This window comes from Engraulis encrasicolus, chromosome 21 (assembly GCF_034702125.1).
Source record: "Engraulis encrasicolus isolate BLACKSEA-1 chromosome 21, IST_EnEncr_1.0, whole genome shotgun sequence".
In the NCBI taxonomy this organism is placed as follows: Eukaryota; Metazoa; Chordata; class Actinopteri; order Clupeiformes; family Engraulidae; genus Engraulis; species Engraulis encrasicolus.
The window spans coordinates 23,468,564-23,540,652 of record NC_085877.1 but is presented as its reverse complement, the minus strand read 5'-3'; the positions used below and the strand labels follow the sequence as shown (position 1 = coordinate 23,540,652).

At 42.6% G+C, this 72,089-nt stretch overlaps 2 protein-coding genes, 1 long non-coding RNA gene and 1 pseudogene across 3 annotated transcripts in view; 1 reads left to right on the top strand and 3 right to left on the bottom strand.

The window, feature by feature from the left end:
• Window positions 1–10,403, bottom strand: part of LOC134437310 (uncharacterized) — a 10,804-nt gene extending 401 nt beyond the window's left edge. Inside the window, exons 1-8 of the mRNA XM_063186801.1 lie at window positions 9,449–10,403; window positions 8,230–8,491; window positions 6,483–6,673; window positions 5,793–6,326; window positions 4,972–5,290; window positions 3,458–3,693; window positions 1,898–2,097; window positions 1–914 (exon numbers count right to left, since the gene is read on the bottom strand). The exon at window positions 1–914 is cut by the window's left edge and continues 401 nt beyond it. Of these exons, the coding sequence (XP_063042871.1) occupies window positions 757–914; window positions 1,898–2,097; window positions 3,458–3,693; window positions 4,972–5,290; window positions 5,793–6,326; window positions 6,483–6,673; window positions 8,230–8,491; window positions 9,449–9,459 (1,911 nt within the window). The 5' untranslated portion in view covers window positions 9,460–10,403 and the 3' untranslated portion in view covers window positions 1–756. The remainder of the gene's footprint in view (window positions 915–1,897; window positions 2,098–3,457; window positions 3,694–4,971; window positions 5,291–5,792; window positions 6,327–6,482; window positions 6,674–8,229; window positions 8,492–9,448) is intronic.
• An 11,367-nt stretch (window positions 10,404–21,770) lies between these two features.
• Window positions 21,771–28,385, bottom strand: LOC134437511 (uncharacterized). Its single transcript, XR_010032395.1, has 3 exons — window positions 28,303–28,385; window positions 27,993–28,043; window positions 21,771–21,980 (listed from the first exon to the last, which is right to left on the bottom strand). It is a non-coding gene; the product is annotated as an uncharacterized LOC134437511 (long non-coding RNA).
• A 370-nt stretch (window positions 28,386–28,755) lies between these two features.
• Window positions 28,756–33,771, bottom strand: LOC134437309 (uncharacterized). Its single transcript, XM_063186800.1, has 7 exons — window positions 33,741–33,771; window positions 31,943–32,146; window positions 30,923–31,186; window positions 30,431–30,688; window positions 30,030–30,152; window positions 29,705–29,729; window positions 28,756–28,954 (listed from the first exon to the last, which is right to left on the bottom strand). The coding sequence occupies exons 1-7, from the start codon at window positions 33,769–33,771 to the stop codon at window positions 28,756–28,758; spliced, it is 1,104 nt and encodes a 367-aa protein (XP_063042870.1).
• A 16,597-nt stretch (window positions 33,772–50,368) lies between these two features.
• On the top strand, window positions 50,369–67,134 carry LOC134437308 (basement membrane-specific heparan sulfate proteoglycan core protein-like; annotated as a pseudogene).
• The last annotated feature ends 4,955 nt before the right edge of the window (window positions 67,135–72,089 follow it).

The window sequence follows — 72,089 nt, the reverse complement described above, 5'->3', positions numbered from 1 at the left end:
TAAAAACTGTGAAACTACAAAGAAAACTTGGTGATACTTTATTTTAGGGATATATCTATTAGCACTAATACATACAATGTTCCTGTATACGTAACTTGTAAGGCATGTACAAAGCAAAATCAAACATTTGGTACTTATGCAAGCATTAACATTGTATGTATTAGTGCTAATAGATAAACTTGTGTAGATATTTTCCTCTCTATTATAACACAGCATATAGTGCAATCCTGGAGCTCAAAGTACTTTAACGTGTTTGATATGTAGGAACACATGGCACGTGGCAGATTTTGAGACATGTCTGTTTCTCAGCAGGAACTACAGGGGTTAAGAGAACCTCCCTTGAAGCACCACTTGTTTGGATCTGAACGTGCTTGAGATAGTTGTTCCTCATGACTGCAAGGTGCGAGGGTCACTTGGAGAGATGCTCTCCTGGTCCAGTCTGGTCACACATTCAGTGCCAGTCTTCTTGTCTGTGACCATTCAGCATCAGCCCTATACTGTACTGCAGCTGCAACTAAACCATGGTCACACACACGTGCACACCTCACACATGCACGCACACACACCCACACACACACACGCACGTACGTACGTACGCATGCACACACACACACACGATTCTGTCACACATTCACAGTACATGAACAGTACAGTAGCTGCAAGGTTCACTTTGAGATACCCTCCGAGTCCAACCAAGTTACGTTCATACGCCCGCACGCACTTCACTGTAAACACCAGTGTCTTTACTTGCAAGGTTCACTTGGAGATACTCTCCTGGTCCAGTCGGGCCATGATCTTGTTGAGTTTGCTCTGCGTGAGGGTCTGCACCGGCTTCATCTTGGCGGCGCTCATGGTCTCGTACGGCTTGGCCTTCATCTGGGCCAAAGCCTCCAGCGTCCCAGCCTTCATACGGGCTGTTGGTGGGACAGAACAGTGTCACAAAGTCATTCACATTCACCCAATCTTATCACAGACAGAATAGAGTGTAATGAAATAGAATAGAATAGAACAGGACATAACACCATAGAATACAATATGACACATGACCATGGGCTAAGCTAAGGCCTGTAGCACTCTAGGCTTCACATGGACTGAATAGAATAAAATAGAATAGAATAGGATAGAATAGAATGCCAGTTATCGAGCTATGTGTGACTTTTCATACACATAAAAAACACATGTACAATATGGGCAAATGCGGAAACAGAATATTAGAAACAGAATAGAAAAGATCACAGTAAAACATAACATTTTACTTCCATTCTGCACTTAACAAGGAATTATAAACATGAATACATACTGTACATTATACACATGCACACCATTCCCACCCCCCCAACAACCCAGGTCTCCCAAGGGGCTTCCAGTGGAACAAATCTGTGTCATTAACGTGTCACACAAAGTCATTCACATTCACACAATCTATCCGATACAGAATAGACGTTTTTTTTTTGTTCATAAACACGGTGTTGTGAGGAGGGGCAAGACACTGGCAGCCAACCATGTGAGCTAATTTTTTGATTGACAGCACTTTCCAACAATCAGAGGTTGAGTTGTGCGCAGCCAGGGTCGCGCAGCAAGGGTAAAACAAAAATTGAGAACCCATGTAGGCCTATACTGTATAATAGAATAGACCCCATACTTCACATGGGCAGTTGGGAAAGAACAAAGCTGGTTACGATCCTACAATGACTTGCCTGATTTTGAAATCTACTTTTTCCGCAAAATGGGTAGCGTGAATTAAAAAAACAAAAACAAAAAAAAAACGGTTCAGGCATAATCTGCCAGATACTGTATATTCTGAATAAAATACAATAAATACAGAATTATAAATAATAATATAATATAATATAATGCATCATAACATAATATAATATAACATGAAAGGAAAAATTACCAGCGCTGACGGTCTCGTAAGGCCTTGTAGCCTTGATCTGTGACGGATTCTCTGTAACCTTGAAGGAGTGGTCCTGTTTCTTCGGCTCAGGTGCCCCCGTGTCCTGGGCCCCTTCCTGCTTAGGTGCCCCCTGGGCAGCGCCTGCCCTGCCCAAACCCGCCCTGAGGTACAAGACAAAAAGCAATTTGTACCGTAAGCAGCTAAAGAAAGAATGATAGCCTAAAAGCACGTATGAAACTACGAAATTCATTAAAAGTTAAATTAACAAATTTAACATTTCCCCATCCTCCCCCATCTCTCTTGGGTCATTCACATGGGGCGTATCCGTGCTCAGCCCCATACAACCGTATCTCACGCCTTTCGTAAAGTCTTCACGAAAAAAATAGAGTAATTTTCGTGGTGCATTCACGTTATTGCCCGCCTTTCGTAAAGTCTTCACGAAAATAATAGATTCATTTTCACATTTCAAACAAGCAATTTAGGGTTAGGTTTAGGGTCAAGGTTAGGGTTAAGGTTAGGGTTAAGGTTAGGGTTAAGGTTAGGGTTAGGGTTAGGTTTAGGGTTAAGTAGGGTTAAGGTTAGGGTTAGGGTTAGGTTTAGGTTTAGGGGACATAAGGCGTAAGTACCGAAAGGGCGTCAAATTAGTGAGTCCCGAGTGTATCAGCAGTGTTCTGTCAGCACCCCCTCCCTGCCCCTGCAGACGTTTGGATAACCATAGCAGCAGTGGGGCAATTCAAGTGAATAGACAGCGTGAAAATTAATCTATTATTTTCGTGAAGACTTCACGAAAGGCGGCCAATAACGTGAATGCACCATGAAAATTACTCTATTTTTTTTCGTGAAGACTTTACGAAAGGCGTGAGATAGGGATCCCCCATAATGGACACCATACCTCCGGTGGCACGCTGTAATAGTCATTGAAATGTTAACTACCATAGTACTACATTACTATGACATAACACAGGGCCTTTAGTAATGCACTATGGTCATTGTCATTCTGGTAACAGCAAAATTATATTTGCATGTCTTAACGGATTAACTTCCTTCGAGATTAATAAAGCATACTCTTCTCCACTCTCTCTTCTAATGATTGTTATTCAAACGCTATTACTATTGCTGTACCTGAAGGAATCTGAATATTGCCCCCAATCTGATACAGTACATTTGGATGTCCATGCATTGTTTTATCCACGAAGGAACAACTCTCTCCTTTAGTTTGTAAGAGGCAATAAAGGTTAATTTCCCAAAATGCCTCCAGTGGATAGTTATGAATCAGTGGGGCTGATTGCTATTGGCTAAAACTATCATTGTATGTGACATCATCCAATGTGACTTTTTAAGTTCAGCCACGGGCATTGTTCAGGCTCATCTTGTCTGTATCTACCTGGTAACACCTCATTGGAGAGAGGGGGTGGGGAGGCCTGTGGACAGGCCTTTGGGTCTAATGGCCTCCCCTCTCTTTCTCTCAAGCAAATAAACCTTGCATTTCTGAATTTCAACTATTGCACTGGAACTGGCCTTAAATATGAATTAGTAGTAAAACCTAGATACTATATGTACCTGAGGTAGACCATGGCCCCGTCGTTGGCCTCCTCAATGGTCTTGAGCTCCTGCAGAGACTGGGCCTTCTCCTGGTCGCCGCTGTCCTGCAGGTTGGCGATCAGGAAGTCCAGGTGCAGCAACATGGAGAGGGCGTCCCCCTTCAGGGCGATGCGTTCCAGGGTGATGATGATCTGGTAGGCCTCCTCGATCAGCTGGGCCTTCTCCGCCTCCAGGCCCTCCAACTCTGCTGCCGCCTGTGATACGATACGAACAATACCACACGGTCTGATACATACTGTGGTTCTGACCTAGCCTTGCAACGCCATCCTATGTACTCCACCCAAGATTTCGGCTCCGCACATAGTCTGGCGAAACCCTCCTAGCTCGGGTCGGTCACTGTTTAGCCAATCGGCAAACAGTTGAGAGTGGTGACGCAGAACTCACCCGCGAAGTCCGTTACTGATTGGTTGAGGTAACACTATTCACACTTTTGTTTTGATATTTGCATGCTTTTGCGACACTATATCGTTACAGTCATGCTAATAAAGCACAATATGAGTTTTAATTTGAATTCAGAACTCCAATGAATTTAAATGGCAGAGTAAGATCAGACCATCTCCCACCTTCCATGGAGACGGATTCCTCTTAGCTTTCGCCAGACTGTTTGACTGAGTCAACAGTCGGCTTTCGCCCAGGCTATTCCTGACCCGCCTACGATACGAACGATACCACACGGTACTATACATACTATGGTCCCGACCCACCTACGATACGAATGATACCACACGGTATAATACTGTGGTCCTGTCCCGTTTCTACCACTTGCACTCATTTGTCAAAGGAATTCATGATAAGGATCTGTTAGGCTTTGTTGATCAACTGGGCCTTCACCAGAGAGAGTAGAGAGAGAGAGGTTCCATTGGCCCATTGTTTCCGGGTTCTATTATTGCAAGGGGGAGGGGGGGATATCCCCCTCTAGGCAGACCTAAGGACTGTTCTATTTAATGATAGGAGTATTATGACACGTCCCTTTAGGCAGACAGGAACCTGTTGAACATGAACATGTTAGGTGCCCATAGCAACCTATTACATTGGCATATCTCTATATACTTAAAGAATCTCTGCCTTCACCATGACAGGTTTGCCATGACAGATGTGCCATGACAGGGGGCAAAGGGATCAAATGTCCAGGGCCCAGAGAAGGGGGGGCAGATTTAGGTCCACATTCATTACATTGTATGTACAGTATTGGATGGGGGTGGGGTGGGTGGCCCTTTAAGATAGCTTTGTCCCGGGCTCGGCAAAAGCTGTCAGCAGCCCTACACATACAATATTGCACAATATGATACAACTCTGACTCTAGTTCTAGCTAGTTCTTTTTATTCAGAGTTGTACATGGTCAATTTACCCACTTCCACTGATATTATTTTTTGGAAGTGCTACTTTCAGATAAAAAATATCAAGCTCTTTCCATTTCTTTATTTAAAAGCTTAATTATCACCCGTAGTCGATAAGCTACATGCAAGGCATACCTGGCTCTTTAGCTCCTCCTTCTCTCGGTACTCCTCCTCGTACTTGGCCTTGAGCTCCTCGTTGACCCTGATGACCTTGCGCGACCTCTGCACCCACATCTTGGCCTCCTGCTTGTGCTTGGTGTAGTGGCACTTGCCCGTGCACACAGTGCAGTACTTCTTGACCATGGCCTTGCAGCCCGCCAGCCTGCCCGAGCACTTGGGGATGTGGCAATTCTCCTGGCACGTGTCGCACGAGGTCACCTTCTTCCCCTTCTTGGGGTTCTTGGGGTCGGTGTCGACCTTCTCTCGGTAGGGCTCGTCCACCTCAACCTGAAACCTGAGGTTCCAGTTTACCTTAATTACTTTCACAGAGTAATCGGGGTGCATACAGTAGGTACTTCACATGGAGAAGTTCCACCAACCTTGTGTTATATACAATAGATCTAAAACTTCAATCGGAAAAGGGTCTTTTTATGGAACAAGCTACCTAGCCATTTTAAAAACATGGCATGCAATAGCAGTTTTAATTTAGTCTTAATGACTTAGCCTTTCAGTAAATTGACATAACATACTATTTCAATGTGTTTATACTGTATATTGTATGTTTGTACGTATTCTATGTTTTGTTTGCCTTACACATAAGGTGTACACTAATTTGATTTCTTCTACTGTATCTAATGTAGGTACTTTTACAGAATGCTTTTTTAAATTCAAGGACCATAAAAACAAGCTCAACATCGCTTTTTGTGTTATCCTTTTGATATATGTACAAGGTATATAAGCAAAATTGTATAGTATTTTAACCTTAGGCTGTGTAAATAAACAAAATCAAATCAAACCTCTCGCAATGGCCCAGGTCCTGGCGGTTACGCGCCATGTCCGCCTCGATGTCGGCAATCTCGCTCTCCTTGAGGCGGATGGCATTGATCCTGTCGTCCAGGTTGCCCATGCACAGCTCCAGCTGCTTGCGTTCCCGCAGCACCCCGCGGGTAGACCGGAGATTCTTCTTGTCCACCGTCTTCAGGAAGTCGTAGAACTGGTCGACACTGTGCATGCCCAGGGACCAGGCTGACTTGTGGAGGCCTTCGAACTCCTTGTTGAGGTCGGACTGGCAGTTGTCGAACAGGAAGTGCACGGGTTGGTTCTGCTGGTTCTTGGCGCAGGTGACGTTGCACTCAGAGATGGAGGCCAGCACGTTTTTGGGCGGCTTCCCGTCCGAGTGCGTGACGAAGACCACCACGTTCTTCTCCAGGTCCTTGCCGAAGAGGGACAGGATGGCGTCAAAGAAGTAGCGCTGCGAGGCAGTGAGGCGGTTCTGGGTCGACTTCACTACAAGGGCTATGGCGTCGATGCCCCGCACCTCGTCCTCAGATCTATATTAGATTAAATTAATTTAGATTAAATATAAAATAAAAATGGACCAAGTTGTAATGCATTACTAAAGGCACTAGTAGTTCTATGGTAGTGAAGCCTTTTCAATGACTTCAGCATTCCACTGGCAAAACAGGATGCATTATGGGGCTACACACCTGAAAAGCTTGTTCAGGTTCTCTGCGATCAGAAGGTCGAATTCCATGCCCCTCGTGTATCCATAGCCGGGAGTGTCAATGATGGTCAGACAGATGGGATTCTCTTCCACGAAGACCTCATACACGGTGATGTTGGTTGTCTTGGTCTCGGAAAGCTTCACCTCTACCTCTTCCGTGATGTCGAACCATACCTTACGTAATAATAATAATCATCATCATTATCATCCTCCTCTTTATAGCTGAAATTGCACAGCGAATTCATACAATATGCAGCTCAATGTGCAGTCAAGCACATTAATAAATCATGTCAGATTGCTAAGTCAAGCACACAACAAAGCAGCTGTTGGGAGGCAGATACTACAGTACGACATGCCAAGTGCCAAATCATTCACACAGGTTTGGGAGATTAGTTGAGTCAAAATACTAAGACATGACAAGTGTCAAATCAATCACACAGGTTTGGAAGATTAGTTGAGTCAAAACACAGGATTGGCAGATATGCCAAACAGCTACTGTTAGAAAAAAACACAATGTTAGCAGATATGCCAAGAACTGTAGCTACAGTTACAGTAGATAAAAGCAGGGTTGCCAGATTAGTAGGAAATACCAGATCAAATACACAGGTCAGGTGGATTGTGAGCTCGGGGGACAAGAGCAGACATACTGCTATTCAGACACCAGATATGCCGTAGGGTTAGGGTCAGGGTCAGGGTTAGGGTTAGGGTAATTGCATGCACTCTCCCTAAACTGAAAAAAAGCTGAGCAACGTAGCACAAACCTCAAAAATAGCAGATTTCTGTCGGAAGCGTGCCAGTATTCAGACAATAGACATCAATGTCTGAATAGTGGCATGTCTGAATAGCGCCATGTACCCTGAAGCTCTACTGGATGCACTGACGCAAGACCCGGGCTGATGATTGGACCTAAATAAAAAACTGCCTACCTTGTGTCAAATTCTCAACTATGTTAGACTTGAATTGTTAAACTAATTTCTCTCTCTCTCTCTGAATGTTGATGGCTGAAATTACATTTGCCATATGCCTCACCCATGTAAGGGGTCATATCCGAATCCTTCCCAAACCATATACCTCAATCTCTCCCAATCATTGTCTGTCCCTTTCTTCACTTTCCTATTGAAATTTAGGTAGAAATGCACAAAAATAGGCCTAGCTTTAAAAAAAATCTTGATGGGAGTGATATGGCACAGCGCGCTAATGCTCCTCCTGAACACATGAACTGCAGCACATGCCCATGAAGAACAGACAAGAAACAGTTGGAAGAGAGAGATGGGTAATATAAAGATTGGGAAACGACCCCGTCCATACCCAAACACAGATCACCGGCATTAACTTTGGTGCCTTAGCCATTAGAGCCAAGGGCAAAACAAGGCCAATAATACACATGAGCGGCCATCCGGGTACTTTGCTCATAAATGTGCGTTACGCCCCTTTATGGGGGAAATCAAACCGAATGTCTCATTAACTTACGTACATCGGCTAGCCTAAATGAACATAGTCCATGCTTCAGCCTTGACTGCTTGGCTATAGTATTTGAACAGCCGGCAACACAACACGTTTTCGGCATGTTGAGCGTGAACAACGCAAGTCTACAGGTCCTTGTCTTTTGTTAATTCCTTTCCAACACCACCAATTGACTTGCATTGGCTTCCCCCCCCAATGTTTTCCCCCATAAAAGGGCACATGAAACAGTCACGCCGTGTATGAGTATGTGTGATGTGGCACCAGACCTTGTCCTCCCACTTGATGCCCAGCAGGTGGTTGATGAGGGTGTTGATGACGCTGGTCTTGCCCGTGCCCGTCTCCCCCACCAGCAGGACGGTCTTGTTCAGTTTGCGGGGATCCCTCTCGCCAAACGTCCACCGCCGCACCATGGGGTTCTCGTCCAGGTACCTCTTCTCCGTCGGCAGGCGGTAGCATACTGGTGGCCCGAGCCTGATTTGGATCTTCTTCTGAACCAGGAAGCGCAAGGGAGACGACGTGCCACTTGTCCTGAAGGGATAAGACAGGTGGGGTAAGCTGTAGTGCTGAACATTACTTAACCCCTTAGCGCAGAGCCAATGTTATAATCTTACGGTACTCTCACCAAAATTGTTATGGCTATGTCTTAAGGTGCCGGTATGCTTGCTGCGAGCTGTAAATTACGCGTGTCACCGCAAGCAACCGACAGCACATGCGCGCTTCAAAAGCAGTTGACCAAGACGCAAAATACTGGCGGTATCATCCAGGATTTGACTGCCGTGTCCAACGCGCGCGAAATTGACATTAAATACGCATGTTAACGCGTTCATGAACGAATCGTGCACGTGCTCGCGTTTCTTGCAGTAAGCATACCGGCACCTTTAATCTGTTATTGTCTCTGTATTGTCATAGCAATGTTGTTATGATGTTGCTGAGAATTTCCAGCAATTAGTGAATAGGCCTGCCGGCGACCCCATCTACAGTAAGAGGCTACAGGATAAATACTTTAGATACATATCTCAAAACTATAGTTGCTAACTATGTTAGCTATTTTGTTGGTTGCAATGCAATCACCCATTGGAAAGTACCCAAGTTGCTAACTGGCAAACAAATACTTTTCGAGAAACACACCCTAAAACAGTAATGATCAAGAACAATCAAACGGGGGTATACTGCAGCGCGCTAAGCCCCCCACATTTGGGCTTGCATGCCCATGGGGACCCCGTTTCGAGGCTGGATGGGGTCGTTTTCCAGCCCTACCCCGTATCTCTCTCCTGCTCATTTCCTGTCTCCTCTCACTATTGTTGTGCCCAGGCCTTTTTTGGTCCCAGGACGGCCCTACTGTAGCCGTGCTCAAACACAAAAATGGTAGTTAAGTGTTTTAAGAAAAAAATTGACTCTCTTCACCTACTAAAAATGTATTACACCCAATCATCCCAATTACTAAACAAGCATGTTTTGTTTTTTTCATGTTTGTGTTGTACTCACACGTAGGCCATTTAGGTTCCTTGGATGCTCGATGACAAGAGAAAATGTAGAAGTGGCTCTAGTCAGCTTCCTGTAAACAAAAAAAGGGTATAGTGAATACCTTTGATCCAGAGGATAACAATCCTGTCACACCAGTTCTAACGCTGAGGTGCACATAGGACTTACCCTAATTACTATACTTACTATGCTCAGATCTTTGTTCACAGGTTGAATATGCTATCAGGCCTTCAATACAAGAGCTGTATCCAGAGATAGTCAAAATATTATTTGTTGTTGATCAATTAAATAATGTGTATTTGTGATTTGAGATTTTTCAAATCCAGTATAATTAGGTACACTATTTTTTATAGGCTTTTAGCTTTGTTCATTGCCTTTGTCCATCATATGTTCAATATGGGCCCAGAGTAGGCTATACGCATGATCGGCCATCCAGGTACTTTGCTCGTAAATGTGCGTTACGCCCCTTTATGGGGGAAATCAAACCGAATGTCTCATTAACTTACATGCTACATGGGCTTGCCTAAATGAACACAGTCCATGCTTCAGCCACGGCTGTTTGGCTATATTATTTGAACAGCCGGCAACACAACACGTTTTCGGCATGTTGCGCGTGAACAACGCTAGTCTACAGGTCCTTATCTTTCGTTTATTCTTCCCCCAACACCACCAACTGACTTGCATTGGCTTTCCCCCAATGTTTTCCCCCAAAAAAGAGTGTAACACACATGGAAAACATCACGCCATTCATGAGTATGTCTGTGCATCATTGCACTTATTTTAGTTTGAGGACGTTTCGTGTTTCACATCTTCAAACTCAAAGAAGTCGTTCAGATGCTTATGCACAAACTCTCTGGATAACATGACCCGGGTGACTGAGGATATCACAGACATCACATTCAGCCGTAATTGTCCTATACATTATCATGAAATAATCCTACATTAGCGTTTTAGTGAAGCATTTCATTATCAAAATCTGCATTTAATTAATGTGATTGCAATGCTTTTACATTACATTGAATTATATTGCACTTTTTTATTCAAAGCAACTTGTATACATTATTTGTCAGGGTGTTGGTTACAGTCCCTGGAGCAATATGGGTTCAGATGCCTTGCTCAATGGCACCACAGCCATGGATGGAGGTGTAGGGATTGGGAGAGAGGTCAGGTGGGATTTGAACCTGTAACCCCCAGATTGAAAAACCCACTCCCTAACCACTAGGCCACGGCTGTGATGCTTGTCTTGAATCCTACATTTGAGTGCATAATAAAACTGTTGGTGCTCCTAAGACTGTATTTGTCTTCCCCCTCTCTTCTCTGAGTCATAGTAGTTGTCCTATAGTTTATTCTAAAGTTACCCATTATTTAAGTGTTTAAGTGAAGCCTTCTCTTATGCAACGCTGCATTTAATTCACCTGAATGCGATGCATGAAGTTTAGTTTTACTGTGCATGATAAAACCTCTTGTTTTTTCTCCCCCCTCTCTATTCTACGGAGCCTGGGACAGACCAGATAATATCTTTTTAAGGGGTTGTAAAAAGCGTTCTCTTACTTTGTAAAGTGTGCTTTCACTTTATTAAGTCTAATGAAGGGTGTGCACGTTTACCTAAATTGTGTGCTCGTCTTGTGAAAACAATGTGCTTACTCATATGTGTGCTCATAACTAGTAACTCGAGCCCACATTTTAGGTAAAAGTGCACACCCTTTGTTTACAAAAGCACGGTTTACTAAATCGAGGGCAATCGATTTGGAGTGAAGTGAGCTCTCGTTTTTTTTTGACAACCTCCCCACATTTTCTCATCCTTGAGCCTTTAAAGGCTCTATACTATTACATCATTGTCCTATGATTATTCTAAAATTACCCTACATTTGTGTGTTTAAGAGAAGTGGGTGTTTTTCTCATCCAGTTCTGTGTTTAATTTACCAGAATGCAATGCTTGATTTGGAGCCAACAGTTACTCCATTCTAAGTGCACAATAAAAACTCTTGGTGCACCCACGTCCACGTATGAACGCACGCACGCATACTCTCTCTCTCTCTCTCTCAAACACACACACACACACACACACACACACACACACACACACACACACACACACACACACACACACACACACACACACACACACACACACACACACACACACACACACACAGTCTGTCTCTCTCAGTCCTTGTTTGTTGTCGTCCAGTCAAATGTTCAGTACATAAATACCTGAAGAGTTCAGGGGTTAAACCCAAAATTATTAACTCGTACAAAGCAAGCACAAACAAAATGAGGAGGACTGATTTTTAAGTTTACTAAATTTACAGAAAACTCAACACTCAACAAATGCGCTTGTGTTTTGCATTTGAATGATTGTGGGAGAGTAGTAATACAATAAGAGGTGAGAAAATTGTGTTAGAAATCATGTTAATCCTTGATTGTGTGGAATTTGTTGTTAGTGTTTTCAAGACAATGAAAAAACATGTTCTAAATGCTCTAGTCATGCAGGCCTATATGAGATGTGGAAAGAATCTCTTGAACTCTAAATCAATGGCAACTGTCATAGCAAAATTATGCACTTACAGTAGTGTTTTTTTTTTCTCCAGTGAACGATTAAGGGTTTCACAGCCAGATTAATGTGCACTCTGATACTACAGAAGTAATGGAAAGGCACAGTAAAGCAAAATAAATGAAAAGTTTGTTGAGAAAGTAAACCAACTAAATAAATAAATAGAAGTGAGGTACATGCCAAAAGTGAAAAAGTAAAAAATGCAAAAAGATGGACTTCACCTGTTAATGTGGACGGCCTTCTGCACTGATCCTCAGCTTGGCAATAACAGACAAAACATGCTACCTGTCAAGAACAGGGGACAAACTTCTTGCAGGAACTTCCTCCTTAGGGCAGGGTTATGATCGTGTCATATAATTGACTTGTCAGTCACTTTTTAAAGAACATTTCAGAGGCGAGAAGTTTACGAGGAAACACCCCCATGACCCATATGTCTTCCCACACGCTGGGGTGGCACAGATGGTAGAGGAGCCGTGCAGCAACCAGGAGGTTGCAGGTTCAGCCCCACTCTGCCTGACCCCATCGATGTGTCCTTGGGCAAGATACTTAACCCCAAGATGCTCCTGGTGACAGAGTGGTACCCTGCGTGGCAGCCACTGCCACTGGTGTGTGAGTGGGTGAATGTGAGGCATACAATGTAAAACTCTTTGAGTGCTCGAAGGAGTAGAAAGATGCTATATAAGCGCAGTCCATTTACCATTTTCATGACTCTGTGGATGTTTATCTGTTCTGAGAATCCTTAAAACACTATTGAAAGAACATTGAAAAAAAAAAGATATTGCATGAGACAGGTTGCAGCCCTGATCCATATCTTCATTACACAATTGGGTGCTATCTCTTTTGTCGGAATACATTGACATTATACACACACACACACACACGCACACACGCACGCACGCACGCACACACACACACACACACACACACACACACACACACACACACACACACACACACACACACACACACACACACACACACACACACACACACACACACACACACACACAACCTGTATGTGTGCCCAACCACTCCTCACCCACTCTCTATCACGCACACAGTTGGTGCCCGTGTACCCATCAATTCTCTTTCTGTCTCTCTCTCTTATTCACACACACGTGCAGATCTGATCCATAGCTTTATTATTATACATTAAGGGTCCAATGAGGATGTGATGTGTTGCCACACAGATAAACGATGGGAATGATGCGGAACACAGACACAGACACAGAGTCTGTCTTTCTCCCAATCTCTCTCTGACTGACACGGACACGCACAGACACACAGACATTCACAGACACATACTAAACATACCAGAGTATGACCACATGCGTGCACACACACACACACACACACACACACACACACACACACACACACACACACACACACACACACACACACACACACACACACACACACACACACACACACACACACACACACACACACACACACACTATACCAGGTGATCCAGTTTTTTGTCATTTACAGTAACTTCATCTTTGTTCTCTCTGCGGAAATGCTTAAGGCTATTTCCCAGAGAGAGAGAGAGAGAGAGAGTGAGAGTGAGAGAAAGATATGATGATGACCACAGTAGTTTACATAATGTTTATTAAAGTTTATTAAATTAGATTTGCAATCAGAGAGAGCAGACCTCCGCCAAGGAAGCTGTTTGATAGAACATTTGACTATGCTACACCTATTGTTTTTCAAGTCTTTCTGCCTTGTTTTTGTGGAGTTAGAAACTCAAATGTCAAAATTCACCCCGCAATGGTGAAGAATCTTTAAAAAAGCCCTCCTGGTTCCAGATCGTGATCCGGATCACCATCAAAAATTCCAACAACTTTAACAACTTCCTTCGAACAACTCCACAACATTTCATCCAAATCCATTCATAACCTTTTGAGTTACATATCCTGCTTACAAATAGGGCCTAAACAGACAGACAGACAGACAGAATAGACAAACAAACAGGCAGACAAACAAACAGACAGACAAACCAACGCAACCGGAAACATAACCTCCTTGGTGGAGGTAAAAATGAGGGCCAGTGCAATTACATTCAGTTATTGTGTTTTACATCACTTCCATCATGCGCAACTGTTTTGGCTACTGTCATTGTTCGACTTCCTCTCGCAATGGGATTTAGCTTGAAATGTTCCGGAGGTACACTGTAACATTGGAAGTACGCCCACTCATTTGGGAGTATACTGCAGGATTTCATCAGTCCAGACAGTGGTCTTCATCGTTATCTACAATAGATAAATGCATAATGCATGTAATTAATTACTTACACGTGTTGGCTAATTACACTAACTAACATATGCTGACTTTACTTGAACGTAATTTCATTTTCCTTGTATGTCTTGTGCATATGAAGAAAAACACCAAAGGCCGGAGAACTTGGGCCTTATTTGCACCTTTTTTGTTGACCTCTATGTAGGCGTCACATATACTGTACTCATATAAAATACACTAAATTAGAAAATTAGAAACAATAAAGCTCACAGTGTATTGATGCTCAATACTCAGTGTATTGATGCTCCGTACTTTGTTGTGAAAGCATGTACTTACCATACATGCATGGTTCCATAGACAGCAGTGGTCCCTACATTGCAAGCACAAAAGAAAGGTCATTTTTTCCTGCTTCTGCACAGTACATGTTTCATTGTTAATTCAACACTTACAGTTGAATTGAACACTTGTTGGGCCTACAATCTAGATGCTGAATCAACACCAGAAAACGCTGTTCTAACAGTGATGATGGCAGTCTAACCTTTGTATTCTGACTGGGTCCCATCTCTTCCTGCTGGGTCAGTCTGGTCCTGGTCTGATGTGTGATTGCTGCTTTCCTGCTGATGGCCACTAGAGAGAGAGGTAGAAAACCGCTCACAATCACATTGAGTGCGTTCCAATATGCGACCTTGCATCCTCCACTTGTGCTTGTGGCCTCGTACCAGGAAGTAATACGTCATGATGACATCACTGACAACAGGATTATATTTCAATATCTCACTAAAGTAAATTCATTTTCTCATTTGCAAACTGGATGGTGAATGAAGAATAGTCCCCGAAAAATTGTTTTGGCTAGGATGGCAGCTGGGCATTGTTATTTGTTTTCTCCACGGAGAAGGGGCCAGGAGGCGGGGGGAGACCACAAGCACCTGTGGAGGACGGGAATGTGCATATTGGAATGCACCCATAATACCAATACCATTAATACATTAAACATGTCACCCCAAATATCTAAAAATGTCTATAAAAATATATCCAAAAATAAAGAAATCAGCTTATACATTAGTTATTATATACATGTTTAGCATGTCATTTCAAATATGGTCATTGTTGTATCAATGGATAATTCCAGAGAGGTGAGCCCATTCGCCATTAATTTCCATTGAGACTGCTGTGCAAATGTAGTCATAATTCAGATGGGTGCCAGGATTGCCATGGTCAGTTGGGGGGTGTCCACAATAGTGTTTTTTTTCTAGCTCTATGCTACGGCTCATTCACATTAACAGCTGTCATGATGGCTAATGGAAGATACATGAAAACGGTCATAATTGCATAAGTAAATATCATACACAATGCAAATTATATTCAAAATATGTATGTTGAAATATATCTTCTTACATATTGCAATGTAAATTGTTGTAGTTAGTTGTAGGTCTTGCAGTGTTTTAAAGCAAGGTAGGTTCAACAAAGACGCTTTTGCACACCTCTGCAGTTGGGCAGGTGCGTAGGATATCATCCCAGCGGGGTTGTCAATCAAGTGCAAAGAAATCCCGCACACTGTCCATTCCACCAACAAACTTTAATACAACGTTTCGGTCATCCGACCTTCTTCAGGTGCAGAAGAAGGTCGGATAACCGAAATGTTGTATTCAAGTTTGTTGGTGGAATGGACAAAGCAAGGTAGGTATCAATCAATCAATTCAGGCAGAAGACAGTGGTCAGTATGTTTACGTCTATGCCACCGGATGCAGCTTTTATTGTACCTACTTCAAATGCATTGAATAAAAAAAATGTCTGACGTTGCGAGAAATAGGTCCATAAGCAATATAGGTAGTCCTACTGTAGTTTCACAAGGGTACACACTCACCTAAGTGCTCTTCGAATATTGAATCCTGTGGATGAATGGAAATAGGCTTAGTTTACAAAATAATGCTGTTTTTATACTACATCACTCAAAATGATTTGCGTCTGCAGAAGCATCAGTAGTAGCCTGACCTTGCCATCCATATGCTTCCACTCAAGGACCAGCAAAGTCACAAGGAAAATGGAAGGGAGCTTGGCGTACAGACTTTATTTTCATTAGCAAAGTTCCTCAAGGACCCTTCATTTGCACTGAGGTGGAACCTAGACGTTCTCAGAGGGACCAAAAGGTTCGGGGAAGAACTACCAAGCAGAGGTAGTAAATTCCACAGAATCTTCCTGTATTCTCTCTGCCCCAAGGTTCCTCAGAGAACCTTTAAGGGTTCTACCACAGTGGCAATGGAAGGTTCCTTTGGGTTCTTGGGTTCCAGGGGAGCATCCGAGAGACAGTAGGTCAAACAATGTAGCATTCTCAGAGAACTTAAAGGGGTTCCCACAATGATGGTCAGAAGGTTCCTCAGGCAACGTTTAGCAGCCCGCAGGACATGCATTTGCACTAGTTGTTCTGTATGTTTCCTGATCACGTTGTATCTGCTAGGGATGTTGGCTATGATTATGTCCTCGTTTGAAAGTCGCTTTGGTTATAAAGTGCCAAATGTAATGTAATGTATTAATGTAATGTAACGAGAGAGCCTCCTACCTTTGGTCTTCTTAAGGCCACAACATAGCAGCAGCAGCAGAGTTATTATAGTAATGAGGATCATGACTCCACTGGAATCAGGTGTTGGGAGAGTTTCGTGCTATACAGGTCTCTGCTGACAAAGTAATACATTAATGACATTGATTATTAATAAAATATTACAAAAAACATTGAAGAGTTATTAATATCAATAACATTAATACATGGTATGATTATATAATATTATTAATCAATGATAAATTATATAATAGTAATATACATATTAATGAAATGAAATGATATGATTTTAATTAAATTATATAAATATAATAATAAATTAATACTTTATTAATACTTAATTAAAACTAATTAATACTATAAATATCAATAATATTAACAGTAATTAATATATAGGCTACCAAAGGAGAGGAATCTGAAAGTCTGGGGAGATGTTGCCTGTTATATTATGTGCATGGTGTTATTGTAAGCTTACACTTTTCCTTTCACCAGGACAACTTCACAGTTATTTCAGTATTTGTTTCAGGATATTTGTTACAGTCTCTGGAGCATGTGAATTTAGGCACTTTTGGTCAAGGGCACCTCAATCATGGATGAAGTTGTTAGACCAACTCCCTAAACATGCCCGTGGCAGGACTGTTGCGGGATCTACCTTTTGCTGTGATTTAAATATGGAGACTCTCCGACCCTGTAGGTTCCTGAACTTGTAGTACGAGGCCCTCTTGTCCTTAAACTATTGCTATAACAAAAATAAAGACGAGGAACAGTAAGTCTGGATCAGCTGTATGAAGACTCATACAGTAGCTGATGTTAGTTTTCATTACTTAACAAGGGCAAAGGCAAGTCATGGGTAAGTGGTTAGGGTGTCAGACTTGTAGCCCAAGTTTGCCGGCTCGTCTCCCAACCCGCCAGGTTGGTGGGGAGAGTAATTAACCAGTGCTTTCCCCCATCCTCATCCATGAGGTACCCAGAGCATGGTACTGTCCCGCCGCACTGCTCCCTTGGGGCGCCATTGAGGGCTGTCCCCATGCATGAGTGAGGAATATGTAACCGAGTGGAAATAGACGTTTACTTTTTAGGCTTGTAAATGTAATCACCGACTACGCCACCAGAGGGCGCCACAGTCCCTCTGGAAAATTGAGTTAACCCACTAGCACATGGGTGAAGACACACAGGACATTTTTAGGACATGGAGACAGGAGGTCAGGGGAAACAGGTATTTCTCTTTTAATGATACAAAACAGTTTTGCAGTTACAACATATTTAAAATATACCCAAATACATGAAGCCCAACACACATACACCTGAGTCAGCAATTGCCTAAAATAGCCCCCAGCTTTCTAGCTTCTGTTATAGTACACAGCAAGCACTTCTAGTGAAAATAAGCATGCATAAGGAGGAGTCACACTTCTAGTTAAACTCAAGAAGGCCTAAGCTACTATAAAGCACAGCACACATTAAGCTAGGAAAACCTGGAGTTGGGCTATACAATGGCTGATAGATATGATCAGGCTACCGTGTGTACATTAAAGACAAACTTAAAGGAAAATAAATAGGCCTACATGAAAGAAACCTAAAGAAAGTGATGATCACGCACACACAGCTAACCAGAACACGCTGTCGTTACCTGGGCACTGGAATACCCATACACCGCCCTCTCAAGCACTCATGCACACATCATCCATACAAGTTGTTCAAAACTCAACCGAAAACAGCAGCCCACCCAGAGGACAGAGCCACACATGGGATCATCCAGTCACCTGCACACAGAGGTTAAACACATGAATAACAGAGACACACACCGGCACACACACACACACACACACACATGGTGGCTGGTGACATACCGTGACTGGTGAGGCACAGGGACTACACTCTAGCAGCAGCAGCGAGCAGGGCATGGCACCAAAGCACAATACCTGGCGCAGTAACAGCATCAATTGAGATACACTAATACCATAATATCCACTCTGACATAGGGAAAGGCAGGACAATAGGCTACATACCAAGATAGGCTGCACCATCGGCACAGAATCACTCCAGCAGCCTGGATAAAAAAGCAGCTAGCAGCAACACCGCATCACTAAAGGCCCAATGTTTTTAACATTTTAACCCTTAGTTTCATATAATGTTCTACTCATCTCCGCAACAGTGTCATGGTTATATTCATGAAACGCAGGCATAAAATAGGTTGTTTTAATTTTTTTTCATTACGTATGCTACCACTCGCGTAGATTGTTTGTTTACTTTGTTTGTTTAACTGTGCAATTTTATGGCTAATACAGTTTTTGGAAGTCTGTTAAAGGTGGATGTGATGGTGATGTCACACATACTCATGAAAAATATCACATTTTGTGAATGGGCAACAAACATATTGGAAATAAACCATTAAAATGATGAACTGAAACTTTAAAGTTCATTCTGTTGGTTCTGGATAGTCAATTAGTAGGAGAGAGGCATGAATAATTCTCTGTGTAGTTGATGAACCTTCAGATGATGCTTCAAAGGCTTGTGAGTACTTGGTCCAATGTTTGACTTTACAATAATCAATAAACCCCACTATTTATTTACAGTAGAAGATTAGCTTGAAGATGATGGTGTGCTCTTAATCCAGAAATAGGTCACCTTCTTAGGTTTGAGTGCCTTTTTGTAGAAGATTTGCAGATCTAAGAAAATGAGAAAAAAAACCCTTCTTCTTGCCCAAGGCAATACTGGTGATTTCTACATGGACTAACTAAAAACAAAACCCAAGAGTAGTGGCATACAGCCTTCTTCATGTATGTCTGTATATAGGCCTCTGTCCTCTGTTTTTTGTTTTGTTTTGTTTTGTCTTTTGTCAGTTGTGCAATAGTCTTGTGATGTGATGTTATGTGTATGTCCTGTCTTAAGCGAGTGTTGCTCAGGGACGCAAAAAGAATTTCAGTGAAAACTGACAATAAAGTCTAATTGTATCGTATCGTATCGTATCAAGCCAAAGCCCTCTGTTTACCTCATTTCCATTGTTTACCTCGTTTTCCATTCCCTGTTTGTTTACTTCAAGATCTGTATTGTGTTACAGCTGTTTGTCATTGATTTGACCCATTTCTTGGCAACTGTGCCCTAGCCCCAGGCCAGACTCTTGACATGATGTGTGTGTGTGTGTGTGTGTGTGTGTGTGTGTGTGTGTGTGTGTGTGTGTGTGTGTGTGTGTGTGTGTGTGTGTGTGTGTGTGTACTCTATTTTCCAAAAAAAGAACGTAACTAACCTTTCTTTGCATCTGCATGTGTTTATGCATATTTCCAGTGCACTTTGTATTTGCTAGTGATGCTGGCTATGATTATGTCCTCTATTGTAAGTCGCTTTGGTTATAAAGTGTCTGCCAAGTGTAATGTAATGTCAGATATGTGTGAATCAGATATTCCACAAACTCTTCCAGAGATGAAGAAAGAAGAACAAATTAAACACATTTTGAATAAGATATTATCTCACCTGTGATCCAGAGAAGTTGGAGTTAGTTGTCTGATAGGTTTGCTCTCCCCTCCCTGCGCATAGAACCCCTGTGTACCTGACGAGAGTGGAGTGCAAGTCTGTAGCTGTGGTAGGACCTCTTCATATTAGCTCAAGTAGGCTAACTAGTAGTCTCTTGTTGCATTAAAAATGTCATAGCTTACCTGCTATATAAGGAGCAGGAGTTGCGGTAAAAGATTGATCTCACCTGTGAGGTCGAAGTTTACTGAACTCTTTCTGATAGAATGGGCTTCCTCTCTCAGCTCAGCACACAAAACCTCCCCCTTTTTCTTCAATAATCAATTTTTTCGAACGAAATTTGACTAACATGAAATTAATAGTTTGGTACTGCGCCATTAGCTGAGCTGAAGTTTGTGTGTGGAACCAGGGAGTGGATTTGGTAAAATGTCCTTCATTATGATCCTCCTGTGGTGGAGTGGCTATCACTACGGTTTTGGGAGTGCTCTGATTGCCATGCCAACAGTCCTGGTTTTGGTGTCGCTCTCACGAGTGCAAGCAGAGATGATAGATAAGGAGGAGACGCTTCTTGAGTTTTTCCGGAATCAATATGACGCAAGGCTCTAAGGCAGTGGTTCCCAGCCAGGGGTACGTGTACCACTAGGGGTATGCGAGCACACTGCAGGGGGTACTTGGAAAGATGTAGTTTTACCAAATGCATGGAGCTAAGTTACATTGGGATATAGATAGCGATATAGAACCTGAGTAGGGGGTACTCATGGCACAACGAAAAGGCTTATGGGGGGTACACAAGACAAAAAAGGTTGGGAAACACTGCTCTAAGCTGCTCATCCTATATCCACCATGGCCCTTAGGAGACTGGGAGAATGAATAGAGTTCAGTGGGAAAGGTCACTGAACTGGGTTAGTAGGTTAGTAGGTTAGAAGGTTAGTAACCAAACTGGGTGTAGACTTTTGGTCCAGATGGGATTGCTGGTGATGCGATTCCCTTTTTCCAGACAAAAAAACTAACTCAGATATATCATATACACACAAGTCTTATCCTTTTTGTGCAAATGGGCCCACTGGCGGGCTTGTTCACTCTTTGCTGAAAAGAATCCATATTGCAACAATGTTGCTGTGACATGACAGAGCTTTACTGTATGTAACAGGTTAAAACTTGATCATTACAATTTTGTGACAGTAAGAGACAGTAATAGAGAGTGTTAGGTATTAGGCTCTGTGCAAAGGGGTTAAAGTTATTTTCACACATGGTCCCTTTTAAGACAACCAAACTCGTGTAATGCATTACATAGCTTTTTGTCTTAAAGCTATACACAAGTGCAACTTGCAAAACTGTGCAAAGGGATGATGTTTTTAAAGGTGCTCAAGATGTGACCATATATCACTGATACATTATGTTTATTCTCTCAAATATGCAATGAAAACAGGAAAGTAGAATAAGTTACAGCTTACACATTATTTTTTACTTCTAATATAATCTAAAATGAATTTTAAAAAGGCAAGGTTTCAGTACAGAGCAAATGTTGTGCACAGTTGATACAGTTTATACACAGTTCATTGAAAATGCATTTATTTACACATTGCTTGGACCATCTCTAACACATTATAATATACATGGTTATGAAAGGTGTATTAATTATTATTAAGTAATGTCAGTGATGCTGAGTGGTTGTGCGGTGGGATTTCAAAAGTCTGCATCCTCGTACTCTTCAACATTGTCTAGAGGGACAACAAAAAGAGAAAAGAACATGGAAAGACATCAAACAGCCAAGAGGCTAATATTAAACCAAATAATGCATTGACTTGACTGATTTGATTGTCAATAGCTAAATGTCACCGGCAAATACAATATGCCTGGTGTATCTCGCTTGCTGACCAAAATTTCCCCATGTAATGGGGACAATACAGTTTCTAACTAACTAACTAACTAACTAACCAGGGCCTTGTTTCCGAAAGGGCCTTAAGTACTACTTAACGCTACGTGCTACTTAAGTTCACACGTAACACCATCGTAGAGCTAACGGAGCGTTTCCCAAAGCCAACTTAGCAAAGAACCATCGCAGGTTGACACGTAACTCTAAGAGCAATCCACGAGTGGTCTAGAGTAGTCTTAACGCGCTAAGATTGATCGTAGCGGCATGGCACAGTGGAGACACCCACAGGATATGAAGGGAAAAGAAGAAACCTGCGCATAAGATTGCTGTTTTAAGACGCGAGAGGCATGGCACAGTGGAGACACCCATAGGAAAAGAGGAAACTTGCGCTTCAAGTTGATGTTTTAAGACGGGAGTGTAGCCTAAATATCATGGCAGCACAGTTGACACTGCAACGAAAATAAGAAGGTAACATTAATTGTGGATGTGTAGGCCTATAAAATAAAAGTAATGTTAATGTGTTTGGAAATATTTTACAGGTAGTAAAATAGTTCGACTGTGTTTGATAAACCTGGGCATAATTAAACTGTGATCAATCATAATTTGTGTGGGTGCTTCATGATCATGAACAAGGCAAAATGAATAAGGGGCTTCGGCAACGAGAGACAAGAGTGTTGATGTCGGAAGGCCACTTCCGAAACTTTATTTATTTTATATTTTTTGAAGAAAAATGGTCAGCGAGTTGTTGCACCCTCTTTCATTTTCAAGTAGCCTAAGAAAGGGAAGGCGACGCCGAAAATACATGATAGTTGTAGGCGAAGGGTAAGCTATGACAAAAATTAAAAAGGCAGCGATGGGGATTCGTGTAGATTTTTTGTTTTAATAACAGCAGACTGCCGTGCAAAAATGTCCTCACAGTTGTGAAAGTCTTGAGCGCGCGGTACTTTGCGCACCGCTCACCACATGTGCCAAGCTCCTCTCCCTATTCCGACTCTAGTAGGCTAAGCAATAACAAAAAGGCAGCGAGGGGATGTGTCAATTTTGATGGACATTGTTTTTCATAACAGCATGCTGACGTGCTCCCGACAGTTGTCAAGCCTTGAACGCCTTGAGGTTGTAACTTTGCGCATCCCAATTTGGAACTCCAACTAGGCCTAGGCCTACTTGTCTTCTTAAATATTAAGCAGCAGTAGCCAACTGCACGCGCTTTATCTGGGTCTTATCGGCGTAGCTCATTATTACTGTCAGTTGGGAGTTTTGCATGATTTCATTGTGGGTGTGCATTTTATTTCATTTGCCAACAATAACTCCTGTCGATAGTTGCAAACTGCTACAAATGTAGTCCCACCCTTATAGAAAACAACTTTTGATACTGACACGGCGCAGTTCACTCCGATGACACTTCAGCACCACATATGTGGACAGCGATCCTTAAGAGCGACGCTACGAATGATCTTAGAGGCTGTGCACGCGCGTTCATGTACGAGTGTCTTTGGGAAACAGTCGTAGGAAATCTAAGAACATTCGTAGGATCACTGGTTAACGACACACGTAAGGCTAAGAACCATCGTTATTGGGAAACGGGGCCCAGGGCCTCGTTTCCGAAAGGGCCTTAAGTACTACTTAACGCTACGTGCTACTTAAGTTCACACGTAACACCATCGTAGAGCTCACGGAGCGTTTCCCAAAGCCAACTTAGCAAAGAACCATCGCAGGTTGACACGTAACTCTAAGAGAAATCCACGAGTGATCTGGAGTAGTCTTAACGCGCTAAGATTGATCGTAACGGCATGGCACAGTGGAGACACCCACAGGATATGAAGGGAAAAGAAGAAACTTGCGCATAAGATTGCTGTTTTAAGACACGAGTGGCATGGCACAGTGGAGACACCCACAGGAAAAGAGGAAACTTGCGCTTCAAGTTGATGTTTTAAGACGGGAGTGTAAATATCATGGCACCACAGTTGACGCTGTAACGAAAATAAGAAGTTAACATTAATTGTGTAAGTGTATAAAATAAAAGCAATGTGTTTGGAAAATATTTTACCGGCAGTAAAATAGTTCAGCTGTGTTTGATAAATCAGGGCATTATTAAACTGTGATCAATCATAATTTGTGTGGGTGCTTCGTGAACAAGAACAAGGCATCCACACGCAAAATAAATAGGGGGCTTCGGCGACCAGAGACAAGAGTGGTGATGTCGGAAGGTCACTACCGAAACATAAAAAAAAAAAAGAAAAACGGTCAGCGAGTCGTTGCGCCCTCTTTCATTTTCAAGTAGGCCTACCCTAAGAAAGGGAAGGCGACGCAGAAAAGACACGATAGTTGTAGGCTAAGGGTAAACTATGACATAAAAAGGCAGCGATGGGGATTCGTGTAGATGTTTTGTTTTAATAACAGCAGACTGCCGTGCAAAATGTTCCTCACAGTTAAAGCCTTGAGTGCGCGGTACTTTGCGCGCCGCTCCCCAAATGCGCATTCCAATTTGGAACTACTAGGCCTACTTGTCTTCTTAAATATTAAGCACGGTAGCCAACTGCACGCGCTTTGCCTGGTTTAACGGCGTAGCTCGTGGTTTTGCATGATTTCATTGTGTGTGTGCATTTTATTTCATTTGCCAACAATAACTCCTGTCGATAGTTGCAAACTGCTACAAATGTAGTCCCACCCTTATAGAAAACAACTTTTGATACTGACACACGCCTTACATTTTGTAAATGGTTTAGCAACATGACGGCGCAGTTCACTCCGAGGACACTTCAGCACCACATATGTGGACAGCGATCCTTAAGAGCGACGCTACGAATGATCTTAGAGGCTGTGCACGCGCGTTCATGTACGAGTGTCTTTGGGAAACAGTCGTAGGAAATCTAAGAACATTCGTAGGATCACTGGTTAACGACACACGTAAGGCTAAGAACCATCGTTATCTGGAAACAAGGCCCAGGGCCTCGTTTCCGAAAGGGCCTTAAGTACTACTTAACGCTACGTGCTACTTAAGTTCACACGTAACACCATCGTAGAGCTCACGGAGTGTTTCCCAAAGCCAACTTAGCAAAGAACCATCGCAGGTTGACACGTAACTCTAAGAGCAATCCACGAGTGGTCTAGAGTAGTCTTAACGCGCTAAGATTGATCGTAGCGGCATGGCACAGTGGAGACACCCACAGGATATGAAGGGAAAAGAAGAAACCTGCGCATAAGATTGCTGTTTTAAGACGCGAGAGGCATGGCACAGTGGAGACACCCATAGGAAAAGAGGAAACCTGCGCTTCAAGTTGATGTTTTAAGACGGGAGTGTAGCCTAAATATCATGGAAGCACAGTTGACACTGCAACGAAAATAAGAAGGTACATTAATTGTGGATGTGTAGGCCTATAACATAAAAGTAATGTGTTTGGAAATATTTTACAGGTAGTAAAATAGTTCGACTGTGTTTGATAAACCTGGGCATAATTAAACTGTGATCAATCATAATTTGTGTGGGTGCTTCATGAACAAGAACAAGGCAAAATGAATAAGGGGCTTCGGCAACCAGAGACAAGAGTGTTGATGTCGGAAGGCCACTTCCGAAACTTTATTTATTTTATATTTTTTAAAGAAAAATGGTCAGCGAGTTGTTGCACCCTCTTTCATTTTCAAGTAGGCCTAGCCTAAGAAAGGGAAGGCGACGCAGGGAATAGGCTACATGATAGGCCTAGTTGTAGGCGAAGGGTAAGCTTTTGTAGCATGTTGAGTGCTTGCGCCTTTAAGCGCGCTACTCTGTCCCCTAATTGATGGCCGTCAGCTGAGCGGATGCGCACCAATTGGGTGTATGTGAGCTTCTTTCAAAAGGCTTCACGCCAGCTACTGCGAGCAGCAGCAGATTTGTTTGTTCAGGCCACTTCGGTTGCCGTTGTGGTCGTTGGGAGCCCGAGCCTGTAAAAGGCGCTCCGCTGAATGCGCTGGTTGGCGCGTGGAGTTTTTGGAGTGGTCTCTCCGTGCGATCGGAGGTGACTGAATGTTCCTACTGAAATCGTGACCGTCTCTGGATCATGATGCTGGTATGTTGCTTCCTACTCGAACTGTAGAATGCACTAATGATGTGTGTAGCCGATAGTCTGAACTCACTGGTTGCCCATTACCTCGCCAGGTGACATGCGTCTTGGCGTGCCCTTTCCCCGTGGCTGCTATCCAGAGATCGGTGTATGACTGACTGTGGTACGTCGCCACTATTTTATTCTATCAGACATGTAACGTATGCAGCAACTGTTTTCCTGATGTCCTGTAATTTTCTGTGCACAGGTAACCTGGCGATCACCAATTACCGGTGCTGGCTTAGATTGGGAGGCTGCTGTTTTGTTTACAGATAGATTTTGCAAAAGTTGGACTTGGAGTGTGCGTGCAAGTTTTTGTGTGTGAACGATACCCTGCCCGTTTTTGTCTGTCACTTACTTGTTTTCTTTTGTTTTAGTTACCAAATCAACCTGTCCTACTCCAATGACCCAACTCCTTTAGCTGCGTTGCCGTGCAAATTACTGTAGTCTAGGGTGCCTATGGCACCAGTGTGGGGTGAATCACTTGCCGTGTAAATCGAACAGTTTGCTGTGCTCTTACATTTAAACCTGTTTGCTGTGCTACATGAGAGGCTTGCAGTGTCGGTATTAAAGGTGGGGTTGAATTGGGTTATTGGAGTAGCGATTTGTTTAGGGCCTATTGATGTTTCATTTCCATGTCACGTCACCTACCAGAACTGGTACAGCTTTTTGTCTAGTCATTTTATATGGTTTTATACCGATTGTGAATAATAATAATTAAAAAAGAGAACCCATCGTTGCCCTGAACACTGTCTCAGTTTTCCTTAACGAACCTGTGTGACCTACTAGTGAGTCAACCCATCTTTCCAGTGGGGATTTGCCTCCCCCTGGTGGCGTAGTCGGTGATTACATCCACAATTATTATTCTAAAACCTAAATAGTTTAAGCTCAAACTTCCACTCTGCTACACTATGACAAAAAAGGCAGCGATGGGGATTCGTGTAGATTTTTTGTTTTAATAACAGCAGACTGCCGTGCAAAAATGTCCTCACAGTTGTGAAAGCCTTGAGCTCGCGGTACTTTGCGCACCGCTCACCACATGTGCCAAGCTCTGCTCTCCCTATTCCGACTCTAGTAGGCTAAGCAATAACAAAAAGGCAGCGAGGGGATGTGTCCATTTTGATGGACATTGTTTTTCATAACAGCATGCTGACGTGCTCCCGACAGTTGTCAAGCCTTGAACGCCTTGAGGTTGTAACTTTGCGCATCCCAATTTGGAACTCCAACTAGGCCTACTTGTCTTCTTAAATATTAAGCTGCAGTAGCCAACTGCACGCGCTTTATCTGGGTCTTAACGGCGTAGCTCATGGTTATTACCGTCAGTTGGGAGTTTTGCATGATTTCATTGTTTGTGTGCATTTTATTTCATTTGCCAACAATAACTCCTGTCAATAGTTGCAAACTGCTACAAATGTAGTCCACCTTTTATGGAGAGCAACTTTTGGCACTTACACACGCCTTACTTTTTGTAAATGGTTTAGCAGCAGATGACGGCGCAGTTCACTCCGAGGACACTTCAGCACCACATAAATGGACAGCGATCCTTAAGAGCGACGCTACGAATGATCTTAGAGGCTGTGCACGCGCGTTCATGTACGAGTGTCTTTGGGAAACAGTCGTAGGAAATCTAAGAACATTCGTAGGATCACTGGTTAACGGCACACGTAAGGCTAAGAACCATCGTTGTCGGGAAACGAGGCCCAGAATGGGTTGTGGAGGAAGGCCATTGAGAACCACCACAGGAAATGTTCCAAAGCAATTGCAATTGTGACATGTCTTACCACGGTTCTGTCCATCTTTGATTTGCAATGTTTCATATACGTCGGAGGTTTCTGAAATGCACAGCAATAACACATCAGGGAATATTACAGATCAAATGAAGCATTATTGAAGGGGGGATGGGGGTGCTGTAGCACTGTTGTTCCAGTAATAGGCTGCACGCCCATGACCAAGTTTGAATCCAGCCTGGGTCATTTCCCAACCCAACCCTACCTCACCCAATAGCTCACTCTCACTTACCTTCATTGTTGTGCACACCCCCACGACCCCACACAAACTATTAACTATAAAACTCAGTTATTGTAAACTTACTGTGTTGCAGAGGAATGTAGTCTGGGTTTATGGTGTCGTAAACATCAGTGGTCCCTGGAAACACAAAAGAATCTTCATGCAGTAATGGAAAATACAAAAAATATTTTAATACTGAATATACTGTATATTTATATTATGTATGTATTATGCAAGAGCCAGTTAATGGGAAATTCAAATTGAGAGTAAAACATTTTAAATATGCTTAATTTAATTTTAAAAAGGATGCTTCCACTGTGAAACTTAATATTGGCTCCCACTACGTAGGCCAACTGTAATGTGTCATTTTAATATCGTCTTTAATGCACATCAAGGTCAGATTGCAGCTGGACTCGTCGGAAGCAACAGTTTTTTTAACCGATCTGTACCAAGACTTTTAATTTGTATGTATTTTGAATTCTCTAAAGTAAACATCAAAAAAGCAGACTTGGTTTCAGTTGAGTGATTCAAATAGGCCTACTGGTTGTTAGACAAGCTGCAAAGGTGGTACAACGAACTTTGAGGACGCAGAGTGCCACTACAATGTATTTGTTCTAACAGTGACGATGTCTCACCTCCTTGCAGTGGCATGTATTCTGACTGGGTCTCATCTCTTCCTGCTGGTTCAGTCTGGTCCTGGTCTGATGTGGGATTGGTGCTTCCCTGCTGTTGGCCACTAGAGGGGGGAAGAGAACTGCACACATGTCATAAATGCTAATGCTGCAGCTTCAATCATTCCATAGATAAGAACACTAGATACTACATTGACCACTGCTTTGTATTGGAACACATGGCTGAAGTCAGATTCCCGTCATCATGGTATATGGCTGCCATCAGTCATTGACAGGGCAAACCGCACAATTTCCAAGTGGTGGTATGAGAAATATCAGGATACTGGATAGCCACTGGCATCCAATCTTGGGTCATGTCAAAAGGCTCAGCACGGTATCTAGAGGTATCTAGGCCTACAGTATGCATAATAGAATAAGGTTGTTCTAATCAGCGTTTATAGTCACTAGTAAGCAGATAGTAATACCCTTACAAGTGCCCAATAACATGCTTATTAACTTTGTTAACATGCTTATTAACTTTGTTAAGATCTGATGAGTAACTTTATTTGAGTAAAAGCATGAAAATCGGTACACATGGCATCTTGAAAATTTAGGTTTTTTTGCGACGCCTCCATATCTAGTATTAGTCAGCATATCAAGATGGATATGTGTGCCGATGTAAATAATAAGACAAAAAACACTATAAATACATAATAAGCAGCTTATAAGATGTTAACAAAGTTAATAAGCATGTTATTGGGCACTTGTAAGGGTATTACTACCTGCTTACTAGTGACTATAAACGCTTATTAGAAGAACCTTATTCTAAAGCGTTACCGCGAGTTCTTCAGAGTTCCATTGGGATGCACACTCACCTTCGTGCTATTTGTTCTGTGAGGCCTGTGGAGACATGAAAGCAAGCTCTGCTTTAGACATAATAAGCCAACATTTCACATTTATCAATCTGCAGTCATAAATGTCTCAAATAGCCTAAACTTGACTTGTGAAGTCCCATCCCCAACATGTGGACAAAACCCCACCTGCCACATCATGAAAAATCTTATTTGCATTATGGTCACTATCTCTGAGTAGGTAGCAGAACAATTTGAGACCCATGCATTTTTGTTTGAGCACATTTCTCATATTTTATCTTGTTTTCTGATAGTTTTTCTGACTCTTGCGTTTTTAAGGGGTACTTACTTCTGATCTTTTTGCAGTGATACACTAGGAACAGTGTTGCTATAGCAACAAAGACAATGACGAGTCCAATGATCACGCTGACAAGCACCAGAGAAGAGTGTCCGGATTGTAAGTCTGTAGTAGCTAACAACAAGTTAATGAATATCAGCATCTATGTTGAAATGTGATTATGCGGTTATGTTTAATGCAGTTATATTTACATACTTGCACAATCTGTGACAATTTTCTCTCCCACTACTTACCAGTGGGAACAGAATCATATAATAATCATGATTTGTAAATCAAATAATATACCATCAAAAATGTATCAGCATTAAGCCTACAGCATGTTGTTGTTGTTGTTTTGTAATTCCCTTTTATTTATTTATTTGTTTATTTGTTTTATTTATTTGTTTACTCACTGGTGTATGTTATTGTTGTAGGTTTACTCATGGAGGATGATCTAGGACGATTGTTCCTCTGTCCATAGCATCTGTACTGGCCCGACCCTTCAGGCAGCTGGACGGATATGGTCTCTCTGACTTCATCAGGAACTTGGATGGCATATTTGTACCACACATACTGATGCCAGTCTGAGTAGTCAGCTATGGCACATCTCAGAGTTATTCCATCTCCAGGAGACAGAGGAGCCAGTACCACCACAGTAGCTACAGGAAAACCTTTGGGGGTAACAACACACACAACATCAATGCAATAGTAAAACAAACACATACTGTATATAGGCCCTATATATAATATAATATAATATAATATAATATAATATAATATAATATAATATAATATAATATAATATAATATAATAACATCAGAGACTGAATCAGAAGTCAACATGTCTTCTAAAATGTATAATAGGCCTAGCCTATATACTTGTACAGTATAATTAAGCTCCTCACCAAAGTACACAATGTCAAATGGCAAACTCCTTGGGGATGTCTGCGTGTCACTCCATCCAAGGCACTGGTATCGGCCAGCGTCTTTTGCCACTAAGATGGCACCGATGTCAGTCTTACTGTGCGTTTTGTTGTCCTTGTACCAGGTGTATTTGTAATGATGCTTCAAATCACCACACTGAGTTATATCACACCCGAGAGTGACTACATCTCCAGGATAAAAGGGGGGCTGTGGGGACAATACCCTCACTTTAGCTGTAGGGGGAGCTGTGGGAGTATGTAGAAAAACATCAACAGTCACAAAACGAAAGTACCGTAACTTAATATCATATCTTAACTTCAATGTATCATAAATATTAAATGTATCATGTAAAATATGTAGAGGCTATCCTACACCCATCCTAATAATTAGACTGGGGGGAAGACAAAAAAGGAAATGTTTTTTTGTGTGTGTCAAAATCATTGAGTAACGTGCCAGAAAATAGAAACTAGTAAGTCAAAAATATACAGGGATAGTGACACTTTCAGGTCAATAGTTGGTGACATTTTCTATGGGCCATAAAAGGTGCATACACTGTAAAATGGGAATGTTAATTCAACAGTTGAAGGAGAGGATTGTGCACATCCCAAGAAAAGGTGCAGGACGAAGGCCAGCTGTAGTTTTCAAAGTGAGGAGTCTGCACACTTAAAATCCTTTTTGTCTTTTATTATTTCATGGCTCAGGAAATAATGAAATAATAAAAGACAAAAAGGATTTTAGATGTTAAATCAACTATCTCCAAGTGTTAAATTAATAGTTTTTTAATAACTTATTTTTTATATTGTTAATGGCTATTGATAAGCCATGATTAGAATGATTAGAAAAAAGGTTATATTTCAGATAAGTTTAAAACTACCATTGGAAAAAGAAACTCGGTCATAAACATAAAATAATAGACTAACCATGGGGGGTGATATCAATCGGCTGACTCCTTGAGGTTCCTACGGGATGAACATTTCTCCATCCATTGCAACTGTACTGACCCGACTCTTGAGGGAGAGTGATTGTGATGGTCTGTGCTCTCTTATTGGAAATAATTTTATTGTTTCTATACCAGTCATAGGAGTCCCAGTCAGTGTACTCTTCAATGTCACACCGCAGAGTGACTTCATCTCCTGGGCAGAAAGGAGTTTGAGGAGACACTACCACCACTCTGGCTGTAGGGGGAGATGTGAACGCATCTGGAGCTATGAGGAAGGAGAATTGAGTAAAACTGCAATTTACTGTGCCTGTAAACAAGACAGAGACCTCAATGGCAAAACTATTTACTAAAGACGTATACTATTCCCACCTTGGCTCTCTTCAGAGAGAACACAGGAACTCAGGGCTAGAGCGAGAGAGAGAGAGAGAGAGAGAGAGAGAGAGAGAGAGAGAGAGAGAGAGAGAGAGAGAGAGAGAGAGAGAGAATAAGCTTTGCTGCAACATAGGCTACTTAAACACTTTTCTGCCTTATCATGCAATTCATTTACATTTTCAGAACTTTGCCATGTCAAACTAGTTCTATTACTGGTATGTATATATAAATAAATAAATAACGATTTAAGTGATCCTATGTGTATTGTCTGTTGTGCTATACATGGTATTACTTGTATGTTGTCTTGGCCTGCCGTATTCCAATTCAGGTATAATGAATTGATCAAAGGTCCTACAACACACATTGGCCTATGAAATACATTCATGCAGGGGATGGAGATTGCACATTGACATTGGACTGTGTCCGGCAAATCTGTCAGTGGCCCTGACTATTACCTTTGTTTAACTTCAATGTGCATTCGGCAAGTTGTTTTTAGTCATGTTTCCTTGAACTGTGATGGAATTCCGAAAGTTGTATGAGAGACGAAGAAACAAATTCTGTAGCTCCCTCCAAGCTTGTAGTCGTGTTTATACAAACACTGTACTTTAAAATTACCATAGAAAGTGCACACTATATACTGGTCGAGCTCACTGTCACAACTTTGTCCACAAAGGGGACAGGGTTTGGGGGATGTAGTGCAGGTTTGGGGGAGGGACTTGGTTTTTATTTTAGGCCTATGTCTAAAACGGAACATTTTGTACACTTTTCCATTTAGCCGTTTTCAACTTTTGCTTTTCTGATAATTCATGTAGGCCTACTACAACTTCCAACTTCCATTAACTTCCATATGATAACAGAAAAACGTAAGTGCTTTAAGTAGTTGTGTAGGCTTGCTTGATTCACGGCATTCATGGGTACTTCCTGTAAGTACCTTATTCAAGAGTTGACATTCTGTATATGTTATAGCCAAGATCGACATGTCATTAATCTCAATTATCAGCACATCACATGAAGTGTGAGCATACATAGTATGTTTGGGAAATAACTTGTGTGTTTACTGAAATATTGTATAAAATGTTAGCTATCAAAAGAGGTGTACTCATTATTGCTGTCTTCTGTAGTTATGTATACACAATACCAGAAATGCATGACAAGCTGTGCAATAACTTGGATAACTATGGGGCTACTAGCATCATGTACAGTAGGCCTACATGGAAATATGTAGCCTATATAAACCTGCACTATATACTGTACCTCATGCATGCCAAGCCTCTCTTCTTTTTAAGTAACCTACTAGTAGTGTTCACAGTGTATCCCTCTAGATTTTTTTGCACTTAAGTGAGTTGCTCTCAATCTCATTGTGATATGTAGTGTAAACTGTACACAGTACAGTATATGAATATTGACAATAAAAGGCATTCAATTCTACAGTATGTATTTTATGAATTGTAGACTTACGGTAGCCTAATAGTTTATGTTGTACTCACCAATCAGCAGGAACACTTGACCCAGCGGCATTCTGTCTTCTGTGTCAAGATGTTTTCTACCTACTTTCGGCCTACCCACCTATTGATGAAATATTTTTAGACCTGTCTGCATGCTGTCATTTCCTATACAGGGTTAGGCCAATAGGCTACTTGATAATGACCTCATTTTCATTTGTGCATTTTTACATTATCATGTCTAAAAATGCTTGTAATTGTCTTGAATGCTTGCACTTGAACACATTGCATTGGTAATATGCAGTATAGGGTATTTTTTTGGGGGGCTGCTTTTTGCCTTTATTCTGGACAGGATAGTTTATGCGTTTACATGAGACACTTAAGTCCGATTTAACTCACTTTAAATCTGATTAAAACTTAATTCCGCTCTAAAAATATCATGTAAACACTTACCGAACAGGATTTAAGTTTATTCTGATTCAAACTTAAGTCCGATTAAAGTGGGTGGTTTATTCCTCTTTTAAATCCGATTAAACACGTTCCTCTGTCATGTAACCTTTTATTCAGAATTGCAATAAGTCCAGTCTTTCCACGCATGCTCGTTGGCCACATGATGGCGTGCTCTTTGCTAGTGAGAAAAAAATGGCGGCACTTCCTGTTGATTTTCACATGAAAGTTTTGCTTAATTTTAAGTCCCTAAGCGACTATAAATGTTGTGGCTTCCATATATTGATGTAAAAGTGCCCCACAAAGTAATGAAGCACAACAAAGTTACTCCACATCACCCTTTGACCAGTTTGTTTTTCTAAGCTAGGTGGGTAAGCTAACTAGAATTTGAAAGAACCAGACCAAAGGGGATGTACCCAGCCTTGAGTCCGACTGAGGGAATTCATTTTCGGGCAGAAGATTAGTGTCTGTCCCAGTAGTAAACAGAGTTCCCCGGAGATTTGGCGACCACGCCCCCACGCCTTATTTGGCTCGCTCAGCACGTGCGTCCTCAGTCCAATCGCAATGCTTTCTTTTCCCCAGACGTTTAATCAGATTTAAGTGTAAGTGCCATGTATACACGTCGCAAAATAACTCTTAATCTAATGTATTTAAATCTCATTTATTAAATTGGACTTAAACATCATGTAACCGTATAGCCACTGAAGTACAGACAGGAAATGAGTCGGTGAGAGAGAGGGGTGAGGGATCTGCAAATGATTCGGCTGCCGGCATAGCAGTCTAGTGCCCTACTGTTGGAGAGTCATGGTAGGGCCACTGTTTACAGCATTGATTATAAATGGAGGTTACCTTGGTTACCATGGTCGTGCTACCATGATGCCGAACTTCCTGTCAGAGGTCAGTGCTGCCAAGAGCCGAGTTTTCATTTCACACCTCTCTCAGCTAGCAGGTCACATGGTCAACCTAGTTTCATGTGCTACTTCCACCCAACATCCCTCCACTGGCTGCACACATTCAGACATCAGCCCATGTTAAAAAAAATAGACATAAGAAAAAAAAAGACATAAGAAATGGAGACTGTTGTCTGTCCTCACATTACAACTCGTCATTATTATCGACCTGTATGATCTAGTATACCGTGTGCTAAGGCAGACCCATGGGCACAGAGGGTTGAGTTCAACCTGGGTCATTTCCCAACCCTGAACCATCTCTCTCTGCCCATAACTTCCTCTCCACACTTTAAAAGACAGTGGTGTAGTCTACGTAGAACGCGGGTATACGGAGTATACCCACTTCTAAATTACAGGGATTTCAGTATACCCACTTAAAATGGATTGCTCCATTGTTTTGAATAGCACAAATATATACAGTATACCCACTTCCAAAAATGCTCAAATATACAGTATACCCACCATAAAAAAGTAGACTACACCACTGTCAAAAGAGTAAGTGTACGCACATCCTATACCGTGCTGAGGCCAGTATCTGATAATAGAAAAAGTGGAAGTCTGCAGACTGTAGCTCCACTTTGAAGGTTTATTCAAGTCATACATTTCGACCCAACTGGGTCTTCATCAGGCATGTGGTTCCTCTCCACACTTACCTCTGTCTTAGGCCGGGTACATGCTTGCTGTGTACCTGAAAGGTGCACCGTGTAATATTTTTAGTTGTCCGTGTCCAGAATCCATGATGCCCATTCACAAATGTTACCTTGTAACATTTAACAAATACTTACCACCACTATCAAATTCTAAGTATTCAATACAGGTATGAATGGGAAAATTGCACTTTTCATACATGAAAAGGGGGATCTTCTCCATGGTCCGCCATTTTGAATTTGCAGCAATAAACATTTTTAGTCGCAAAACTTACTTGAGCTTTGCTCAAACTAGTGCATACTAGTTTATTACTTAGTAAATATTCATGAATATATCACATTTGGCAATAGGCAGCACAATTTCAATGAGAAGCATAGCTGCAATACCTATTCTGGCCACATCTTACACAGTGCACCTTTAAACTGCACATGCGACTGCATGCGACCAAGGGCACATACAGCACTTGCCTTGCCTCAGGACGACCGCACCACTTGGCACGATACTGGAGGTATCATCTAGGGCAGGGGTTTTCAAAGTGGGGGCTGGAGACTCCTGGGGGCCGCGAGACGGTGCTTAGAGGCTGCGGCAGGTTGGCAGGAGAAACATAGCAAAACAAAATAAATCTTTCAATAAACTAAATACCTTATGTTGATCAAAATAAACTAAAAATAAGTGTAACAATATTTCCATTCAACTGCATTATAATAATCTCTTGCATCTCTGGACATTACTACTATTATTGTTGAGTGCTTTTCACTTTCCCCCATGCCATAGGGGATTGTAGAGTTCAAACTGACGGAGGTAAAAACGCGACCGAAAACATAACCTCCTTGTCAGGGGTAATGATGGTTAAACCATAATCAAGAACCATGGTTTTCATAGTTACCCAAAAAACATGGATAAACCGTAGTAATTATGGTTGGTTCAGAGTACTTAGAGTAACCATGACAAACCATGGTAGAACCATGGTTACTATATAAAAAACCTGGTAGATTTTCACAAGGTTGGATTGTAACTAATGAATCCAGGTTGCCCATCACTGTATGTAGGTTAACATAAAATAGAAAAAAGGCCCATAAAACAAATGTAGGCTATTCTTAAACAGCTTAATGAGCCTAAATAAAGAAAGAAACTACCCCCCATCTGGAACATACTGTATGGATATAGGATATTGAACAGGTTGTGGGACATAAATAAATAAATAAATACTACACGCATCCACCCCCAAGCATGCACACTGCGGTAAGGTGTCCTGGTTTTCGCATGCCGAAATATGGTCAAATATGGTAGTGCATCCTGTGCACATGAAAGAGTGTGTGGCCAACTGACTTTTTTTAAAGTCACGTAGACTACACATCAACCATTTTCTTGGTAAACTACCGCAGCAGCACTGATGCAGGTGCAAAAGACATTTGCTGTACTTCTAAACAAGGCTTCGATGTGGCTGCTGAAGGCAAAGATTAAATACTACAAACTCACCCACTTTGCCCCTTCTCCCACCCAAAGGCAACCAAGTGTCTTGCTTTTAACAAAAATATATTAAACATAATTTCCTTCTTTTTTGTGTAATTTCATCCTGTCTATTGTCTATATGCTTTTTTATAAACATTCAGTTACTTTATCTACTTACAAAGTCCTCTAATATCTCCTTAAAGGGGTAATAATGGAGGCATTTTCAATATAACAATCTGTGTGGTCATTGTTGTGTAAAAAATGTGTGTCCACAGCTGTGGCTGATTTACTGTGGCTCTGACCAATGAAATCCCACCTCACCAACATATCCGCTACAGCAGGGGCAGAGGCGAGTCAAGGATCAGATGGAGTCCCAAGCAAAAATGCAAAAGTATGAACATTTGAACCAAAATCTCCACTACTGTGGTAAAGTGTGGGCTGTTATTCACTATCTAGGGGCTTGGGAGCCCCAAGCGGCTGCCTGCCTTGCCTGGTGGCAAGACGCGCCTCTGAGCAGGGACACAAGGCATAAACAGCGTGACGTGTGCCATGTGTGTTACGCCTCTTTTTTGAGGGAAAACATTGGGGGCAAAGCCAATGCAAGTCAATTGGTGGTGTTGGGAAAGAATAAACGAGAGACAAGGACTACCGTTGTTCACACTAAACATGCCGAAGACGTGTTGTATTGTCAGCTGTTCAAATAATATAGCCAAACAGCCGTGGCTGAAGCATGGACTGTGTTCATTTAAGCTAGCCGATGTAGCATGTAAGTTAATGAGACATTCGCTTTGTTTCCCCCCAAAAAGGGGCGTAATGTACATTCACAAGCAAAGTACCCGGATGGCCGTTCATACACGTCATATTTTATGTGAAACTGCGCAACATTAAAATTATATAACGGCGGAATAAGACGGCCTCCTCAAGCTAATTTGAAGGGCCACCTCAAGTCCTCCAAGGGCCGTACTATGACTACAAACCAGGATTTACCCCTGCTCTTTGGGCCTATATTGAAGGTGGCTGCCTTTAAAACAGACCCCACCTTAACTAGGTCCCATGATAAATAACCTAATCTAACATTTCCAAGTTTTCTAAAAAAAGATCTACAAAACATGTCATATTTCTTGTGAAACCACATTAAAATTACAAACCCCAACTCCGATGAAGTTGGGACGTTTGGTAAACAGTGAATAAAATCAAAATGCTATCATTTTCAAAACATTCAATCTATTCATTAGATGGAGAATAGTGAAAAGACAACATATTAAGTGTTAAAACTGAGAAAAAATATTGTTTTGGGGGACATATGTACTCATTTCTAATTTGATAAATCCAACATGTCTCAAAAGAGTTGGGACGGGGACAATAAATGGCAGCAAATGTCGAGGAAGACTAAAAACAAAACAAAAGACAACACTTAACAGTTAAATACATTAACCGATGAGATGATTTTATATAAAAAACAGTGTTGATTCCTATCTTGGACATGATTTCACCAGCTTAAATGGTGGGTGTATTCCTTGTCATGTTTTGCAATGTTTTCCTTTCTGTAGTGCTTACAGTGTGACAGGTCTTGACCAAAAACCCACCATTTTATCACCTGCTGGTCCTTATGATGGAGCCAAACTGTTAAAATATAGTAGAGAATGCAATTTGACCTTACTATGTGGCAGTAATCGAAGATCTCCCTTCAAAATATAATGCATGAGTGGCTTTTCATGCTGTTTAAAACCCATTTATACCATTCAGCACTGTATTTAACTCTACAGATGAGTGAGAACATCTTAACCAATGCACTACTGCACCCGCATGCCATCATGGAGGCTGACTTTTGAAGCTAGCACTAACACAAGTTGGATGGTCCATTTTTACTGTAGCACAGGATGTGCAATGCTCTATTATTGTCAAAAATAATGGACTTCTACAACTTCTGCTGACTTCTGTAAGCAAAGGACAGTTTCCCATGTCTTCTGGGTCTATTTCAAGTGAGCTCAGGTGCTTAGGAGAATGTTACACCCCTGTATCATTTTCATGCATTAAGCATTGTTAATCAGGTAAATTTTCAATAGCTCTAGCACTCCAGGAATTAGAGTGAGACTACAGCCAATATATATTTCATGATGTCATGAACCTATACAATGATTTTATTAACAAAAATATGTCTTATATACACTCAATCGTGGTAAATCAAAGGGAATTCAAAAATGCATGTAATAACTATGGTAATTATTCCCTTTGCATCTTTAATTCTGAGTGACTCAGCCTCTCTGTGATGATCTTATACCTGGACACCTATATTGTCCGTCAGTACAATTCATTTTGAAATGTTCTTCTTTGTTGTTTTATCTTATTTGGATGTTTACTAAATTTCACTGATCCCCGTCCCAACTCTTTTGAGACGTGTTGGATTTATCAAATTAGAAATGAGTACATATGTCCCCCAAAACAATATTTTTTCTCGGTTTTAACACTTAATATGTTGTCTTTTCACTATTCTCCATCTAATGAATAGATTGAATGATTTGAAAATGATAGCATTTTGATTTTATTCACTGTTTACCAAACGTCCCAACTTCATCGGAGTTGGGGTTTGTACATCATCAGGGCCTCCCCAAGCTATAGGTTCCCGCCCATGCACTACAGTATCTCTCTCAGTCTGTCTCTCACTCGCACTAGTGTGTTGAATGAGGAAGCTTTTTTGTAGCTATTTTTTCATGTGATATTCAGGCGTCAGGCTCCTCACACCCTCAGTTGGAGGATGGCGGGCCACGTGTACCTTTCTGCCAGGGGCGGAGTGGCCCACCTTTTCCCACCGGGAGAATTTTCCCCTTGGCGGCCCTCTTTAAAAAACAAAAAAAAAACAAAGCGAACAACATGGTTTCCTAACCAAAAAGACAAAAGCCACGAAATCTGCAGTCGTACTACATGTGGACATTAGTGTTGTCAAAATATCAACCTGAAGTGGAGAATTGTAGCCTACACCTTGATGAAATGCACAGCCAGTGGTGTAGTCTAGCAAAACGCAGGTATACGCACCATCCCAAAATTTCAGGGATTACAGTATACCAGAGACGTGCGGTCAGGGTAGGCAGGGTAGGCAGTGCCTACCCTGGGATAAATTAAAGTACTAACGTCAGTTCTGGCCAGGCCATGGTAGTCAAGAAGCTTGCCGCCCTCCCCTTCATCTAATTAATTCCTAATTGATCCAGGTGCATTCCCTCAGCTGATAATCTTTCTTCCCTAGCGATTGGCCACACGGCTTCGGCATGCCTTTTAAATTCTATCCACTTCCTCTCAACTGTATGCTGCTCGGTTTTTGCTGGAGTTGGTGTCGCTGGTTGCTTGTTTTCTTATGCCTAGTTCTGAACACGTTGTTTAACATTCTCTTTGTCGATATTGTCTCATCTCTGGTAGGCTGCACATTTTTCTTTGAGTTGCCTTGTTAGTTCTGCTTCTGTTCTGGTAGGGAGTCCACCTATGATTTCAAAAGTTACGCACTTCAATTTGGACAGTTGATTGTTTTCTCCGTGCGGTGCCTCTAGGGCGTTAAAACAGATTTTTGCATTATCTCGGGCTTCCTATCTGATCACTTTAAATGCCTCGCACGCCGTTTTTAATTGATTTTTGGTTTCTTGTCATTGTCCATCCTGATGATAAACCGGATTTTGGCTTGCTGCTTTTTCACCACGCATGTTTCAGTTGCTCAATATGAATTCATAATTCTCTGCGGAGGTGAATATTTTATGGTTAACTCGTTGCATTTGCCGTCTGCTGGTGTTTGATATAGGTGCTTAATTGACCTTTGCCGTGGGATGATAAATCCATATTCATGTAACATTCACGTGAAAGTGTAGCATGGTACGCCTACAGTAGTCTATTTTGCGCTTCGAGTCGCATGGCGGTATAGTGTAGCCTATGGAAATCTGGCGACCCTGTGCGTTTGTGCTTCGTGCTCTGAAACGGTTGGATTGAATAGCCCATGCTTCCTTTGTCACAGTAGTTAGGTAAGGGAGGCGTCGTGCGATGTGATTTTAAAAAAAATTTTTTTACAGTATACATATAGGCTAGTATGTTTGTTCCACCGTCCTAGCCGGTCACCTGACACTTTGTAACAAAGCACAGGTGTTTCTAATCGGGCTTGAATTGATTGTTGCTGGAAACCGTGCTTCGGGACCTGTGGTTATTTGTTTATTTTTTCGCATTCTTTTTATTCTGTGACTCTAGCTGTTTATAAGCTGGTGACTGCTGCTTATCCGTCTTGTTTTTGGCATTCCTGATCAACGCATTCCCCTTGCACCCCCTGTGACCATTTGCAGTGTGCTAGCTCTATAGCCTAGATCAGTGATTCTCAAAGTGTGGTCCGGGGACCACTGGTGGTCCGCGACAGAGCTCAGGTGGTCCGTGAGGGGATTTCTACTTTTCCAAGACAAACTAGCAGCAGTATATTAGTAACATAATTACAAAGCTAAACAAAGCTGAAGTCTTATTTTCACCACAATAAGACAGGCTTGTGATTTCAATCGAAATTACCAGCGTCAAATTAGCACCCCTCAACTGTCAATTCCGCTGACAGGTGGTCCCTGAAAATGTTTGGGGCGGACAAAGTGGTCCCCGGTCTAAAAAAGTTTGAGAAACACTGGCCTAGATTTACATGCTCCTTGTATCTACTACTTCCTGGCTATTCATCTGTTTTTTGGGGTGGTTGCAATTATCATAGTTCTGAGTTGTCTGCAATGTTCGGGATGTTGTCTCTGCTTCATTATAGTAGGCTACAGGCCTGTTTGGCCAAGTTTTGCTAGCTCTGTGTCCTAGACTAGGCTATTATGTTCTAGTGAGCCATTACTTCCTGTCTGCTAGTCTAGGTGCTTGCAGTGTGTATAGTCATAGTCCTGGCTGGGCTGTGTAGGTACTCTGGCTGTGGCCTGCCTGTAGTGTGGTTGCTGTTTCACTTAGTGCTGGTGCCCTGTTTGTGCTGGTATGTAGTCAGTCCTGCTGTTTTGGCCAATGTAGTGTAAGTATTTTGTCTGGAGTCCGTCATTACTACTAGCAAGGGACGCATTGTCTTTATGTTACTGGCTGATGTAGGCTGTGCTGGCTTGGCTATATCGCTCTTCTGTTAAAGCCTGGTTATATGCCTAACCGTGACCTTGCATGGCTGTGTATCTTTCTGCTAGCTCGGTTGGGCTGTGCAGTAGTGCTTGTGCTGCCTGTATGGCATTATTAGCTCTTCCCTCATTCCGGTCACTTTGGTTAAACTGTATGCATCTTACAATATCAACTATATGCTATTATGTTATGTTGGGTAGTGGTGTGAATGTTGGGTCATGTTTAGGCCTCGTCATGCTCATGGAGCCGTGTCGTGGCCTCTGCTGGGGGAGGCTGCATCAGTGGTTATGTTGGCGTCGTCCTTTAGTGTAGATCATGTTGCCGTGTCTGGATAATTTTGCTGATTTCGTCTGCTTTTGCTGCCAACTGCATAGTATACATAGGCCTTTGCTAATGCTGTTAGCTTCTGTGGTCTGTTGGCATTGTTTCCCTGTGTAGTCGTGGTGGCACTGTAAGCTCATAGTCTGAATTGGCTCTGCTGCTCGGCAAGTGTACTCCAGTGTTCCTAATGTTTTTGTTAATGGTCACCTGTGTTGCTTCGTAGGACGGTAATCGTGCTGTCTGGCTAATGTTTGCCCTGTGAGCATGATGACTATTGTTCATGGTAGCATTGCCCTGAGTAGTCCATGTGCTGCAATTGCTATTGGCTCATACTCTGTCTAACTACAGCTGGCTCACATATAGTTTAACTGCATTGGGTCCTGCACCCGCCTCCGGTCATATTATCTATATGCTGTCAGATCTGCTGGGTTGTATTGTGCAGCTATGGTAACTGCAGTGGGCTCACTTGGTTTAGTCTAGCGGCTGCTTCATTGGTCGGTTTAGTGTCTAGCCAGCGGCTGCCTGCTCATATTGTGTCAATGTAGCTTCTGCTGACTGTCGCCATCTCTGGTCTCCTTGCTGCTCTCGGATAGGCTTTACCTACGACTGTATCTGTCCATCATTCTAGCTATTGGTTGTCGTCATGGAGGCCCAGCCTATTGTGTGCTGTCATGTGGTCCTTGTCAACAAGAGCCAATTGCTTGCTGAGCTTATCCAATCATCTCGCCTAGTCCATTTTGCTGTTGCCTGTCCGCCTAGTCCTTTTTTGCTGCTGCCTGTCCACCTGCCCATTTTGCTGCTGCCCTCTACCTAGCCCATTTTGCTGCTGCCCGCCACCTAGCCCATTTTGCTGCTGCCCACCCGCCCAACCCATTTCTGCTGATGCCCACCCGCCCAACCCATTTCTGCTGATGCCCACCCGCCCAACCCATTTCTGCTGATGCCCACCTTGCCCATTTATTTATTAAGCCATCCTAGCCTTAGTTGCCTCCAGTCTGTGTACTTTATCCTAATGACTCCCAGCCAAGTCTATTTAAATCTCTATTTCCCTATGTGCATCTGACTTAGTTAATTGTCCAACAGCTGACCTTGTCTTTAATCCTACCTAAGTCTATTTTACAGCTGGTGATGGGGCACTTAATTGCCACTAACCGAGGATGCTGCCAACCCCAAATTGTTTTTAACTGCGGCCAACTTATTGGTCATCTAGTTACATTTTATCCTTTTGGCTGGGGTCGGTCATTTCACCTGAATTCTACTGGCCTATTTAACTATCTACCGGCCTATCTAGTTTTCTCTTTCGCTACTGCTGGGCAAGTTTTTCTTTTATTTTGCTGCTGCCTGGCTATTTTCTTTTGCTACTGCTGGGCTATTTCCTATGCTGCTGCTGTGCTCCTAATATAACTGCTGCTAAACAAAACTTCTGCTGGTCTAGTCAGGTTAATAGAAATCTGCCTATTCTAGTTAACTTGACGATTTATGCCACATTTAGCCAATGACTGGCCCAGCCTTCTTGATTATACTTACTGCTGGCATAGTCAATATGACTGCTCCTCTGATCACATGCACGATTTACTCTGAACTAGTGCATGACGGTTTTTTTTTGGGGGGGGGGGATATCTAAATTCGACTGCTCAACCAATCCTCTCATTTTAACTGACCTTGAGAGGATTACCAGGTATGGAATTCTGCTGCCTATGCTACCTACGGCCAGACGTGCGCGCCCTTCTTAATGCCCAGAAGCCATGTCCCTTGCTGCCCCTGGTGGTAACCAATAAGTGCGTTGTGCGTCGTGCTGCCATCTGCTGCTCCTGCTGCTGCTATGCCACCCCCCCCTGCCTTTACCAAATTTAGCTCCAAATTTAGTTTTAGATCTTTGGTTTGGGGGGCTTATTTTCATAGCTATGACATCCTCTCATCGTATTCGAGAGAGGATTACCAGGTAAAGTCTGTTTGGGGGGTTATCTCTCGCCCTGTCCTGCTGGGGTGAGAATTCCCTAAACTGCTGCTGCCCCCTGACTAAATGCTTTTCCATGCTGCTCATGGAAATAGGGGGGTTCCTCCGAACAGAGCTATACCGCCAAATGTAATTCATAATTTCAATAAAAGAAATTCATTTATATTCTTGTCTTGTGTTTCTTGACTGAAATGGTTCTGACAGAAATTAAAGTACTAACGTCAGTTCTGGCCAGGCCATGGTAGTCAAGAAGCTTGCCGCCCTCCCCTTCATCTAATTAATTCCTAATTGATCCAGGTGCATTCCCTCAGCTGATAATCTTTCTTCCCTAGCGATTGGCCACACGGCTTCGGCATGCCTTTTAAATTCTATCCACTTCTTCTCAAATGTATGCTGCTCGGTTTTTTCTACCCACCACCTCCCCTGCTACACCTTGTCATGTATGATGTGACATGTTCTCTTGTCACGTCGCTTGGCTCTGTTCATGGGGGGTTATCTCTCGCCCTGTCCTGCTGGGGTGAGAATTCCCTAAACTGCTTCTGCCCCCTGACTAAATGCTTTTCCATGCTGCTCATGGAAATAGGGGGGTTCCTCCGAACAGAGCTATACCGCCAAATGTAATTCATAATTTCAATAAAAGAAATTCATTTATATTCTTGTCTTGGGTTTCTTGACTGAAATGGTTCTGACAGAAATGTCTTAAAAATAAAAACTAACACGTGTTTAAAAAATATATTCTTCAGAGTTCACATACACAACAATAACATTGATTCAGCATAAATTATGAGCTGTTTAAAGTACAGTATACACAGGACAACGATCAAAAACCGAAGTAATCGCACGAAGCAAAGCGCTCAGGCTTGGGCAGGTTGCCGTGGCAACGCGCAGTCACGGCTGGTAGCAGAGACAGGCTGAAAGCAGAGCTTTCGAATGCCAGCCAGGCAGCCAGGTAAGGCTCGCTTTTCCTCTGCCTACCCTGCCTTCAATGCTGTCAATGTAGAAGTTTGCGCATGCGTATTAAGTTGTCACATAGCTTGTCAATGGGACTAAAAGCAGAGCCTTTACTCTGTGGCGGGAGTATGTGAGCCAATCACAGCGCCCAAAATGAAAAATTGTTACAATTCAGGTAGTAGCCAATTTCTGCCCTACAGGCAGCCATGATAGCAAGAACTAGCAAGGCAAGGCTTGTTCAAATCTCTAGCCGTATCGGAAAGAAAACATGGCAGTTTTTGGCTTTTTGTCTTTATTATTTTAAAAAATGTCGAGAAGTAGGCCTAGCAAGAAAGACGGTTCAAGTGACAGACAGCTGAGCCGTTTGCAATCGCTGCATTGTGGAAATATTCAACATCAGATGGGTAGCAGCTTCAAGTAGTTTGCACTGGGACAAAATGTCTTCATCATGTCAACCACCCCGGGATTTTAATGGACTGCATGAAAAACACAGCCTACTTGTGATTCTGCTTTAAGGTAAGATTCATCTAATTATTATGCTGTGGGTAGCCTTTAACATGAACATGCTCAAGTTTTTTCGTGGTGCCTTTTGTTGTCACTTGTTTGTCAGGGAGTTGACATTGAAGATTGGTTGTGCGGTGGTGGACATTAAGACCGTGTGTGTGTTATGGACGCGAGATTGTTTTTTGAGCGTACGACATGACTCCATTTCCCTAATTTATTATGATGATGACTACGCAATGCGTGAGTTGTGTGGAGCCTGTTAGCAAGTGCAGCTACGTTCTTTTGAAGTGCGCGGTGTGCGAGTCGAGATCAACGTGGAACAGGAAGATTGACTGGGGATGGTTTCTCGGAGTGCTTCCGCACTTACAAATTGACTTAATTTGAAACACCTTGCACAACCGTAGCTGAAGTGTTTGAGAATACTATCACGCACAAGAATGAGTCTCAGAAGTGGTCTCGTTGGTGTACTCCATACTCATGAACGGCGTGACGTTTTCCATGTGCGTTACGCCCATTTATGGGGGAAAACAACCCATGCAAGTCAATTGGTGATATTGGGGTTTCATAAACGGAAGATACGGACCTGTAGACTAGCGTTGTTCACGCGCAACATGCCGAAAACATGTTGCGTTGCCGGCTGTTCAAATAATATAGCCAAACAGCCGTGGCTGAAGCGTGAAATGTGATAATTTAGGCTAGCCTTTGTAGCATGTAAGTCAATGAGACATTCGGTTTGTTTTCACCCATAAAGGGGCGTAACGCAAATTTAAGAGCAAAGTACCCGGATGGCCGTTCATGAGTATACTGTCTGAATGCACGGGTCATGTTTGCAAGCAACCCGCCCCCTTGCCTACTTTCCTTCTTGTCTGTGAGTGTTTGATTATCAGCACAAAACGCGGCAGTGAAGCAGGAGCTGTTACCTAGGTTGGTTTATTGCTAAATGTAAATCGTTTCCCCCTCACATGCTATGGTGTGATTCACAGTTGGTGAACTAGACATTTTATCTTCAAAAGTAGGCTACACTGTGCTACCCTCCATCCATGTGAAACACCCTGGCATTTGCAACAGAATAAACAGAAGAGCAACAAAATCAATTGCTAAAGCCAAAAGTTAAAGCTTTTTCCCCAAAATGTTGTAGCTTTCTAAATTATTATTGTAAAATGTAGGCCTACAGGTCCTTAAAGGTGTACAAAGTATGGGTCCTGGAGCTAATTTGGCAATTTGGCAAAACAATTAAGTGTAGCTGACCTTTTCAAGAAATTGAAATTATGTTTTCACGTATTGTTTCAGATTTAGGTCTAATGACGATGTCCAAATGTCTAAATAGTGTAGCCTATTATTTAGTTATTAGAGCTGTGGTGGTTAAGCACTGATGGCATCTTATAGCCTACTTTATATTTGCAGTATTTAGAGAAACATACTAATTTGTTGCACATTAAAGACCATATCAGCATGTTTATGTGAATAGGCCTATTTGCCTATTCAAACCATACCTTGTGGCATAAGGCCCTCTCACACACACACACACACACACACACACACACACACACACACACACACACACACACACACACACACACACACACACACACACACACACACACACACACACACACGTTACATTTCAGATCTGCATGAAAGGGGACTATTTGTTCAAAGTTTTTAGTCTTTTGTAAAAGTTTTTAGCTGATAGTGACTCTCCAGATTTGGTTAAAATGCAGGAAATTGCATCTAAGAAATACATTTTTTTCTGGGGGAGGACCGAACCCACCGTTAATATATATATATATATATATATATATATATTCTATATTTACTGCCTACCCTACCATACCCTTCACTGCACGTCACTGCAGTATACCCACTTAAAATTGATTGATCCATTATTTACAATAGCACAAATATATACAGTAGACTATACACACATCAAAAAATGCTCAAACATACAGTATACCCACTTCAAAAAGTAGACTACACCACTGGAGCCATCATCACAGTCCAAAGCATTCATAGGCCTACTAGGTTAGGCTACATCACGTTACTGTTCCATGCAAATGTGCACTCCACTGTCATTTTGTCAGTTTGAAATTGAAATATCGTTTAAGGAACACAGGATGAGCATGGGCACAAAGTTTTGAGTGTGGGGATTTTTAGATAGGCTTACAAAATATAGTATAGTAGCCTATAGCTTAAAAAAAGTCTGTCTACATTGTGCAATAAACCCACCATGCAGCAAATAAGCCAAACCTAGCTACTTCAAACCACAACCATAAGTCAACAAAATGTATAACCAAACGGTGTAGGCCTACCTTAAAACGCTGTCTTCGTCGCAGCAAATGTCTTTGTTTCTTGCAATCACTCTACTTTAATCCACAGCTTAGCCTACACACCCAGCACTGGTCACATCAGAATCTTGTGTGGTAATTATTTTGTTCCATTTCTTCAGACATAGGCTACATCCTAAATGTACCACATATAAATATATGTATGATATTAATATTATTTCGACTATAAGGAGATATACTGGTAGGTCTAACAAATCAAAACAAAACCCATTGCTTCTGTTAGGTGCAGTTCTCTTCCTTACCACTTGGTGGAGTCTGTTCGTAACCCAAGTCAATAACCAGAGAGCAAGTGAATCTGGACTGGAAAGACTGTAAACTGTAACAGTCGTGTGGAAATCGGAAAATAAATCATAATTTATTAATATTTCCATCCTTTGGTAACCAATATACATATCACAGGTTCTTCAAATACTGAAAACGAAACTGTGTTACTAAGATCTTGCAAACTTCCGCGATCTACGGTGTATGAAAATTATCAGTAGAGAAGGGGTGTGGCCAATTTACTGTTTGACACCGTCAGTGAGGTATTGCCGTCTGGTATACGGTATAAATACTGGCTAGTCAGCTTAGTTAAACTACTGGAAGCGGAAAGTGGAAAGTCAGCGCTCGGAAATGCTGACCTTAAATTTCAAGAGCGCAGTGCGGTCGCATTATTACATTTCACGGCCGCGGCCCACCGGGACAAGTCCCCGATCTCCCGACGGCCACTCCGCGCCTGCTTTCTGCTCCTCATCTGCTTCTTGGTGAGTTTCTTGTGTGGATATTGATCAGCTATGTCTGTGTTTTCATCCCTTGGGGTCATCTGGAATTGGGTTCTGTTTCACTCAAGAAAGGCTGCCAGACGGCTAGCCCAAGGGGCTGGAATATAATCCGCGCATGCGCGAGTTCTGAGGTACATATATCAAAACTTTATCACGTGAGTGTGCCGCGCTACTGTACACAGTATATAAGTCCCAGCGCGGCATACTTCGTCCTCTTTAATCCCTCACGCGATCTGATAAGGTACGAATTGATACTGGTAACGAGGTGCCTACTGGCAGTTAGCTGTCCGAGAGCTGGTGACTACTGTTGCCCCTCTCCAGGCTATCGTTATCAGGCTATTATCCCCACCTTATTAAAAGTGTGCTATCGCAGCTTATAGTATAGCTGTTGTTGTGGTTTGCTCTAAGGAGGAAAGAGATTACAGAGACGTCTCTCTAGCTATATCTCTAATGTTGCTACGGGCACCTTTCGGCGCCGTTCAGTAGCTCACTGTGATTCCACTTGACGTGATCTCATGCTGCGCAACTCTCTGTACCAACGATCTCATTCTCGGTACCGATGAGTGATCTACGCTGCCTGCCTGCATGTTATAGGCTACTCCAGCAGCCTCACATGACGTGATCTCGTGCTGCGCAACTCTTGGTACCAACAATATCATTCTCGGTACCGATGAGTGATCAACGCTGGTACCAGGGTCGGTACTTAGGGTGATTAGTGCTGCTACTGGAGTGTGAGACACTTAGTGCCCACCATCTCTTGCACCTCTGCTGGAACCATATCTGGTACCAGGCAGTAACAGTGCTATCAGGTTCATGCCTAAAGTCAAGGTGTGACTGAAATAATAATGATACTTAATGATGAAGTAATAATAATAACAATAATAATATTTATATATTTTAATATAAGTTTAAAAAAAAAAAAAAAAAAAGGATGCCTGGATTCCAGAACTGTTCTAATTGCAACAGTAGAATGCCAGTGAAAGATGGACATACACTGTGTGTGACATGTCTGAGCCCTGATCATGCACTAGCTTTAAAGGCAGGGAGAGCGGTCTCCCCTTCTCATCACATACTCTACTGAGTAAGGTGAATAAGGCTACATGAGATAATACACCACAGCCCCATTAGGGCCCGAGCACCAGGCTGCGCCATCAGGCACAGAGTGCCAGGTGGCCCCTTCAGTGCAGCCTGCAAGGGTGTCACCACAGCAGCTGTTAAATGTCTCGATGTGGAGATGCCTGCAATACCTGACGCCCAGCCGTCTCGGTCTAATAGAAGGAGGGAGGCTGCAAACAAGCCAAGCACCCTCCCTGACCTCCCGGACTTTGTCAAGGAAATGACGACTGTGTGGGAGCAACTAGAGGCAGCTACCCCTATGCGACAGTGGGCACAGTTTGCCAACATCCATGGAGCGGATAACGTTGGTTTTTGGCAACTATTTCGCGATGGATGACTCTATTGCTGCTCTCGTCCTCCCTCCTACAGCTCTTGTGGGGTAGGACCCTCCATGCCCGAACAAACAGTGTCGCACCACTGATAAATGGCCGAAAAAGTCATTCTACAATGCGTCCTTTGGGGCACACCTTATGAACACAACATCTTTACTCATGTTGTACCAGATGGAGTTTATTGAAGACCTCTCAGCCGCCCCTGCTCATGGACTGGTGGAGGAGTTTAAAAAGGTCTTTGAAATCCTTTTGCACCTTGCCAAGGGTGCAGCACACTCTAGTGGGAGATCCATTGCTTCACTGTGGATGGCACAGAGGCACCTGTGGCTGGCTCAGTTGAAGTTGCCCAAGCAGGACAGGAGCAGGCTCATGGAGCTACCTCTTACCCCTGGCGTTGCCTTTGGACCCGGAGCAGCTGACATGCTCCACCGGGCCAAAGAGTCTAGGGTGTCAAAGAAGGAGTGGGAGTAACTGTTGCCAAGGCCCCCTCCACCCAAGCAGCATCGGCCTGATAAGGGCTATTCAGGTAACCCCGGTGTGCCCCTCCCAAAGAGCTGCCCCAATATGCAGAGACATGGGCAAAAACAACCGGCGCATGTTTCCCCCTTTGCAAGCCGCCGGCCTGGAAACCCTGCTAGGCCTTATAGGCCTCGGCAGCGTGATGGCCACAGACCAGTTCTGCCGCCCCACAGCCTTCTTCCACACATTCAAGTGGCCCTGCCGCACATTTTCTCCCACACTCAATTGGAGGTGTGGGAAATGCGTTCTCCCAGTTCTTGGGTTGTTTCAACGGTAAGGTTTGGTTACCGGCTACAGTTCAGGCGCAGCCCACCCATGTTCAAGGGTGTTCTTGTTTCTCATCAGCCAGACCCAGAGCGGCAGCTGGCCTTACAGAGGAGATAAATACTCTGTTAAGGAAAGGAGCAATGAGGGAGTTAAGTCGCAACGAACGGCGGAGTGGCTTTTATTTGAGCTACTTCCTAGTTCCGAAACTAGATGGTGGATTCCGTGCAATAAGTTACTGGACCTAAGGCCACTAAACCAGTATTTACGCCCGTTGCATTTCAAATGCTGTCACTGACCCAAATCTGTCAATCGATTCAGTGCGGGGATTGGTTCACGAGTATAGGCCTCAGAGGTGCCTATTTCCACATTGCAGTCCACCCTGCTCATCGCCAGTTTCTCCGATTGTGTTGGAGGACAGAACTTTCGAGTTCAACGTCCTTCCCTTCGGCCTGTCCCATTCACAAAATACATGGACACAGCCTTGAGCCTGCTGTGTCAGAGGGGCGTCAGAGTCAATTATCTATCTCAATTACGACTGGTTAATTTTTTTTTTTTCCCAGTAGAGTCAGCAGGCAGGGCAGGACACAGCAATGGTAATGGAATACTTGCAAATGTTGGGCCTGTCTCTCAATTCAGACAAGAGCCAACTGCCTCCCTCACAACAAATCACCTTCCTTGGAGTGAAACTGGACTCTGACGATGGTGGCATGTCTCTCGGATCAGAGGGTTATTGCCCTGAAACAATGCCGGTCACAGTTCATGGGACGGAGGAATGTGCATGCTCACCAGTGTCAGAGGTTGCTGGGCCTCATGGCTGCTGCATCCTAGGTGGTACGCCTTGGCCTTCTAGATATGGGTCCAGTGCAAAGTGGTACCTGCCCAAGTACACCCAGTACTGGACAGGGGAAAACCTGTCCCTCTGCCACCTGTGTGCCTATGAGCCCTCCCATAGTGGGCCATACCCCAGAATTTGTGCAGAGGTGTACGACTAGGCAGAATCTACCAGCGCAAAAGTTCTGACCACAGACGCATCGCTGTCAGGCTGGAGGGCAGTCTTGAATGGTGTAGGAGCCAGAGGAGTGTGGCGCCCACCTTGGAAAACTGCCCACATAAATATTCTCGAGTTGAGACCGATATATCTTGCCCTCCGGCACTTTTTGCCAGTACTCCAGAACAAGAGTGTCTTCATTCGAACAGACAACATGTCGGCCATAGCATATGTGACCGCCAGGGAGGCCTGAGGTCCCAGGCGTTACGCAACATGGCCGGGAACTCCTCCTCTAAGCGGGCACTCGACTCCACTCGATCAGAGCAGTGCACCTGCCGGGCACTCTGAACACAGCAGCATACCTGCTGTCAAGGGGTAAGCCACACCCAAGTGAATGGCGATTGCACCCGGAAACAGTGCATCTGATCTGGGTTCATTTTGGGAAGGCACACAGCGATCTTTTCGCCTCAAGGGAGTCGGCCCACTGTCCACTCTGGTTTTCCTTAAACCAAGACGACGCACCACCGGGGGTGGACGATCTTCCCCCCTCTCTCCATGATTCCTGGAGAAGACCAGGAAGGAGAACCTGAGAGTTGTCTTAATGGCTCCATTTCGCCCCCAGGTGCCATGGTTTGCAGAGATTCAGACCCTCCTCTTGAGCATCCCATGGCAACTCCCATTGCGCAAGGGGAGAGTTGTGGCACCTGACACCAGCCACCCTAAATCTGTGGGTCTGGCCGTTAGAAGGGACACCCTCCTCGCTCGGAGGTTGTTATTCTCAGTTACAAGAACCTTGCAGTGTGCTAGGGCCCCATCGACAAGAGCCTTGTACTCTTAAAGATGGGCAGCCTTCAAAGCATGGTGCGAACAGTGGCATGAGTGCCCCCGGTCCTGCCCTCTAGCTTCAGTCCTGGAATTCTTGCAAAAGAAACTTGGTGAAGGCAAGTCCCATTCAAAGCTAAAGGTTTTTCTCTCTGCAATATCCGCCTGCCATGAGCGAGTAGATGGCAAAACGCTCGGAGCTAATCCTCTGTCTATCCAATTCATGAGAGGAGCTCAAAGACTGCGCCCAAGGAGGCTTCAATCTGTGCCACCATGGCAGCTCCACATTGTCCTCAGTGCTCTGGCGAAGCCCCCATTCGAGCCCGTTGGGAGTATCGACCTAAAATGGCTGTCTCAGAAGGCGATTTTTCTTATCGCCATCACCTCAGCGAAGCGTATTGGAGAGCTACATGTGCTGTCCATTCATCCTGACTGCTTCCATGTTTCAGCCAGAAGGCACCGGTGTGGTCCTACGCCCTAATACAGACTTTATGCCGAAGATTCTTTCAACACAGGATCTCAACCAGGCGATTGTGTTGGACTCCTACCGCCCTCCTAACTCTGAGCCACCTCATGGTCGCTCCTGAAGGGAGTCCTTTTACAAGAAGTTTGCCCGGTGGCCTGCTGGGCTTCACCGTCGATCTTCACAAGGTTCTATAACCTCAACATGTTATCTCCCACATCCTTTGGGAATTCGGTTCTAAGTTTGTGACAGATGGTCACATATTCGGCTGTGTTTAACTTGAGTTCTGTTAACCAGTCACTCTAGCCCTGTTGGCATGTGGACATTCAATAAGGGTTTTGACTCTTGCATTGTCCAGTGTCTTTATTCAATTGTCGTATGGTTGTCCGCCGCGACGTTTGGGCATACATATTCCAGCCCCTTGGGCTAGCCGTCTGGCAGCCTTTCTTGAGTGAAACAGAACGTTGGGTTACGGATGTAACCTTGGTTCTGTGAAGGAAAGAAAGGCTGCCAGACTTCGTCGTCGCTCTGGACTTCGCGTTCAGGATTTTTATGAGGACGAAGTATGCCGCGCTGGGACTTATATACTGTGTACAGTAGCGCGGCACACTCACGTGATAAAGTTTTGATATATGTACCTCAGAACTCGCGCATGCGCGGATTATATTCCAGCCCCTTGGGCTAGCCGTCTGGCAGCCTTTCTTTCCTTCACAGAACCAAGGTTACATCCGTAACCCAACGTTTTATCTGAAATTCAAATGGGGTTGCTGAAAGTGTCTAGTGATGGAAAAAGAATTTGGTTAAAAATATTTTCAACTATTACTTATTATTATTATTATTACATGATTACATTATGTATTATATATGGGATAGAGAAAAAAAACAACTGATTAATATTGTGATTTAAATATATAGAATCTTAACTTTCATGATGTCCATGCCTATAAATAAGCCGGGTTGCCAGAAATGTGTGATGTTAAAATGGGGAACCATTGGATTATATCATACTGTGTCTACTGTCAACACATTGCTTACACCAAAGCTAACATTGTTGAGAAGCGGTCTGGCTGCCACTGTGCTGTTCACAGAGTAATTGCACTAGTGGCAAATGGGAGGTTCATGGTGGGGAGCAGTAGAGTGTACATTATGGTATGGGGGCGTCTGTAGTCTCTGTGTTGTGTGGAGTGGTGTGTATGCGGTGCAATGCCAGTGTTGCCAGATGTACGATAATTATCGTGTTTGTACCATAATTTTGTCCATTTTATCCTCTGCGTGATCAAAAAAAAAGGTGATGTACAATAATTTCAGAGTTGTCATTCAGTTTATTTAGATGACTTGAAACAACTATTTGGGTCCTTTACGATAATTGCCTCACAAAAAGCCATCAAAAACGATAATTTTGAGGTTTTAATACGATAATAATTCAGCATTTTCCATCTGGCAACACTGTGCAGTGCACTGTCATTGGTGAGCAGTGATGAGATGGAGTTGGGGAAAGAGTTGTTGTGGTAGTTGTGGTGGTGGTAGTGGTGGTGGTGGTGATATGGGTGTGTGTGGGAAAGGGGGTCAGATTCTTTGAATAAAATGATCAGCTTTGGTGTGGATGGGGCAGTGTGATTTGGGGTTGGAGTTGTGAATGGGTAGAGGAGGTCTCGATGCAGAGAACCACGTAGCAGGATACTTTCATTTTTTTTTCTCCTGGTTACATTGGTTTTGGCCTTCCATTTCCACGTAAGCAGATTTTTAAAACCCACATATCAAAAATCCTGCTTTAAAAATATCCCAGTTAGGGAGCTAAAAATGCACCCAAGTTTTTTTTCTTACCCCCATGTTCCGTTTCCACCTAAACAGGAGAAAAAAAAACACATATAAAAAAATATCCTGCTACGTGGAAACAGCACCTAAATATAGAAACATACTGCAGGTGGTTCAAGCAAGTTACAAAAGCTGAAGGAGCCAGTTGGGCTCAACCGACCGAATGCGGCATAAAATTGACCTTATAATTGTCACTCAGGTGAAGCGAAAAAAATAATAGACATTAGAATTGAACCCGAATGGTATGGCATCTTTGCTAATTGAGCCACCGCTCCTCCAGCTCATTATGCAGGGCCGGCCCAAGCCTTTATGGGGTCCCAAGCAAAATTTCATCTGAGACCCTCATACCACCACCTATTCATTTACTTAAAGGTAGGCTGCCTGTAGATTGTGTACCCATCATGCACTGCACGTCTTCTTCTCTGCACTTCACTGCAATTCTCATTTTTACAACTACATGAAAAACTAGAATGGGCACTCGGTAGAGCGCAAACCTTCGCCTACGCCACTTATGTTTTTCTGGCCATCTTCAAAGTGTGGGGCATAACATTCTCCAAATTTTGGTGTTAGTTTCATTTAAATCGGACCGGAATATCGTAATATTACATTTTTGGCCCAGTCTTGACCTCTTATTCAATTCAGCATGCACACGTTCTTCTGGCATATAGTGCTTGGCAAAGAAAAACGTTTTTGACCTTTTCGTGACCTTGACCTTGACCTTTGACGCAATCACTCCCAAAAAGTAATCGGTTGTTCTACCATAGAAGACTCGATTGATAAATAAAATGAAGTGAGGTACCGTCTCGTCTCCCAACAGAACTTCACGCCACAGCTTGCATTTCTACCATAGAAGACTCAATAGACAAAATGAAATGAAAGGTATTTATTAATACACAGGGAGGCAACATTTCTCTTTGGCGCAGGTCCCCGACCTGCAGAATATAGTTTGTAAAACGGGGGGCTCATATCCTGCCGATGATGAGGCAGGGGCGAAGCCTACCCCCCATTACAGGACAGGGACCAACTGGTGACGGTGGCTCGTGGAGATAAGGCTGAAGAAGGCTGAAGCGGACCAGGGAACCAGGACATCGGGAGACGTAGGTCGAAAGAGATGGAGTCCAAGGAGACGAAGGTTGCAGGAGATGCGGTCCAAGGAGGCGTAGGTTGAAGGAGACGGGGTCCAAGGAGATGGAGGTTGGAGGAGATGGGGTCCAAGGAGACGGAGGTTGAAGAAGACGGGGTCCAAGGAGACGGAGGTTGAAGGAGACGGGGTCCAAGGAGACGGAGGTTGAAGGGGATGGAGGTGGGGCGTCGGCGTCTGCTTATTCTGATTAGCAAAGAGCGGAAACAGACAGAGACTTTTAAAATCAAGTCGTAGACATTCTATTGGCTGAAAGCTGAGGTTAAGCGAGAGACGTGGCGGGGTTCCCCATCCGGGAGCTATGATTGGATAATTAAGGCCAGTGATGAGTGTGAGGAACTGTCTCGTCTTCCTAGCAGAACTTAACGCCACAGGCATACATTTCCTTGGGTCATGACCAATCATCCCATTAACTCATTGGCTGCCAGCCATTTTCATAAAAGAGTACCTCGGAGTGCCAGAGATTTTTCAGCATTTTGGGCGTTTTTTGGAGGCTCACAGAAAATTGAGTTCTGTGTCTATGTCAACACCATACCTATCAAAACACAGATTAGACGCTCATCTGTCATCAGAAAAAAACGGTGTCTCTCTACCCCTTTCCGTTCTTTCATAATCATCTGTTGAAATTAAGTGGAATTCGCCAAAATGCTGCTTTCTAGCCAAAAAGCTGAGAAAAAGCCATTTGAAGTAGAACTATAACTGCAAACGTTTTTGCCCGTAATGGCATCGTCCTAACAACTCCAAACCTATCAGATGCTATTACAGAGTCTTCTGTCATCTGTAGCCTGAACAAAAGATCGTTTGTATGACCTTTTCAACCTAATATACTGAAATATAACGGGGGTGGACTCGAAAACAAGGGTGTTTTGGTTTAGTTGCTGGCGCACAATGGATAATGACAGCAGGTGCCCCTAACTCCGGGAACTCCCTCCCTCTCCATCTCCCTCTGATTGTGCTCTCTCTCTCCCCTCGTTGGAGAGAACGAATCACAGCTCGTTTATTTCCTCCAGATATAGTACCGTGTTGTGTCTTGTGGGGGGAGGGAGGCAGGCAGCTCCGCTTAGCGTAGCTTACTGCAGCTTCTTTGGCAGAGTGGACAATTTGCAGATTGATGATTACTGTCATCATGGTTCTGCTATAGTGATCTTGTCATATATTGTTCAATTAATTTTATTTTGATAAAGCACTGATCACATATCCAACATTTCACAAGCCGATTGGAGTGGTGAATGCTAGCTGGTCTGAGGCTAAGTGCAATGCTTTCTAATGTGAGCTGAATGCATCTGACCAGACACAAAGGCTACTCTGTTCCAAGAATCTGCAACCCCCCTGTCTTTTTTGATGACACAGTAAGCTGATCATACTATACAGATCCATAAAAATAACTGTAGAATGAGTAAAAATAGTTGACTTACCAAGGCTCCTTTATTTAGGCTTAGTTGTAAGTTGTTAGCGATTTCGTGCTAGCTAGCTAGCTAGCGTAGCAAAGTTTATACCCAAGCATTCCCAAATCCCAACTGAGGTGACAGTGACACATCACCGCTAGTCCCGTGCATTCTCCTGTTAGATGATATTTTGTAAGCATCATCCTGATGTTGTGTAGGCTGATCACATTATCCACAATGAAAGGTTGCCTCACAGATCATCTCATGGTGTATTTTGGGCAAGTTAGCTACAATGCCTTCTAGCTAGATAGCAACAGGGGGTTGTATTTTGGTCATGAGAGGAAGGTTTTTTTTGGTCAGGCTCTGACACTAAAATCAGTAGCCTACCTGTGTTAAAATCAGAGGGCAAGAAAGTAGACTACTGTCACAGGTGCTTTACTTTCAAAAATGATTTTGCTATGCTACTTTTGAGATTATATTATAATAGTAAAAAAGGGGTGTTTTTGTCTTGACATTTCATCTTGCTCTGAACTAAAGCCCTGCCTTGACTGTTCCTAAGGACACTTCTGCCACCTACAGGAACAGTTAGAAAATGCCTAGAGGCTTGAAATTTATACAGAAGATAGGTCAGACCGTCCTCGAGGTCTGGCTGTAAAAAAACGCAATTATCGGCGAACGACGTCGAAGGCAGGGGGCGTCACTATTCGAAATGACGTCATAGCGACGTCAAAGGCAGCCAATGAGTTAAATGTCATAAAAATCGGCTCAATTTACGTTTTGACCTTTTCGTGACCTTGACCTTTGACCCAATCACTCCCAAAAAGTAATCGATTGTTCCTTGGGTCATGACCAATCATCCCACTAAATTTCATAAAAATCGGCTCAATTTACGTTTTTGACCTTTTCGTGACCTTGACCTGGACCTTTGACCTTTGACCCAATCACTCCCAAAAAGTAATCGATTGTTCCTTGGGTCATGACCAATCATCCCACTAAATTTCATAAAAATCGGCTCAATGTACGTTTTTGACCTTTTCGTGACCTTGACCTTTGACCCAATCACTCCCAAAAAGTAATTGATTGTTCCTTGGGTCATGACCAATCATCCCACTAAATTTCATAAAAATCGGCTCAATGTACGTTTTTGACCTTTTCGTGACCTTGACCTTTGACCTTTGACCCAATCACTCCCAAAAACTAATCAATTGTTCCTTGGGTCATGACCAATCATCCCACTAAATTTCATAAAAATCGGCTCAGTTCTGTCTGAGTTATACGAAGTACAAACAAACATTTGGACCTTGACCCTTGACCTTTGACCCAATCACTCCCAAAAACGAATCGATTCTTCCTTGGGTCATGACCAATCATCCCACAAAATTTCATAAAAAATCGGCTCAGTTTTGGCTGAGTTAGACGAAGTACAAACAGACATATTCACAAATAAATACACGGCGGGCAAAACATAACCTTCTGGCGAAGGTAATGAGAGTATACCCACAGTCATTGAAGTGTCCCCCAATATATAATGTCTCCTGTTTCCATTGTGGCAGTAATTGTACATGAGAAAGAAATATATGACTAGGGAAAATGGTGGGGAGTTCATTTCTTCCTAGAACTGCTCCTCACGGGGGCCCCTGGTGGCCATTGCATAGTTCGCTTATGCCTCGGGACGGCCTTGTCATTAAGTGTTGACTGACTCTTTTGGTTTCTCCAAATGCCTTTGCTGCTTTTCCCGTTTATAATGCTTACTCTTCTATTCAAAGTCAATTACTTTTGCCGCGGACGGTGTGTTGTGTTCCCACAGTCAGCCAGCCTGTGGCAGTGTACGCTGTGTTGAAGTGAGGGCTCAGTGCAATGTGTGGTGAACAGTATTGAAGTGGGGCACAGAGCAAGTGTGTGTGTGTCTATTTGTGTAAGTGTGTGTCTGCGCATGTGTGTGTGTGTGTGTGTGTGTGTGTGTGTGTGTGTGTGTGTGTGTGTGTGTGTGACTTCTCTACTTCGTGAAGACACTGCTATTGCAGCACACCCACATGCTGGGGTCCTGGACCCAAATCCTGGACACAACATGTTTTGACCCCTTTTACTGGGGAAGTTTTGTTTTTACTGGTAACAGTAAAACTGTAAAAACATTTCCTCATTCACAGGTTATTCACAGGTGTTTTGGTTTGGGCACAGTTTAGCATTGTTTAGCTATTGTTAGGGTTAATATGAATGGAAGGCCCTACAAAGATGGGAAGGGCCCCACAAAGATATAAAGGTTGGGCTGTGTGTGTGTGTGTGTGTGTGTGTGTGTGTGTGTGTGTGTGTGTGTGTGTGTGTGTGTGTGTGTGTGTGTGTGTGTGTGTGTGTGTGTGTGTGTGTGTGTTGTAATGTGTCAAGGTGTTGGTGTTGAGCACATGTCCCTTCATCTGGTTCAGCTGAGTGAGTATTTGGTATGAACAGGTTAAAGATGCCGGCTCCAGGATTAAATACAACAAGGGAGAAGTTGTATGGCTAAGGATATTCCTGTATTAAATAGTAGTAATTAATACATTGGACGTTCATGTGTCTGTAAAGAAACATGTCTGATCACTTGATCCCTGTTTAATTATGCAAATGTCATTGTATATCTTTGTGTTGTAGTGCTGGGCCTGTGCTCCTATTCTGGTCTTGCAGCAGGTGATGTTTATTCCCCTTTTATGAAAGTATTCCTAATGTAACGTAGTAGTGTTGTAACACTAAAGTAATGTAACACTCTGCTCTAAAATACAATGCATGAAGTGGTACAATTTTTTTTATTCTAATCAAAATTGTTTTCAAATGAAAGAAAATCAAGTGGTGTGCCTGTATGTATTACGTTAGGGTGATCATTATGGGGTATAAGCTCACTGACTGAAATCAGTGAATCTTTGACTGATATTTTCCTCCACAGCTCAGGGTCCATACTACCCTGGAGATGAAGTCACTCTCAGATGTGACATAGCAGGACACACACACTGGGATCGCTATCATTGGAGAAGAGGCAATTGTTGTTATATTGGAACAACTAATGGTCAAAACCTAACCACGTCTCTACCTGACAGTACTGGACAGTACCAGTACACATGTGAAGGGGAGAGAATCGGCTGGCCGATATACCAGCAAGGTGCCCCCATACATGTCATCTTAACAGGTATTGACTATGGAAATGTATAAAAAGTATAACAATTTCTACTGTTCATAATTCTGAAATAATAACAAAGATATTCAATATGTCACCATATAGCGTCACCAATGCAAAGGAGAGGTGTCAAGTCCGGTTTCCTAAGAGGGCATGAGCGTTTCCTTTTTCTGTAGCGTTTAGTGTCCGTTTGAATATGATGTGCGCTACCGCCATCTAGCGATAAGAGTAAGTCCACTTATTCTCACCCTCAGCTGGTCTTCTACAGGGGTGTACACCCTAATGCTGCATGGACCCCGGAAAAGTACCCATATGAATTGTCACTAGCTTAGCAATCATCTCTGATAATATAAATAAAGAAAGAGGAAAATCAACACGACTCAGCAAGAAAATAACTCTTACTGTCAGTTAACTAATTTCCGAAATGATTTGAAAAGGTAAGGCTTAATTCACACCAGAGTGGTGAAGCTTTGCAGGACAGAAGCGATTTTTACCGGCGGTGCCGAAAATACATGGAAACAGATCTGTTCTTCCACACCAACCGGTAGTCGGGCAGTTGCGGTGCGGAAGCTGGCTCCGCTCCACTCTGCATTTGAAAAATAGAACTTGAGCACATTTTGGACGTCAGCGACCGGCGGTGCCCCATTCAAATGAATGGAAAAGTAGCGAACTAGCTTTGGCTGTGGCTGGATTTTGAACAGGACTGGCCGCGCATGCTGACGCAGTTGATGTGAAAGGCCAAGTAGAACACACAGGCAGAAACTACATCATATTATAAATAGTTTAGTTCAATGGAAATCATAACCTCCGCCAAGGATTCAGATAATGATCCGGAACCAGGATTTTAAAAAAAAGATTATTCACCATTGCGGGATAGGGCGAATTTTGACATTCCAGTTTCTAACTCCACAAAAACAAGGCAGAAAGACTTGGAAAAAATAGGGTGTAACATATTCAAATGTTCTATCAATCTTCCTTTAGTTATATATGTGGCGTTTTTTCTTCTATAGCTCCCACAGCTACGTCTGTAGTATCTCCTTAGGGTCCATACTACCCTGGAGATGAAGTCACTCTCAGGGTGTAAGCAGAGCACACAGACTGGTATTATTACTGGCACAGTGGACAGCAGTATATTCAACAATACAGTAGGATAATAAACACTGCTCTACCCAATCAAACTGGGCAGCACCAGTTCACATGTGAAGGACGCAGAGGGGGTAGACCAGACAAATCCCAATGCATCAAACTTAAATCTGTCCTGGTAAAAGGTATCGTCAATGGTGACTCTATTTTGTATTTTTCCTCAATTCTGAACAGCTTGGTCTGATTTCTTCTCTTCATCCCACAGCTATGCTTGAACCTACAGTGGAGATCTCAATGGCCACTGTGTACCCTGGAGAAGCAGTCACTCTGACTTGTGTCATACAGCCATCAGATGGCTGGGAATATGGCTGGGCATATCGACGCCAGACATTAGATAATTTCAGCAAGCTGGGAGTATCTAATGCATACACCATAGACATTGCGACTGTTTCTAATCAAGGCCACTATAGGTGCTATGGAAGAAGAAAGGGTAGCAAGAAATTAATATTACGTTACAGTAGCAATGTTCAACTGACAGTACTAGGTGAGGAATTTTAATTTCATGCATTGGTTTATGAGTATGGGCATATAGAGTGCAATTTATTCAGGGAATGATTCACTGTATATTATCACCATCTCAGTTAGCAAATCAAGATAATATTTCTCAAAATAGTAACACTTCACTAATACAATAAATTACACATTGTATTTGAAAGATTGCTGTTAATATGTTTATAGTATATGCACAATTGCATAATTCAATATTAAGCCTAAGCCATGGTTTATATACAAATAGTGTAAAATTGTAGCAATGTTTCATCCAGATGTGGGTGAGTTAAGTAGTACCTAAACAAGAGTCCCATGAAAACATTAACGGAGGTAACTTACCGTTTCCTCTTGGATATATTTTCATATGAATGATGGGTAATTTTCTTCAAATACAGTGCATCAGTGCAGAGTGCATACATGCATCATTCTCTTCCAATCATTCCTATTGCTTCCATTTCAAATGCTACGGATGCTAATGCAGGCCAGTACTGGTGCCAGGGGGAGAGGAGAGACAGGCCGATTACGTCACATCAGAGCAATTCTGTTTCTGTTAAGGTGACAGGTAAGTACATTTATATATCCATTTTGTGTATCCATTTTAGTCACGAGGCAATAATGTCCTCATCCCTCAGTATGCATCACAGCCCTACCTAGACCAAGACTGACTCCAGTCCCCCAGAGTCCTGTGTTCACTGGAGAGACAGTCACTATGACGTGTGTGATAGAGTCTCTCAGAGGCTGGACATATCAGTGGTATAAGGGGTCCAGCAGTGTCCCATTGTCTGAGGGAAACACCTTCACCACTACACGTGCTGCTGAGTCTGATGAGGGCCAGTACTGGTGTCAGGGGGAGAGGACTTATAGACCCACAACATCACAGCGCAGCTTGCAGTGGACACTTGATGTAGCAGGTAACTCCCCAGTGTGTGTGTGTGTGTGTTTGCTGGATTGTAATAACACTTAGGGTTAGGTTTTTGTGACATTGTTTCACTGTCAGTTGTGTATCTATACAGACAAGAAGACAAGACCCCTGATCAGCTCTGACAGAACATCACCAGTGTTCACAGGGAGCACAGTTACCCTGACATGTGACATAGGCCAGTCTACTGGATGGACTTTCTACTGGTACAAAGACACCCAGACTTCTGATCCGGTGGCCCAGACTGGTGGAAACTCCTACAGCATCAGCTTTGCTAAAGTGTCTGATGGAGGACAGTACTGGTGCAGAGCTGGGAGAGGAGACCCAGTCTACTACACACAGTACAGCAGTGATATTCATCTGACAGTAACAGGTCAGTTGACTGATTATTCACGAGCTTAGAAAACATGTAGGTTTATAAACTGTCGGTGTGGATTCCCTTTTATGGTTAAAATGTTGTTACACCTGGCTGCACTGTCCTTTCTTACTGCAGACATACCAACAGCTGTTGCTACCCTGAGGTCATCTTGGACTAAGTTCTTTAAGGGTGAAACAGTTCCTCTAAAATGCCGCATAGAAGGTGGGGGAAACGTTTCCTGGAGTTATGGCTGGTATCTAAACAGGGAACTGATTAGGATGTACATATCTTCTCAGGAGTATGACTTTAACATTTTGTCATTGTCGAAGAGTGGACATTACTCTTGCAAAGGAAGAAGGCAAAATGACCATGAAGAATCACAGGAAAGTACACCAGTAATTGTTGCACTTTTAAAAAGTGAGCATGAATATCTCTTTATTGTTGTGATACATTCTGCCTATAAGTGTCCTTACTGAATGTGTAGCATGCTGTGCACATTTATATCTTTGTGTTTGTATTCGAGCATTGGGCAAATACTATACACTCAGTAAGCAACACCACAGAAAAACACACATAAAGATTAATTCTAAATATCATTTGACGTAGGGATATTTTAATTAATATTTGTCTTTTAACAGAGAAAGCCAAAGCTGGTGTGAGGATTTATTCCCAGTCTTGGCTGGCTGAAGGACAATCTGTGAAGTTTGGGTGTGAGGTGGAGGAGTCATCTGCCGGCTGGAGATTCAGCTGGTTCAAAATGACCTCATATAATGCTGAAACCAACTCTCAGAGCTATCAGCCTCTCCCAGACAGCAGCAGATGAGCTGGAGGCTCCTACACTCTCAGCCCTGCTGCTCTCAGACACACAGGAGTCTATGTGTGCAGAGCAGAGAGAGGAGAACCACCATATTACACAGACTATAGCCAACCACAGCCTCTCTGGGTCACAGGTGAGAAATGTTGCGATGTCAAACACTATAGTCATTACGGGAACATCCATCGGCAACAGATAATTACCTTGAATAAAGCACAGAATGTAGCGTAATATTCACATTTTTCTTTGTTTTGGCATCAGGAGTCTCCCCAAATGCTTCTGTAGTTAGCCATCCAAACTGGGCCCAGATCTTCACATATGAGCCTCTGTCACTGAGCTGTGGGGCTCAGGGCAACTCCACTGGATGGAGCCTGATGTGGTTCACAGGCAGAGGGGGAGGGTCAGGGTGTCCCCCTGGCTGGAGATCAGAAACTGGATCCACCTGCAGCACCAGCTCAGCATCTCCATTAGACAGTGGAGTTTACTGGTGTCAATCTGAGTCTGGAGAGCAGAGCAATCCTATAAACATCACTGTGCACCGTGAGTTCAGGGACACACAATTTGAGGAATTCTGAATATTTGTTGGATTGCTTCATGTGCTGCTGTGTGTCACTTACTAATTGTTTTATTGTATTAGTATTATGTGGGCAGACACTGTTTACCACTGATCAATAACAATTTTCGGAATTTGTGTAATTTGTAAATTCAACTGCCATTCACCCAAGTTAATAAATACATAATTTGAACACCTTAACGAGCTGATCTTCTGTGTGTAGATGGTGATGTGATCCTGGAGAGTCCAGTCCATCCTGTGACTGAGGGAGATCCTCTGACTCTGCGCTGTAGATATCGCAGTAAGCCATCATCAGACATCAGCGCGGACTTCTATAAAGATGGGACACTCCTCCACACCTCCAGCACAGGAGAGATGACCATCCCTGCAGTCTCAAAGTCACATGAGGGCCTCTACAAATGCAGCAACCCAGATATAGGAGAGTCACCAGAGAGCTGGATCACAGTAATGTTGACAAGAACAGGTTAGGATTTTTAGAACCTTTTTGCAAGCAAAGTGGTAATCATTGTCACATGGTTATCATTAACAGGCACATTGGAAATATGTCATCATCAGGTTCATATTCTGGGTCCTCTATCTCCATTGTGGTGGTAGGCTTGTGTGGTGTGGTCGTCAGATTAGCCTTTGTTCTGACTGTACTATTGTATCGCAAATGTTCTAAAGGTGAGGAAAAAGCATTTCCTTTTAACTTTAATCGTTAATGAGTAATTTCCTCTTCTTCTTCACAAATACTTCCAATCGAGATACCGGTGCTATGAATTGTTTTCATCTTAAATTCCTTAGATGCTGTCTCACATTCGGCGACATCAAACCTGTAAGTTTGCTTTTATTACTCTGCACTAGAAAGGAAATGGTGATGCTTTTGTGGGTTTTTTCTCCCTGTTTCTCTCACTGTTTGTCTGTTAGTTTGTTTTCTGTTAGTTTGTTTGTTATAGTTAACTACAGAGTGGATTCATAAAATATAATCCTATGAAATGGCGTGCTGTGGCAGGGCTTATTCCGCCTGGCACCATTTAAGTTGTTTTTAACTTGAGAATGTAACATATTCTCTTTTCACTATTCTCCATCTAATGAATAGATTGAATGTTTTGAAAATGATAGCATTTTGATTTTATTCACTGTTTACCAAACGTCCCAACTTCATCGGAGTTGGGGTTTGTACATACACACCCGATGTGTGAAACCAAAATTGACAGTTTGACACCAATGAGAGCAAAAATAAATTGTTCTAGTGACAGCATTTTTTTGCAAACAGGTTACTCTCTCTCTCAGGAAATTCATTTTAAATGTGCACGAACGTTTTTTTTACACTAACTGAATGGAAAATATTCTGAGAAAGTAAAGCTACAATACTGTGCCTTGTGCCATTGGGTGGGAGGCGGGCCTTTGTCCTGTAAAATATTTATTAATAAAATGTTTATTAATACATGCCAGGCCCTGCCGTGGCCTAAATGGTAGGGCACTGGGTTACTCTGCCGGTGACTCAGGTTCGATTTCGGCTCGGGTCATTTGCCAATCCTTCACCATCTCTCTCTCCCCACTCATTTCCTGTCTCTGCTCCACTGTCACAAATAAAGACATAAAATCCCCTAAAAAAAATGTATGTTTTTTAAAATTAATATGTGCCTGTGTCTCACTATGAACACAGTCAGAAAGAAGCCTGTGCCCAATGGTTTTCATGCGTATTGGGCAGCCATGGCCGAATATGGTTAGGGAGATATTCTTAAAAGATCAGAGGGTTGCAGGCTTGAATTACTCAATTACTGTAACCAATATCCTGTAAAATATTACATTACATAACATTACACTTTTATCCAAAGCGACACCGTTATTACAAGGTATTAGTTCACTGATTCTTCAGAAAGTGGCTAAAACAGGTTGTAATCTCGAAAGAAAAAAACGAAGTGAATTACAAAATAATATGGTATATCCTCGTAGACAAAAGTCTTGGCTTTTCAGAAATGCACAAGGCCAATCTCCCCATTTTTAATTTTTTTCAGAAATCAGGTTTTTCTCCGATCATACATTGTTTTTTGTCAACACCGTCAGACACAATTTAAAAGCAATAAAAAGTGTATTGATTTGGTTGCATATGTATCTGGAGTTTTTAAGTGATTGGGTGTGTTTTTTGGTTCACACATACGCCTTTAAATGTTGAAAATTCACTTTCATTCTATTTTAATACGGCTTCATGTGTTCTAATTTAAAAAATATGTGCTGTCAGACAATGCTTACTTAATGCCTAAATAGATCAAACATTTTTTTTTAATTTCACAAATATTCGTGTAGGCTTAAATTTGCAATTACTTTGGTAATTCAACAACTCCAAAGGAAAATTGTGTAAGGACATTCATTTAAAATGTCCAAAACTCCTTCTTACGGTGGTGACTTAAGAACTGACGGTGGTGACAGTAATCTGAAGGTGGTGAAAGTGACCTAATTATTACCTACATTTAGCAAAATAAATAGCCCTCTCAAGTCAATGACATCTAGCATAAACACTTTATTTTTGTGTGTGCACAGTATGTTTGTGCATGAGTTTTTTCTTCATTTGTTAGATACTCTAGGAAGTAGGCCTAGATTATTGAAAATGTGGCATAAACAGGTTTTAAGTTGTTCAAATCCAAAATATAGAGGTGTATTATCATAGATGAAGGTATTGGCTGTGCAGTGAATGTATTGGCCAAGCTCCCCATGTTTCACATTTTTCATAAAATGGGCTCTTTCTTGATTTTGTCACCAGCGTCAGACAGAATTAGAAGTAAAAAATATATGTTTACTGTATTTAAGTGAATTACTTTTACAATTCAAAATAATTGTAGATACTTATTGGAAGCATATTCTTAAAACTTGTCAAAAATATGTAAAACACATGCTTTTTTGTGAACTACATCAGATGTCACCACCGTCAGGTTTTGTGACAAAAAACCGTCCAAATGCACTTCAGTGGAGGCTGGAGTATATGTTTGGGTCACAATTATTACTAACATGTCTGGTAATGTTTCATTAACCAGCACAATTTAGTAAAATATGGAACAAGATGATGAGCGGAACAAAATCTGACGGTGGTGACATCTGACGGTGTGAGACAAAAAAACACTCTTTTACATATTGTGCATTTTTTGCTCACATTAGCCACTTCGTTTTTGCTCTGTTTCTTAGGGGCTTCATGCCGCTTCTGAAAATGTATATATAATTAACATTAATGTAACATAATACTATTAAAACCCCCGACGGTGTTGACAGTTTATGGTTGGGACAGTACCAGTGTCCAAACAAATTAACAAATTGAGGCAAAATTAGTAAACTTACAGGAGCTTCAGTGATGGCATAGGCGCCGACTTCGGGGGTGCTCCGGGGCCCGGGCACCCACGAGAATCTGTGGGCACCCACGGAAAACATGGGCACCCCATGCGCACCCATGGGCAACTTCGTGCGCTACAGTAATACGATCAGCGGGAGAAGTTCTAAGTCTTACACGCTTAGTTATTGAGCGAGCCTCAATTGATTTTGGAAGATTGTCAGACTTATATACCCATCCTGTTTGAAATACATCACGGTGGGCAGTGAAGTGTAATCCTTTCCATAATACAGGGGCAGCAGAATCTCTACAAGCAAACATTATAATTACAGTATTGTGTTTTAAGTGAAATCCTGACGTTCATTTTAGGCATATTTAGTTAATGTCTGTCAGAGAATGTTTCAAATAGATTGATTTGTGAAGATGCTAAACTGTGTGAAGCATGATGGGTAGACGGGTCGAGAGAATTCGAGACCTCTTCCGGCTGCCTGGGTTGGTTCCAGAACAATGATCCATCCATTCTGGCAGATTAAACTGTGCTGTTTATTTGATATTTCTCTATGCTCTATGGGTCTTTAGTGATGGTATGACCAAGTTGAGCCTTTGCATATCCATGCTTGTTGTGCGCTGTTGGATGGTTTTGCCATTGTAGGCTATATGCGGCTCTGGCTGCTAACATTGTTGGGTTTAGTTGTGACTGAGTAGCCTGGTTTGAACATAGCTAGCATGAAGTGCGTGGTATGAACGCTGTGTTGCAAGTGACTGAACGCCAGTCTGAATTCACTGTGGGCGCTCGCGTTGCTGCTGCTGTTATTGTTTTCAATTGAGTTCCTCTTTGGACGTCTGTATTAGGCTACTGCACAATGCTGCTATGCTTCATAAAAATGTATTTGAAGACATACAACTTTCACATGCATGGTTTCATTTTAGTAACTGACTGCATAGTCAGTGACTGCAAATTTAGCTTTAGTGGCATGCTCAAGTAAAATCTTGATCTTCTAGCTTCACAGCTGTGTGTAGCCTATATTCATTTTAAACACGGTCACCTTTAGTCATAATGCCGTCTAGAAAAAGGCACCGGCAAACGTGATCTGGGCTTTGCGTTTAATTTATAGGCCCTTCACCATGTAAAGCAATTCCATTTTCAATCTCAATTCAAATATAGGCGATTTTATTGTAAAATAGCCTATTGATTTGACAACCACAACGAAAATAAATAAGCTTAGAATACATTTATTATGTAGCCTACTCATTCAAATAAAGTCACCAACTCATGAACCGGTTATGTTGTTGGAAAGCAAGGCATGGCAAACAAACGGGACTTTCTGTGGGTCGCGACCCCCAGTTGGGAACCGTGAGCACCCACGGGACAAAACAAAAGTCGGCGCCTATGAGTGATGGTGAAGTATTCAGTAGAGCTAAAGGTTTGAAACGGGGTCCTAAGTAATGACAATGACCTTGTGCATACCTGATTTTATTGTCTTTTAAAAAAAATCTGACGGTGGTGACTAATATGCTGGACACACTTTGAGCAATCAGAAAATAGTAGTAAATATTGCTTTACACTCACTATGTGCATATCTGCAGAACCACTTCAATATGGACTTTCACATCAGGGTGATATTATTCAATAATATCAGTGATGTTTACATTTTAAGTCAATTGAAATGATGATGTCTGTCCTTGGGACAGCTGTTTTTACAGGGTGTGGGCAGGTTTATAGCCATGAAAAGTAATACAATTACACGTAAATATTTCAAACGACTGTACATTTGTGTAACAGACCCCTGGGTCTTTACCTGGATTCATTTTGTTCATGAAAATGTAGTTTATTTTCAACAGAATTGGCAGTTTATTGCAGAGACATGTTTTAGCCGCTTTCTCAAGAATCAGTGAGTTACAGTCCCTGGAACAATGTGGGGTTGTGTTTCTGATCTTAACCCAGAAAGACACAACCCCTGTTGTAATTTGCCTGGATGGCAATGACCAACTAAAGGCCCTGTGCACTGTCATAGTGTTGTGGTGCTATGGTAGTTACGTTTTTTTCAATGACTATTACAGCATTCTACTGGTGGAACGGCGTATGTTAAGGGGATACGAACAACCTCCCTAACCGGCTCCCCCTGTGAGTTGCTTAGGATAAAAGCATCAGTGAAGTGAAAGTGTATAATGTACACAAGAGAGAAACAGATTAGGAAAAGAGATACACATCAAATCACACAGAGAGGGAAAAAAGGACTATTGTCATATAGGCCTACTGTACTATAAGTGAGTATGCGGTGGTTGTCAAAATATCTATACAGATACTGTACATGCGATGTGTGAAACAACATTTTACTGTCTGACATGAGCATTTGAAAAAAAAATCAACTGGAGTATGTCTATGGACAAAATTAACTATTACTAGGGACAATGTACAAAGTAATCATTTCAGCAACTAGCCTATCTAAATGTAACATAAATGAAGTGTAAAATAATAACAATCAAATATGACTGAACACTGCAAATAGAAGCCCATTCTGTTGCTCTCCAGCAAAAAAATGTAGCATGCCACTGATCTCTGAAGGAGGGTACGATAGGATAGGAGGTGGGCCACTGATCTCTGAAGGAGGGTACGATAGGATAGGAGGTGGCTATTCAGTTGAATATTAAGGCACTACTGTCACCTGCTGGTTAATTAGGTTTATGTCGTTGATGCGCTACTGTAGACCAGTGGTTCTTAACCTGGGGTGCGGGCACCCCCTGGGGGTGCGCCAGAGATTTCAGGGGGTGCACGGAATTGAGTTTGTGTTGAGGTTGTGAACTTGTGACCAAAACTCAGCTTGTGAACATTATAATTAGTCCAAATCAAAACCAAACTAATGCATGTTTTGGTCCCCATGCAGAGGCATTATGATATTGTTTAGTGTCTTAAGCAAGAATCATTGCAATTAATCACTTAATATCATGTTTAGTACCTGTAGACAAGTGTAGAAGTTTGTGTTGGGGGTGCGCGGCTTCTCTTTGGCACAGGTAAGGGGGTGCATTAAGAAAAAAAGGTTAAGAACCACTGCGCTAGACAGACCTACCGTCCAGCTGTGCATGCGCGCCAAAACGATTTAATGCACGTCTGGCAACCAACCAGAAAGCATCTTTAAATTCCGGTGTCATAAAGTAATGTTTTTATCAAGTAGGTCTTTAGGTCACATTTAGTTGGCCAAGATATATCAAAACAGTTTAGAACTAAACTATTTTGATAAAGAGGATTGACCTGGGTGAACGAGGATCTTCACTTTTGGTCTGATAGTGTTCAGCTATGAACTCTAGGTTATTGTTTCTCAATGGGGGGGAGCTCGACAGTCCCCCAGGGGACATTAGGGAGCCCTAG

Coding starts and splice junctions, on each gene's coding strand:
- LOC134437309 (XM_063186800.1), bottom strand. CDS start 33,771: ATGCCGCTGGGTCAAGTGTTCCTGCTGATTG. Junction 29,730..30,029: donor TCACTGCAAAAAGATCAGAA/GTAAGTACCCCT, acceptor ATGTCTCCACAG/GCCTCACAGAACAAATAGCA. Junction 28,955..29,704: donor ACAGAACAAATAGCACGAAG/GTGAGTGTGCAT, acceptor TCCCCCCTCTAG/TGGCCAACAGCAGGGAAGCA.